At 31.0% G+C, this 72,089-nt stretch overlaps 5 protein-coding genes and 1 long non-coding RNA gene across 10 annotated transcripts; 3 read left to right on the top strand and 3 right to left on the bottom strand.

The window, feature by feature from the left end:
* The first annotated feature begins 18,854 nt into the window (after nt 1-18,854).
* Nucleotides 18,855-22,141, top strand: LOC115718816 (uncharacterized). Of its 3 annotated transcripts, none has more exons than XR_009684386.1 (4): nt 18,855-19,130; nt 20,596-20,698; nt 20,778-20,913; nt 21,535-22,141. It is a non-coding gene; the product is annotated as an uncharacterized LOC115718816 (long non-coding RNA). The 3 variants fall into 3 exon arrangements; XR_009684385.1 differs by having other exon boundaries at nt 18,859-19,130; nt 20,599-20,698; XR_009684387.1 differs by having other exon boundaries at nt 19,119-19,250; nt 20,599-20,698.
* A 4,149-nt stretch (nt 22,142-26,290) lies between these two features.
* Nucleotides 26,291-47,515, top strand: LOC133030849 (bark storage protein A). 3 transcript variants are annotated; one of them, XM_061103777.1, is made up of 6 exons: nt 26,344-26,615; nt 26,707-26,755; nt 45,897-45,912; nt 46,003-46,158; nt 46,347-46,592; nt 47,025-47,515. In XM_061103777.1, the coding sequence occupies exons 1-6, from the start codon at nt 26,387-26,389 to the stop codon at nt 47,394-47,396; spliced, it is 1,068 nt and encodes a 355-aa protein (XP_060959760.1). In that variant the 5' UTR covers nt 26,344-26,386; the 3' UTR covers nt 47,397-47,515. The 3 variants fall into 3 exon arrangements, with proteins under 3 accessions (XP_060959759.1, XP_060959760.1, XP_060959761.1); XM_061103776.1 differs by lacking the exon at nt 26,707-26,755 and having other exon boundaries at nt 26,291-26,615; nt 45,845-45,912; XM_061103778.1 differs by lacking the exons at nt 26,344-26,615; nt 26,707-26,755 and adding an exon at nt 45,393-45,752 and having other exon boundaries at nt 45,845-45,912.
* A 3,730-nt stretch (nt 47,516-51,245) lies between these two features.
* Nucleotides 51,246-54,038, top strand: LOC115722671 (peroxygenase-like). Its single transcript, XM_061103775.1, has 6 exons — nt 51,246-51,404; nt 51,507-51,656; nt 51,739-51,824; nt 52,812-52,906; nt 53,010-53,135; nt 53,677-54,038. The coding sequence occupies exons 1-6, from the start codon at nt 51,293-51,295 to the stop codon at nt 53,828-53,830; spliced, it is 723 nt and encodes a 240-aa protein (XP_060959758.1). The 5' UTR covers nt 51,246-51,292; the 3' UTR covers nt 53,831-54,038.
* LOC115722650 (acid phosphatase 1) lies at nt 53,997-55,747 on the bottom strand. Its single transcript, XM_030651910.2, has 3 exons — nt 54,728-55,747; nt 54,435-54,644; nt 53,997-54,339 (listed from the first exon to the last, which is right to left on the bottom strand). The coding sequence occupies exons 1-3, from the start codon at nt 55,105-55,107 to the stop codon at nt 54,162-54,164; spliced, it is 768 nt and encodes a 255-aa protein (XP_030507770.1). The 5' UTR covers nt 55,108-55,747; the 3' UTR covers nt 53,997-54,161.
* A 234-nt stretch (nt 55,748-55,981) lies between these two features.
* Nucleotides 55,982-58,316, bottom strand: LOC115722651 (large ribosomal subunit protein uL14x/uL14z/uL14y). The gene is made up of 4 exons (XM_030651911.2): nt 58,171-58,316; nt 57,543-57,827; nt 56,387-56,428; nt 55,982-56,251 (listed from the first exon to the last, which is right to left on the bottom strand). The coding sequence occupies exons 1-4, from the start codon at nt 58,181-58,183 to the stop codon at nt 56,169-56,171; spliced, it is 423 nt and encodes a 140-aa protein (XP_030507771.1). The 5' UTR covers nt 58,184-58,316; the 3' UTR covers nt 55,982-56,168.
* A 2,342-nt stretch (nt 58,317-60,658) lies between these two features.
* On the bottom strand, nt 60,659-64,636 carry LOC115722205 (uncharacterized). The gene is made up of 4 exons (XM_061103774.1): nt 64,424-64,636; nt 64,160-64,314; nt 61,581-63,399; nt 60,659-61,149 (listed from the first exon to the last, which is right to left on the bottom strand). Exons 3-4 carry the CDS (start codon nt 63,285-63,287, stop codon nt 60,979-60,981), a joined length of 1,878 nt encoding a protein of 625 aa, XP_060959757.1. The 5' UTR covers nt 63,288-63,399; nt 64,160-64,314; nt 64,424-64,636; the 3' UTR covers nt 60,659-60,978.
* Between the last annotated feature and the right edge of the window lie 7,453 nt (nt 64,637-72,089).

Raw genomic sequence — 72,089 nt, 5'->3', positions numbered from 1 at the left:
TATTTTACTGTTTTTAATTCATAATTGCTTTTGATTTACCGAATAGAATCATAAGTATAATTTAGTGGTACTTAATCCAATTCCCTGCGGGATCGACCTCACCTGTGTGAGATTTACTACTTGATTGCGTATACTTGCGTAGTGTTTAAAATTATAGCAACAAGGATAGAGAGATTGATATGGAGGATAGAGAGATAATATGGCAAGGCCTTTGCAACAAAGTTCCAGCAATGTTTCTTCGGTGGCAGCTAGGAGTTCAGGGCTAGTTAATGCTCCTAATAATCAGGATATTGATATGGAGGATAGAGAGATTTATGGGGATTAATAAAGGAGTGATTGATGGGGAGATTTAGGGGATCATGGGAAGAGATAATGGTGAACTTAAGGCTTCACTGGGTATACAAACAACTGAGGTTGGGGAAGCGGGAAAAGGCAGTCAATTTGAAAATGAGGGGTTCAATTTTATTAACCCTAAAAGAAGACGGGTAGAAGGAAACTCAAATATGGGCCAGGAAAAAAACAAGTTATGGGCCAAGCCCAAATAATTATTAGTGATGAGGTTGTTGGTGAGAGTGGAGGGAAGACGTCTGATGAAGGAAAAGAAATGGGCCTTATTGAAGATGAAGCTGAAGTGAATTTGGGTAATAATAAAAATAATCATGAGGCAATTGTGGAAGATGGCATTTTTCAAAAAAACGAGTTATTGGCGGGTACCAACGTTTGGGCTCACCAAGGATTATGAGTCTCTTAAGTTGGAATTTTCGAGGGCTTGGGAACCCCCGGGTAATTCAATTCCTAAAGGAAATTGTGTTCCAAAAGAAGCCCAATGTCATATTCTTGTGTGAAACTATTTGTAAAAAAAAGTTGAGTTTGTTAAAAGTTGTTTGGGGTACGAAACAAGTTTTGTAGTTGATGCGGTTGGTCACAGTGGCGGATTAGCTACGATTTGGAAAACCCAAGATGAAGGGAAACTTCTTAGTTTTAGCACCAATCACATTGACATGGTGTTCAACCTCGATGGTCATCCGGAATTTTGCATAACTGATTTCTATGGAGAGCCTCAAAGAAGCTTGCGACAGAACACATGGAGGAAAATCCGTCAACTTGCTGGGGAATCTACTTTGCCTTAGTGTATTCTTGTAGATCTTAACAATGTCTTTTCTCAAAGTGATAAGCGTGGGGGGCGCCCCTACCCATCCTGGCTTATTAATGGGTTTCAAGACGTAGTTGATGAGTGTGAGCTTTTGGATATGGAACTAATTGGACATCCATTTACTTGAGAGAAAGGAAAAGGCACGTTAAACTGGATTGAGGTTAGACTTGATCGTGCTCTAATCTCTTATTCTTGGAATTCTATTTTTTCGAATGCAAAGCTGTTTAATATGGAGGTCTCTGCTTCTGACCATTCCCCCATCTTGCTTGATCTTGCTTTTCGAAAAACTGATGTGGTTAGTAAGAGGTTCCGGTTTAAGAATGCATTGACTAGGGAGCCTATGTGCAGACAAATTATTCACGATAACTGGGAGATGTTTACTGATGAACCATTGAACCAGAAAATTAAATGCTGCAGCAACTCCCTTGCTGAGTGGGGAAGAGACATAACAGGAAACTTTAAAGATCGAATTGCTCGATGTAATAAGGTGCTGAAAAAAGTTGAAGGGGTGGAGAGATGATGTTTCGGTTCATAAATACGAGAAAACTCATTCTCAGCTCTTTAAAATCCTTACCCAGAAGGAGGTCTTTTGGAGACAAAGATCAAAACAGCTTTGGTTACAAGCGGGGGACCAAACTAAAAAATACTTTCATGCCTATGCCAATTCGCGCAAGAAGTACAATCAGATTATTTCTCTAAAAGATGACAACGGTGTGTGGGTCGATTTGGATAGTGGTTTGAGTACATTGATGGTTGACTATTATAAAGGTCTATTCTCGGCTTCCAATACAAATTGGGACTGTGTTACTGAGTGTGTCCAAGGGAGTATCACATCTGATATGAACTTAGAGCTTGTGGCTCTGATTGTTAGTGGAGAGGTGAAAAAAGTTTTATTCCAAATGCATCCGGATAAATCTCCGGGTCCTGACGGTTTCAATCCAGGGTTCTATCAAAAGTTTTGGGACATAGTTGGTTAGGATGTAATCAAGCTGGTGCAACAATTCTTTTTGTTTGGTGAGTTTCCTAATAACCTGTATGATACTCATATTGTCCTCACTCCTAAAAAATCTAGGCCTGAAACTATGAGTGATCTTCGCCCTATATCTCTATGTAATGTGATCTATAAGATAGTCTCGAAGGTGTTAGCCAACCGATTGAAAGGTGTTCTTCATCATATCATTTCAAAAACTCAAAGTGCTTTCATTCCTGACAGGCTTATTACTGATAACATTTTAATATCCTTTGAGATTATGCACTATCTAAAGAGGAAAAGCTCGGGCAATGAGGGTGTTATGGCTATTAAGCTTGATATGAGCAAGGCGTATGATAGGGTGGAGTGGGATTTTCTTCAGGCAATGTTAAAAAAGATGGGATTTAGTGATCACTGGATTCAGTTGGTTATGTGTTGTGTTAGGTCGGTGTCCTATCACATTCTTTCGGGTGGAAAGGAATTGAGTCATATTGTGCCAAAGCGTGGGTTACGGCAAAGTGATCCATTATCACCTTATCTATTTCTTCTGCGTGCATAATGGCTATAGCCACTTATTTCAGATTTTAAGAGGCAAGGGAAACTTAGGGGCTGTAAGGTGGCTCGTGGGGCTCCTGTTATCACCCACATGTTTTTTGCTGATGACAGTTACTTGTATTGTCGTGCTATTGAGGAAGAGGCCCATAATGTGATGGAGCTTCTCCAATGTTTTCAACTTGCTTCAGGGCAGCAGGTAAATTTGAATAAGTCATCTGTTTTTTCAGTGCTAATAATGGTGTGGATATTCGTGCAAGAATTTGTTTGATTCTTAAGGTTCACGAGGCAGGGGAGTCAAGTACTTACTTGGGTCTTCCCATTTTGGGAAGAAATCAAAATGTCTTGTTGGGTTTTTTAAAAGAAAAGATGAAGAAAAAAATACAAAGTTGGGAGGGGAAATTCTTATCTAAAGCAGGTGAAGAGTTGTTATTAAAAACTGTTGCTCAATCTTTGCCAAGCTATGCTATGAATGTCTTCTTGTTACCTCTCAAAATCGTTAATGAAATGGAACAATTAATGTGTAAATATTGGTGGAAATCTTCCTCAAAGAATAATAAAGGAATTCATTAGAAAAGTTAGGATAAGTTAACGGTTCATAAATCAAAAGGAGGGATGGGGTTTAGAAATCTTCATGATTTTAATCTCTCTTTATTGAGTAAGCAAGGATGGAGGTTACTTTGTAGGCCTCATACGCTTGTTGGGCGAATGTTTCAAGCAAGATACTATGTGGGGAAGGATTTCTTGAATGCAGAATTGGGAAGTAATCCCAGTTTTGTTTGGCGAAGTATTTATGAAACAAAGGAGCTGGTTCAATGGGGGCATGTCGGCGTGTGGGAGATGGATCTCAAACTAATATTGTTTTGGACCCTTGGTTACCATGTGATGAAAATCCAAGGATCAGTTCGAATCATCCTGCACTTTTGAATCAAAATGTTGCTGCTCTTATGGTCACTGATAGTTTGGTCTGGGATGTTAACTTGGTGCGTGATTTGTTTAACAATAGGGATACTCAACTCATATTAAGTATTCCCTTAAATTCAAGTCGAATTGATGATGTTTGGTACTGGTCTTTTGAGAACTTAGGGAACTTTTCAGTGAAGAGTATGTATAGACATTTGCAATTGAGAAAAGAGGATGATTTGCAGCTGTCGGGGTCTGACTTCTGAAGTAAACTGTGGCGCCTTAAGGTTCCTCCAAAGGTAAAAGATTTACTTTGAAGAGCTGCCTCGAATAGTCTTCTAACAAAGGTTCAGTTGCGCCTTAAACATGTTAATGTTGACTCTAAATGTCCTTTGTGTCCCTTGGATAGTGAAACTATATTGCATCGACTGGTGGAATGCTCTTTTGCTCGGTCTTGCTGGGAAAGAACGGGAATTGGAGTTAATTTGGACTATGCTGGAACTTTTACAGGACGATTGGATGCTAGCTTTAAAAAGTTTGAGGGGGAAAATAGAAAAATCATAGCCATGACTTGTTGGGCTATATGAAAAGTAAAGAATGATTGTGTTTGGAAAGAGAAGAGTGCTAATGTGGCAGTTGTCTTTCTTTTAGCCAAAAGCATGCTGGAAAAATAGACTACACGACACAAGATAAATTTCAACATTCAACTGCTGCATTTTTGACAGCAGATGATGGTGCTGAAGTATAGCAGAAACCAGCCGCAGGGGAGGTAAAAATCAATGTTGATGTAGCTCTTTTCTCAGATCCTAACATGTACAGCTTTGCATGTGTTGCAAGGGATGAAACCTGCCATGTTTTGGAAGCGATTTCTTGTTGTAAACATGTAAGCAGGGCAATGTTGCCCCTGAATTAGCTGAGGCTATGGGGGTGAGAGAGGCTTTAAGCTGGCTAAAGAGGAAGGATTGGAATCAGGTTACAATTGAAACTGGTTGTCTTACCGTGGTTCAAGCGCTTCGCAGCCCACTTTCTATGTTTTCTTATTTTAGAAGTGTAATTTTAGATTGTAAGACTTTGTGGAATGATGTCAATAATGTGTCTATTTTATTTGTTAAACGATCTGCTAACGGTATGCGATTGTTAGAGCTTCATGTTGGGTCGCTGATCGTGTCATTAGGAGTGATGAGTTTACTCCTGCTATTGGTGATGTAATCATGAAAGAGGTTTGTTAATAAAGCTTCCTTTATTTTTCCAAAAAAAAAATAATCCTATTTATTAATTCTATAATTATTTCAATATAAATAAGGAATTGAGCTTTACTGTAGTAATTATAAAATTATATTTATTGAGCTTTACTGTAGTGCCCATTGGTATAATTAATTTTAGTGATTAACCTTCCTTGTGTCAGTTTGTAATTATTTTTGGTAAAATTACCATTTTACCTTGGTAATTATTTCTTTATCCTTTAATGTCGTTAATTCACTAGTGAAAGTATAATATTTTAGATCCAATATCTAAGTTTGTGCACAACTTTGATCAGTTTTAGAATTAACACTTAAAGGAAACTAACATTCGATCAGTTAAGAAAGTTAGGATTCCAAAATTATAGATCATGTTCCCAGCCACCCATATTATTAGATTATTAAAAACCAGAAGTACTAAGATTTATCTTTTCTAAGAAACTTTAACGAGTGAATCAAAAAAACTATTAACATGTTCATGAATACTCAAAATTCAGGTCGATCTACCATTGATTATCATTATGATATAAATCAGGTTTTTATAGTAAACGATATATTTGATAAAGACAACTTAATTACATATCGGTCCATGTAATATATATTCTCTATTATATACAACAGTTTTACTTAGATGTCATGTTACATCAATAATCTGAATCGTGATTACTTTGCACCGAATAAGGGGTATCAGTGAACGACACTAGCGATTGTTGATTAAAGATTCTAAAACTTTAATATATTGCTGACTGTTTTATCCGTGGCTAAGTGATCGTAATATAAGTTACAACCTCATATATTGTAACGTCCCCGCTTCAAGCCTCCATTGGGCCCTTACACCCACGGACTAATGGCTCTTATACACGAGTATGTCACTGTGGCTGCTTCATGGACTGATGACTGACCCTACAGACCAACACGAGTGTTTCCAGCGTGCTTTATCCTCACTCGCACGCTTCCTGGGAAAACTTCCCAGGAGGTCACCCATCCTTAAATTACTCCAGGCTAAGCACGCTTAACTGTGGAGTTCTTTCGAGATGGGCTACCAAAAAACAAGATGCTCCTTGTTAATATAGGTAGTACCAATCAATCCATTTAAGCTCTCTTCAACTGTGTAGTCCCATACCTAAACAGTCTTAGAATCATCCCACTTGACCTTCCCCAAGCGATGTGGGATTGCACAGCTTACCCGGTATTTCTCCTTACGGATCACGGGACTACTGACTGTTACAATCACCCCCCTTACGGGGTCCGACGTCCTCGTCGACCACACTTCCGGCTGGGTCAAGGCTTTGATACCATTTGTAACGTCCCCGCTTCAAGCCTCCATTGGGTCCTTACACCCACGGAATGAATGGCTCTTATACACGAGTACGCCACTCTAGCTGCTTCCTGGATTGATGACTGGCCCTACAGACCAACACGAGTGTTTCCAGCGTGCTTTGTCCTCACTCGCACGCTTCCTGGGAAAACTTCCCAGGAGGTCACCCATCCTTAAATTACTCCAGGCTAAACACGCTTAACTGTGGAGTTCTTTCGAGATGGGCTACCAAAAAACAAGATGCACCTTGTTGACATAGGTAGTACCAATCAATCCATTTAAGCTCTCTTCAACTGTGTAGTCCCATACCTAAACAGTCTTAGAATCATCCCACTTGACCTTCCCCAAGCGATGTGGGATTGCACAGCTTACCCGGTATTTCTCCTTACGGATCACGGACTACTGACTGTCACATATATGAATAAAAAAATTTCTGATATTTTTATATAAATTATATAATATATAATATTAATAATAAAACATTCAAGCATATATAAAAATACTTGTTTATAAATTGAAATGTAGCTTTTCATAACATAAATTCTTTACATTATTATAATAAATATTATAGATAACTAATTTTTCATATAAATATTATCATAACACCAGCGTACATTTGCAGTGGCTAAAATCTAATTTTTACCAGCGGATTTACGCGCTGAGAAAAGTTATTTTCGCCAGCGCTTTTCATTTTATGCTGGCAAAAGTTTTAATACCAATATTAATTTGCCAATCCCCTTTTACCAACACATCACAAGTAAATTCTATTTTACCAGCGCAATACCAACTTTTTTGTGCTGGCAAAAATGACATTTCTTGTAGTGTAAATTGATCTTCTATTAATTAGTTTGATAAATAATTATAATTAATTTATAAGCTAATAAATAATAATAAATCACAGAATTAATTATATCTCTATTAATTAAAATTATATAATATATAATAAAATATAATGTGGTATAAAATGTAATAAAAAGGTATGTATGTATATATTAAATATTTTTAATTAAGTTATAAATTTATAATCTTTAAAGTTGTATGAGAAATGAGATAAATTTTATAAGAGTATTAGAAGACAACGTTCAAACTAGAGTTGTAGACGGGACTGAGATTCGATAAATGTTTATATGTGGTCTTCTCCAATCTGAGACGTATAGTACATGCATGTCTATTTTAATGAACAATCCATTGTGAGACATGTTATTTCATGTCAGATTGTCAGTTGCTTAAAAAAGATTAAAAGCTTAATTATTGGGTTACTAATCTCTCTAAATAAATTTTTTATTTATTCTAATTATTATTATTATAAAATTTTGATCAAATATATTATTAACTCATATTTTTAGTTCAAAAATAACAAAGATGGTCTAACAAGAATAATAGTTGAAGGGTAAAAAAAAAGTTACTTAATTGTCCATTCTTAGTTAAAGTGTTATATGTACGTAAGTAGTAATAGTAATTAAAGCGAGGTTTTGGTGGAGAGTGACTCGAGAATAGTTATTAATGCTCTTAATGGGACAGAGTCTACTTATTGGGCGATTGAGAACTATGTCTCCTTTTGTTCTAAGTCTAATTCTCTCTCTTTTATTTGTTGTAATTTTGTGTATGCTAGTAGAATTTATAATTTTACTGCTTATAATGTGGCTAATTAGACTTTTATTCACAAGTTGTATGGTACTATTCCGGTAGACCTTTTATGTAATGATCGAGAGATCTAGTTTGTTTATTTAATGGCACGAATACCCTTATTTTCAATAATAATAATAATAATAATTAAAGCTGCATGGTGGAGTTTCACGTGAACATTTTTGTTGGACCACATATATATAGGGTAAATCTACCGTGGGTCCTCTTGTTTTGTCCTCATGCTATGAGGAAAGAAAATAGGCCAATTACAAGTTAAATAAATGTGAATGTAGATGTATTTTGTTAGATCATGGTAGCTGATTATTCACATATTATAGCTAGTGGAAAGAGTATGTGCAATTAGCGCTCTACGTAAACTTTTTAATACTGTCGAATATAAATTATCTACCTATAACTAAATCGAGATAATTTGATAAAAAAATACAAACTGAAAAATCCGATGAAAATATGATCCACCTAATTTTTATTTGGGCGGGTTGAAAATAATACCAACCAGCCTAATCAATCTGAACTAACTCTACCTACCCGATTAAAAGGGTTTTTTTTTTTATATATATATATTTATATTTTTATGATATACATTTGTATATCATATAATTTATATGACTACTTAAAAAATATCAAGTTGAAACTAATACGTTTATTTTTATGGTAGTTGATTTGAACTTTAAATTCAATTTATATATATTTATCTCATTATTACAATTAACTAAAATATAACAACTGAATATAAAAATAAAAAAATTAACAAAAAATTTTAGTGGTCAGTTTAGACCGGTTAACCCGACTAAACCGACCAATTTCATTGGGCGGCTTACTATTTTTCTTTCTTAATTGGGCAGGTTGTACTTAGATTTTTGCAACCCGATCTTTACATTGGGTTGAATAAAATATAGCATAAACCGACCAACGTACACCCCTATTTCCAGCCATGCATTTCGTGCAAGCAGAGGAGCTGAGGGCTCGCCACCGTGCCACTCGGGCTGAATTTTGAGATTTTATTTGGGATACAATTGCAAACATACCTATTTTGTTTGGGGCTGAGATGCAATATGGCTCTAAATTTAAAAATTAAGTTAAAAGTTTTAGCAAAATTGCCAAATATAATAAATTAGCTAATAAAAATTATAAAAATACATTTAATACAAATTATTTTTTTAAAAAAAAAGTTATATAATAATTAAATTAAGTTATATAAATTTTTAAGTATTCTATATTAATATATTATAACAAAAACGCATAAATATATTAGATTATTAAATATATACAATAGTATTGATATATTGTATTACTAAAAATTAATATACTGTCGTAATAAAATTATATACCACAAAAAAATTATAGCAATACTAATCCTAATATATTAATACTCAAAAAATATATATCATGCTAACAAAATTATATATACCATTATCAAAATACGCATATATCATACTAAAAAATTTATATTTAATCAATATATAATAAAATAGAAACTAAACATCATCTTAAATAAATGATATACTATACCTAACAAAAAACATATACCATACAACAAAACATATAAACCAACAATAAAAATAAAATAAAATAATGTAATATTATTAAAAAAAAATTATATATACCATATTAACAAAATTAAATACAACCATAAAATAATTATATCATACTTAAAAAATTATATACCACCTTTATATAGAATAAAATAAAAACTAAATATGATTTAAAATAAAATGATATACTACACAATAAAACTTATATACCATATTAAACTTAAGAATACCTACATTATGTTTTATCCACCACTTAGAAGACAGAACAGTAGAAACTGTTCTAACAGTTCATTGAATCTCGTAGCATGAGAACTCAATTATTGTGTAAGGTACGTAACTGCACTACTAATAACCCATTTAATCGCGTAGAACTTGTTATTCTCAATTACTAACAACAATTTGATGAAGAGCCATCGAAGAACAAAGAAGAACTAACAATGAAATAAAACAAAACCATGTCACATAGATAAGATTAACATTCAAAACTATGTCACAAAGAAAAGAGTAAAGCACTCAAAATTATATTACAGAGACAAAACTAATTGCAATAATAAAAATTGAATTGCAGTTGCAAAACACAACCTCGACCAAGACGCACCTAAGCCCAGAGAAGGTCGACATGCTTGACCAAAGAAAAAAAGGCGACCCCAAATAGCTATAGATTTAAGAACGAAAAACCTTAATTTTTTTCCCACTTATTTTGGTCAAAAATTATTTTAATCATACAAAAAGAAAAAGTTTCAAGGACAATACAATCAAACTCCCTTAATGAAATAAATAAATAAACGCTTTCAAAAAAATAATCAAAGACAAATAAATTTTATAAATATATATATAAAAGAAAAAAAAATTAGAAAGTTATCTAGTGCCCTAACATTCATAATACTAATATATATCCTAGCCTATTATGATCGTCAGATGCACAATCAAAGGTTCAAAAACCTTCCTTACCCATAGGGAGATAATGGCATGTTGTAACATAGCCCCACCCCTATATAAATATATATATATATATATATACACATAAATAGACACTATAACTCAAATTAATGGGAAAGTCTTATATGGTCCACCCTCTTTAAATAGGGTGCTTAATTGGTATATATATTTCATATTTTTGATATCTAGATAAATTTAATTAATAATTTCTTTTTTATATGATAGTATTAGATATAATTATTAAATTATTAATTTGTAGTATAAATATAAATTTAATTTTTAATTATAAATAAATACTTAATTTTAATTTTTTACGATAATAGTATTTAAGTTATATTTTTAGAATTTTTGTAAATACTTGACCTAAGTGTCAAATCAATAGTCATGTGGCAATTTATGATTGGTTCAAGTCATTAAATTTTTATTTCTTATTTAAAATTTAATTTAAATATACTAATATTAAAATAACACGTTGATAATGACTTAACCCTTAACAGTCACGTATCTATAGAAATTTAGAAATATAGATATTATTACCGTCAAAAATTAAACTTATAATTTATCTGTAACTGAGAATTAAACTTAAATATTTACACTGCAAATTACACTTTAAGTAAAATATTTTACAATTTTTCAAAACATTAAATATAATTTAATGCGTCAAAGTCAATGCTCAAATAAGATATTACACGTATAATTTATTACAGTTTTTTTTTGCAATTTTATGAATTTCTACATAAAAATTCCTATTGCAACTAACGAAGCAATTTAAATCGCAATCAAAATCTGTATAACAACTCACATAGAAATCACCGGAAAAACCACTTTAGAAACTCAAACCGTAAATAATTTGAAAAAAAAAAAAAAATAGTATATGAGATAATTTCTCTTTTTTTTTGTATTTTTACAGAATTTTACATAAAAATCCCTATAACTACTAGCAGAGCAACCTATCGAAACTAAAAATCCTATAGCAACTCACATAGAAACCACCGGAGAAACAACTTTAGATAGAAACTCAAACCGTAAATTTAAAAAAAAATAATAAATAAATAATATGTAAGATAATTCCCCTAAAATAAATTCTTCCAACTCTTTTTTCTCAATTATAAATTATTTTAAATTTTTCACAAGTACCTCTTGTCCTAAATAAAGTATATCGATCAAGGCACCCTCTTTATTTTAGTAGAATCTCTCGCTTTCTCTCTCTATCAATGTTTTATAAGATGTTTTTATTAATAAATATGTATAAATATTTCTATTAAAAAATACATAAATATACTTTACTTTATCTTTTGCAAAATATATATTTAATTTGCCTTATAAGATTTATATTATCTGGATAGTATAATTAATAAAAAGTTATCATAACATTTTTTATAAAAGTATATATGTATGTAAAATTGTATAATGCATTCCCAGCGACTATTCAAAATAATTTTTTTGTTAAATATATTCGGTACGTTATAGTTATTTAAAATATTTTGTAAAATGTTAAAAAAATTCAAAAAATTTATCATTATGAAAATAGAGTTCAAAGTGTATTACACACATGAGTATTTTATTTTAAACTCGTGAAAATAAACTGTTTGAATACTGCTTTCTATATTATAAATTATTTCGAATTTTTAAAAATTTTATAAAATATCTTACATAAGTATAACGTACACGAATATAAAAAAAAATTAAATTTTAAAAAAATTCTAAATAGCAAAACAAATAAAATATGCATTAGTAGAAATTTTATTAGCCTTGGAGTTACGTGCCAGAGGCACGTAATACCCGCTAAAAGTTGTGGGTTGTAATTATATTTCTTATTTTCATTAATTATGGTACCATTTGGTAACATTTTTGTATTCTAATTTTTTAATAAAAAAATGAAAGTAAAATTTTTGTTTTTAAAAATTTTGTTTTTGAAAAATAAAAATGCAGTTTGTAACCACTTTTATTTTTCAATTTTTTTTTAAAAAAGTGTGTTCTGTAAAATTCATTTTTATTTTTATTTTTTTGATCATTTTATTTAAGTCGGGTCTAGCTTCGAGTTCAGATTCGGATTCGAGTTCGGGTCAGAGGCCGGGTTTAGCGTCAGGGCCGTTGGGGGGGGGGGGGGAGGGGGAGATTTGGGTCTGGATCTGGTCAGAGTCCAAAATATTGATTAAGAAAAAAAAAACTGTTTAGAAAATATTAAAAGTGATTTTTTTATTTTTAAAATTTTGATTCTCAATTAAAAAATTGAAATTGAAAACAATTTTATAGAACATGTTTTTGGAAAATATTTTCACTTTTCCAATATTAAAAATAGAAAACTGATTAAAAAATTATTACCAAATGTCACATATATTTAAACAATTATTAAAGAAAATTGAGTTTGAACATGTTCATAATGTGGTATAGATTCATTTATTGAAGGTAAGATTATTAGTCGTCTTGTTTAAATGTAACATAAACTGATTTTTTATGCTATTATCTACTAATAAGTAAAGTTTAGAAATAAAATAAAATACTAACTAACAAAAATTTACGACAAAAAAAAATTGCAATACAAAATAAATTAATATCATATATATATAAATATGTTTGTATAATCTTTTACACTATTATATATTTATTAATAAATAAATAAGAATTTTTTTTAAAAAAAAGTAGGTAAAATTCATTAAAAAAAAATTAAATATATTCAATTTTGCATCAAGTTATTATAAAAATGTTAAATTTTGTATCAAGTTTTGTAATTATGCATTGGAGCATAATACTAAATAATTGATGCAAATATATAACAATGTCTCTTTTTTTTTGCCAAATATAGTATAATTTTTGCATATTTTATTGGAGATGTTCTTATAAATTTATGTAAAATTAAAAAAAAAAAATTCTAATTTAAGTTAATAAAGATATGTACAAATTAATAATAAAAATGTCAAGGGACACATTAAAATGCCAATCACCACAAAAAGTAGCATACCTTTATTGGTGTATTTCAATATCAGCTGCCATAAATTTTAATTTAATAAATAACTTAAAAAATTGCTAATCAACTATTAGGTACCATATCGATACGGTATTTGAACACCTTAAAGAAAAAATTAAAAATATTAATCGAAGTTAATAAAAAAATGTACATATTAATAACAAAAATGTTAAGGGACACATTAAGATGTCAAACACCGCAAAAAGTAGCATACCATTATTTGTGTATTTTTATATCAACTCCCACAAATTTTAATTTAATAAATAGTTTAGAAAATTGTTAATTAATTATTGGGTACCACATCGATATACTATTGAGCACCTTATAGAAAAAATTTTAAATTCTAATTTAAGTTAATAAAAATATGTCCATATTAATAATGAAAATATTAAAGGTCACATTAAGGTGTCAAACATCATAAAATGTAGCATACCGTTATTAATGGTTTATTTCAATATCAACTCCCATAAATTTAGATTTAATAAATAATTTAGAAATAAATACCACATTAGTATAATATTTAGCATCTTAAATACCACATTACAAGCACCTTAAATACTACATAATAATAATAATATAAGAAAATCATTTATTAAAAAAAATTATATAAAAAATTATTTATGGTGTCAAAGCATCATAAAATGTAGCATACAGTTATTAATGGTTAATTTCAATATCAACTCCTATAAATTACTTTTTTTTTTTTTTGACAAAGTGATTAAAATCACTCATGAATTTACGACGCCCACGTCCGCCACCGGCGCTGGAACCTCCTCGAACCAGGATAGCTCATCGTCTAACCGCAGAGCATGCTTTGCCAAGCCATGGGCCGCTAAATTCTCAGAGCGGGCCACATGGGACAAAACTGCCCCCGGAAATTTAGACAATAAAGCTATAACATCTTCAAACAACGCTCCTAACTTGTTGAAATACACCTCCCCATTGGTGATAGCCGTCACCAAAGCTAACGAATATGAATAAACTGAAAACAAATCAAAAAACCAAAAATTTTTATTAGAAAATAATCAATCCGATCAAAAACTCAAAACTCAAAAATTGAAAAACTAGATCCCCATATAAAATTCTATAACTAGCCAAAGGGAGACCCTTTGGCTAGTAGCAACTTAACTCTTGTATTTTACTTCATCATTATCTTAGGATTACTATCCCTTACTAAGACCCTAAAACCTAAAGATTTTGATATGTAATCTAGTAATAACAAAATCCTGCAATGCTCCCATCCATAGAATATCAAAAATTTACTTTGAAAATTATCGCAATAATAAAGTAAGCAACGAATAATGTACTTCAATAACCTTTATTATCAATGATTAGTGTAATTCAATACAATGAAACAAAATAACCTTAATTATTAAGCATTAATGACCCATTAATTCCATACTCTTCCCCTAAATAAACAAAATCAACCATATTAATTCATTATTAATGTCCCCATTTTTAAAATATTACAAATTCTTTTAGTTTACTTATCCCAAAAAAGTAATTTTTATACATATTTATTTATGGTAAAATTTTATTATAATCAAATCAATCTATATTGAATTGAAATTACTTAAAATAATCCAATTTAATTATTATGACATAATTATTCCTATTTTAATTTCCAATAAAGTTGTAAAACTTCCAAAAATTGTATCCTTTTAAGTTACCATAAAAACATAGATTACAAACCAAATTCCATAAAATTTGACTTCTCAAATATATATGAATACAATAAATTCGCATTTGACAATTAGTATTCCCACCTCCTTTTAATACAATATCTTCGTATTTATTATTCTTTAAATTACTTGATTAATTTTAAATAATAATATTAGAATCTGAAAACTAAATTCCACCATTTTCCCTTTTTGCTAATAATTCCTAAAAATATGAACCAACCATAGCTAAAAGCTATTATCGTTTAAACTTAATCCTCCTTAAACCTTATTTCACTTGGAAATATTTTTAAAATATCATTTTAAAATTTTCTTTACATCATACCTTAACTTAAATAACCCTTATATTCCAACTAGTAAAATTTGTCTAGTGCATAACTTGTTTATTTTGCAATTTTATTGTGTGAACATTTTATTATATTTTCAATACAAGAAGCCGTGAAAATTTTAAACAAACTATCCTAAATAATTAGGGGCCAGCCATATAATAGGCGCTATAGCCTTGTAAGGCGCCAAAGCCATAAAAATGGCGCAAATATAGAATAAGCCAATAACAAAAAGATTACAATATATCCCATTATAACAAATTAACTTTACAGAAATAAGAAATTTTCGGACAACAAATTCTTTGAAAAAACTTCATAGTTTTCTCCGTACTCTTTCCTCTTACAACTATCAAAACAAGATTATACAAGAAAAATAATAAAAATAAAAACAGAATATACAAAATTTAAAATGCAAAAGAAAAAATTGATGGTAGATCTTATAAGAAAACAACACCATATAAAACTTTAAAGATTTTCTTCATATATTTTGACATTGATTAGAACAGAACAAACCTACACGATTTCATTGATGAAAAAAATGACAAAAAGACTAAAGAGAACTTAACTCTAATCTTATTAAAGAGAGAATAAGATAAAAGAATGTCAGAATGAACCTTACCTCCGGTGCTGAGAAGAAGATATCTGTCACCAATTTTTATCTAATGGTAACGTGTAAAAATTCTTCTAGACTGATTAGAAAATGTTTTGATTTCTGATGATTATAGATACTTTTGGATCATGTGATAACGCATATAGAGAGAAGAAGAATTTTGCAGCTTTGGATTTATAAGCTACAACATTTGAAAATCTTACCAGCTTTGCTATTTGACAAAAGATAAAACACTATAATCAAACAGTAACTTATATCGAAAGCAATATATTAAATTATATATTATATAATAATGATAACAAAATAAAGTTTATTGACAATCATATAATTAAACAACTCAAAATTAGGGAAAATCAATCTCAAAATAATCAAAATTAAATACCTGTTTGGACCTTGGAGGATTACCCAAATTGCTGAAACAGAAGCAAATACTAAATCCTTGCTAATGATTTCAAACAATGATTCAAAACTTGGAGGACATTCATGAGAGGGAGGGCGTGGCGATCGTGGTTGAGGGGAGAAACAGAGAAGAGGGAAATGGAGAGAAGAGGTGGTGGAGATCGACGCCGGCGATGAGCGAGAGAGAGTGAATCGTTGATGAGAGCTACGGTGATCTAGTCCTCGCAGTCGCTGCCGAGAAGAAAGAGAGACATCTTCGGTTGCCGAGAAAGAGACGCACCGGAGAGTGTTTCTAATATTTTGTTACAACTCCTATAAATTTTAATTTAATAAATAATTGAAAAATAAATACCACATTAGTATAATATTGAGCACCTTAAATACCACATTAGTATAATATTAAGCATCTTAAATACAATATTTGTATAATATTGAACACCTTAAATACTACATAATAATAATAATAATATAAAATTTATTTATTAAAAAAAATTATTTATTAAAGAAATTACAAATATCATTTTTTAATAAAAAAAATAAATAAATACCACTTTAATATACTATTGAGCACCTTAAATACCACATTAGTATAATTAAGCATCTTAAATACCATATTAGTATAATATTGAACACCTTAAATACCATATAATAATAATATAAAAAATTATTTATTGAAATAAATTATGTAAAAATTATTTATTAAAGAACAAATATTATTTTTTTTTAAAAAAAAAAAAGACAAAAGAAAAACATATTAGTATAATAATGAGCACCTTAACACCACATTAATATATTATTAAGCATCTTAAATACCATATTAGTATAATATTGAACACCTTAAATACTACATAATAATAATAATATAAAAAATTATTTATTAAAAAGAATTATATAAAAAATATTTATTAAAGAAATTACAAATATTTTTTTTAAAAAATAAGACAAAAACAAGTTGTTTTTGTTTTTCTTGTAGTGAGCTTCCATTCTTCTATATTAAATACGCATAATAAAGATATGTGTTTATGCATAACACCAACAAAATATGAATTTAGACATGACACGAAACGATAAATCTATAAAGCTAGATTAGTTTGAAAGCATAATACATTAAAAATCTCAATAATTTTATAATAATAAAAATAATAAATATTTATTTATTAATTAAAATGTAACGCCCCAATATTTTGCCTTATTTTACAAAAATACTATTTTCATGCATAATTTGAAAAGATAAAAAAAATAATTTAAATACAACAGTGGATTTTAAAAAAAATCAAAATGCAACAGAGAAGGATCCTTCATTTGTAAAACAAGATACAGTAAGTAAATAATTTCAAATAATGCATTTCCACTGTGTTAGATTTATCAACTGCTTAAAATAAAACTAAGGCACCACCGGCGTTCTAGATCGTTTGTCCGCCCGTAGCCGCTCACAGTATACGTACCAGAACTGACCATGCTCACTATACATACTTCCCTGTCTAATACCTGTAGGGGGAAAGTAAGGGGGGTGAGCTAAAAGCTCAGTAAGGAAATGCTTATCAAACAATACCATTAATGTATTTATTAAGTTTTAGCAATATCATACATGTTCTTTTATAACTATAACCAAATAACTGTACATATGGAAACCTTTATCATACAAGTCTATATTATTTGTTCACACCGTACACATATACAGAGATCATAACTCCAATATCATACTCATAACATAATCATATCAATACTATAAATAATAATGTCATTATCACAATATTGGCATATCATAGCCATTACTTACATAACCCGGGCCTAGCCTGACCCTATAATATCTTGGGCCTAATCTGCCCACATAATAACATGGGCCTATGCAGCCCTACCATTGTTATAGGATAGGGTATCTCTATATTCAACAGTAACATCACTGTATCATACCCACCATAACAATCTCATACACGACTCAGGAAAATGCAGGGTAGGGTATCTCTACATTCAACGGCCTTATCCCGTATCATACCCCACCATGGTCCCCCACTTTACCTGAGACGTTAGCATACAACATACAACATATAACATGCAACATACAAATACATCATACAATACACAACCTGAAACATACAAATACAACATACAACATATACAAGTCATACAATTATAATCTATGTATCAATTCACAAACTCATATTGTGTCCATACCACACATTCTCAGTACCATATACATATTCATAAAAACAAATCATAAGTCATATTTCAATACATAAAGAATTTAAATTTATGCAGATAAACACATACAAAACTATCTAATTTCCTTACCTCAAATCTCGTTGCTTAAGAGTTGTTATCTCATCACTACTACCTATAATAAGACATGGGTCAAGGCCCTAATATTACACTACTACAAATTACACTATTTACGTCGGTCAACGCTACTGTTCATAGCGTTGACCGACGTGAATAGTACTGAAATATTTGGAGCGTCTCTTTAAAAATGACACTAATAATATGTTATTTACGTCGTTTAGATATATGACGCTAAAAACTAAACCGACGCAAATAAACAGAAAATTTAAAAATTTACGTTTCATTTTGCGTCGTTTATTAATAGTCGATTATTATATTACCGAGCTTTTAAAATGATAGTGAGAATTAGTAACAGCAACAAAAAGTGAAATCCCTTAAACTAAACCTAAACAAAATATTGTTCATCATTTCACGACCTAAGCGAAAGACTCCACAGTCGACCTAACGCGAAAGACTCCACAGTCGACCTAAACGCACTGCCGCCTTCAGTCTCTAGTCGCACTGCCGCCTTCAGTCTCTAGTCGCACTGCCGCCTTCAGCCCCTCTCAGTCGACCTAAACACAGCTCCTCTCAGTCGACCTAAACGCAGCCCCTCTCAGTGCACCTAAACGGGAAGGTTTGTTCAGTTTCCTTTAATATTCATTTTATCTTTCAAAGTTTTTTTGCCCTGATCTCATCTTCTTTCATTCTCTATTCTATCTCACCTGCCATTGCCGACACACACTTCACTTTCTTGGTATGATTCTTTATTCTTTTCTTCTACTAATTTTTACTATTTTGGGGTTTTAGTTTTCTGGGTTTTCTTTCAATCTTCGATTCTTTTGTTGGATCTGGTTCATTTTTGCAATCTGGGTTTTGTTGTGTTGTATGAAATTCATGGGTCTTCGTTAGTATATGAGCTGAATCTTGGTTGATTTGTTTCTTTTTCTAGTGGGGAGAATTAAAATTTGTTTGGATCTCTGTGTTTTCATTTTGCAACCTGAATCACCAAAAAATTGAATGTTGCAGGGGCATTTGTCAAATCTTTGTGTTTTCATTTAGTTCATTGATTGAGTCGGTTTACATTGTTTCAATTCAATTAGAGTTGATTACAGCTGAATCTTGTTCCATTACCATTATCCATGTGTGTGTGGGGAATTAGTTTCATATTGTGGGCAAATTGATTTTTTCAGTATTATCATTAGTGTGATATTGTGGGCTTTTGCAACACTATTTGAGTGGTTGGGTACCAAATTCGATTAGATTGTTTAATAATTCATGACCTTCATCATCAAAATATAAGCATTAATCCAACATGTGCTTTCTCATTGTAAGTAAAGTGATGATGAAAGAATACTAATTTGGCCATATATAGACATCATCACTAAAACTCATCTTCAACATGGAAACACTTATCTAATAAAATATTTCTTTTCTATCACAAGCATATGAGTTTTCTTTTTTATTATTATTATTATAGTTAAAGTACAAAAAAAATTATATTCTAACTCAAAACTTATTAATAAAAGCTAGTATTGTTTTTTGTAGGGTAGTGTTAATTTTCTTTTTGTTTTCCACTTATGTTACTACTGCAAGTAAAGAATTTTGTTGTTGTTTTTGCTTTTTTATCTTTTTGTATTCTCTGTTTTGCGATAGAGTAAGGGTACAATTTCATGTTAGAAAAAACAGTAAATTATTGCAGAAGTTTTTTTTTCTCTTTAATTTTGTATATGTTTCTTTTTGTCTTTTAAAGTATAGGCTAGACATATATAAATGGTAGACTACTGTGTTAATTTTCTATATGTTTTTTGCCATTATTTGCTCTCTGGCCATCTGGGTATTGGGCTTGCTATGAACTAATATCATTATAAAAGGCTACAATTATATTTATTTATAGTTAATCGTATGAAGCATAGGGGTCCAATGGAAAACAAGTGGTTGAATAGTGTCCAATTAATTAGTTCTCTTTTTTTTTTTTGATTGACTAATTAATTAGTTCTGTCAAGAGACTATTTTTGTATTTTATTTTATTAATCGAATGTGCCTTAATCCTTATTATATGAGTAAAGATATTTTACACATTGCACTTTTTTAATTTAAAGCAGTGGTAGATTCAAACCCATGAAGAGATCCTTCCAAGCCTGTATATGTATTAACCTAGAGAGAAAACCAATTGTGTACTATGAAAACAAGAAGAAATCGCAGGTTTGATATGTTATTATATCTGGAGTCCTACTCACAAGTATTAGTCCTTGCCTTTCTTAGAGATTTTGTCTTTTGACAGTGAAGTTGAGAAGGAACTCGGGATGTTGTTTTCAAAAGGAGGAAAACTGAGATCGAGAATTGGAAATCAGACTAAAAAATCAAGAAGCGGATCAAAGTTTCAAATGCTTGTAGAGGATGTTCGGGAAGAAGTGCTTGTAAGTGTTTTCATGTATTAGTTAAAGACTTGGTCATTGTAGATTTTGTTTTAGTTGGAGATGCATTAAATAAATTGGCTTTCTGTTGCCGAAAGTGGTTCATCAATTTTGCATTTTTTCAGTGTGTTGCATGTTGATTAACTTATGTTTAGAAATTAAATTTTGACTGGAAGTTAAAGGGGTTAAATTTTGATATGATTATGTGTGCTCCGCTCAGGCATTCTAATTTAATGTATTATTGCAGTTCAATGTAGTTAGCTTTCTTCTCCCCTTTTTTCTTAATACTAGCTACTTCTTTTTTGTAAAGTAGATTGTGGAAAACTTAATTGATTTATCTTTTGTATATATGTATGCAGTGACAGCAGCATATATGTATATGTTATTTGTTGAGTACTTTTCTAAAAAAACAAGGACATATCAACTGATTTTGATGTTGGCGTTCATAGAAATTTGTTTCTGAATTTTTTTTGGGACATATCCCTTTCTATGAATGATCTCGTCTTGTTGTGGCTTTCTGTGTGGAAGTGGCTTTTTGCTGTGGCTTTAGTGTCCTGTGTGTTTGTGTTGGTACTGCATTTGTAATGCTTTTCTGATAGATTACTATTGTTGCATTCATTTCAGCTCTTGCAATAAGAGGGTCTGGGGAATGTGGAATTCTATATTTGGCAGCCTCTGAATGCCTGCTCACCATTGAGTAATAAAGTTCAATTCATTAATATTAGCTCTCCATTTGTCCTAATCGTGAGAGGAGGTTGCAGTTTTGAGGATAAAGTTCGAACAGCTTAAAAAGCGGGATTCAAAGCTGCAATCGTCTATGACAATGAAGATGGCGGCATCTTAGTTGCAAGTAATGACTTTTTTTTTACAACTTGGATAGGCTTGTTGTGCTAGCTACTTCTATGAAATTGCTTAGTCTTATAACTAATAGTGAATGAGTGTGAGCCTGCATTTTCTCATGAGTAAATGTTGATTAACCTTTTACTACTGGTTTATTAAATGTACTGAGTTATCAATAGAGTTCCCGATGGGATTAGACACTAACTCTGTTATCTGCACATCTAAAACATGTATAATAGTAACCAGGTAGTATAGAATGGGATGTGTGTCAATTTGCTTTGTTCTTTATGCTCAGTAATTTTCTTAGGCAAACTATTTTTAATTTTTTTGGACTCAGATGGAAGCTTCTTATGTTATAATATATGAGTAATAAATTTTATGATTATTGTTATCTTTTGTATATGTAATTAGTTTATATTTAATTTACGATATACATGGAATTTAAGTTTTAGGATCGATTCTATTAACAATTTTGGTATTATGTGATTAGTTAATAGAATCGAGTACATATTTTATATAAGTTTTAAAAATGTTATTTTAACTTTTTTTTGTATTATGTATTTACTATTATATAGAATTATTTTAAAATTTGATAATGCAGGTGGGAAAAATTGCATGAAAATTTACAATTTTCTCTTATATTTGTGCTTCATTTTATAAGTGACGCAATAGGTAAAAAAAAATATTTTTGTAATAGATACGACAATTTTGAACCGACTTAATAAGTTTACTGTGACAATTTTAAAATGCCATAAGCAATTTAGCGTCATTTCTAAACCGACGCAAAAGATTAAAGAGAAAAATAAATATTTTGCGTCGGTTTATAAATGTAGATAATTGTTTTTTGCGTCGTTTCAAAAATGACGCTAATAAAAAACTATTTGCGACTACGGTATATACGTCGGTTTAAAAAACCGACGTAAATTCTTTAAATGACACTTAAAAACCGACGAGAATTACACTTTTTGTAGTAGTGTTAAAATTCGTACTCTTACAGTACAGCAGAAAGATTACTATTTTTGACTAACAACGACACTAATTCAGTAAAAGTTGTCTTCATAAAAATTATAGGAAATTCAATTATCTTTCCAACGCTACTGGAATCACCTCAATCGGAGTTATAAAACTCCATATATGGTCATTTTAGTAAAACAGTTTCTAAACCTGCGAATTTTTTTAAACTTACGATTTTTCTAACATTAATCAAATAATAATATTATTTAATACCACTTATATATACAATTAATTAAATATAATAAATATATTATAAAAACGTAATGGACTTTCATATCGGGCTTTAATTACACATTACTTACTTATAAAAATATCATAATATTTTACTTTCGTAGTTAATACAACTTTAACTTTCTTTAGAAAATTGGTACAACTACTCTAAGCAATAATATCAACTCACTAACAACACAAATAAATGAGATAATTATCCTCGCACAATTAATATCCAAACAAAAAAATTAAATACTATTTTAAATTGGATATTACATAAAATGATAGTAATATTCAAATTATAATAATTATAATTATTTTTTATATAATTTTATATAATTATTATTAAAAAAAGATATAAAAGTAACTAAAATTATAAAATATACACATATTTTAATATTTAACTCAATAATTGTAATAAAAATATAAAAATATAAAACATAAATTTAAGTCCGTAAAAAATAATAAGTTGGTCTATTTAAAAAAAATAGGCTGACTCGACTAAAGCATGGTACAAATCTAAACAAGAAACAAAATTATTGGACTTGTAGATCGTATCTGACACAATTTATATTTTTTTACGACTCAATTTATATTTTAAAAAATTCAACAAATATAGAGGGGACTAAAATCAAGTTAGTTACAGCTATGGATGACTGAGTGTGACCACCATATTTGTAGTTTTGTGTATTTATGGAATGAGGTCCACACTCCACACACACCTTAATGTGGTGTTTGGCTTATTATAAAATGACAAACAGATTTTATTGCTTATTAAGTTCTTTTCTTTTATTTCTCAAAGAATAATTAACAATTTTATTATATTGATTTTGATTCTTAAAATATACATATTAAAAATTTAATTTTTAAAAATATATTAAAAACTAATTAAATTTTACTGAAACAAACTTGAATATATTTTATTTTTATCAAAAAATATAAATTTGTTTAAGTAAACATAACATTTTTTAGTTAAATTAATAATTTTTTTAAAATAATTTTATTTTTTATTGAATTTTTAATTAGCTTTCTTTATTTGTTAATGTATGAGTTTATAAATATAAATTATAAGTTTAATTTTTTTTAAAAAAAATTCTTAGTTCATTTAAATTATTTATTAGATTCTCAATAATTTTGGTTTGATTTTTTAAAATACGTGTTGATAAATAAAATAAAGTTTAAAAATATTTTTTTAAGTAAAATTAATATTTTTTTAATTAATTTAATATTTTTATCCAATTTTTTAATAATTTTTATTATTTTTTTTCGAATTAATATAATATTATAATTGCTTTAAGAAATGGATAAAATATTATAATTTTTAAAATTAATTTTTATTAATAAAAGGGGGCAAAATTTTGTATTGGTCAAAAGTTTAGGGGTAAAAATACTAATTTTTAACGGTAAAAAAAAAATAGAACCTAGCAGAAGGGGCATAATTATGTAACTATTATATTTTAGGGAGAATTTTTAACAAGTCATATATTTTAAGGGGTAAAATCAGATAGTGCCAAATATTGGCTAAAAATTACTAATTATTCTTTCTCAAAGTTACCTATTTGGTTGCTGTCATTATTATTGTAAAATTATTTTTTTTATAAAAAAAAAAGATAGAAATGAATATCTCAAAAAAGATAAAAGTATAAGTTTATTAATATTTTAGTTGTAAATATGATTTGTATTTTTTAACCGAAAGATATGGGTTTAAGTATAACAGAACGGGATAAATATAAAAATACAACACATAAACACAAAAAGATAAGCTTAAAAGACACGACACTCAATATTATAGAAAGTATGACACGACATAAAAATAATAACAATAATAATGTATTTATCACTTATAAATAGATAAAAATTATAATAAAACTAAAAATTATAGTTCTATAAATAAAATTATTAAAAAAATGTAAAACTAAAATTATATATTAATTTTTTTTGTTGAGTGTGATTTAAAAATTTGAATATTTATATGGAAATATTTAAATTTTTAATATATAATTATCTATAAAATATTGTTAAAAAATATATAAATATAATTAAAGTTATCAAAATACATATAATTTAGTAATGATCTCATAAATTAATAAAATAATTGTAGAAAAGTAAAATATGAATACGAGCTTAAATATAAAAAAGGATGTCATGTTTAAGAAAAATAGGTCAACACGAGTAAAGTATGATACGAATCTGAGCATGAAAAAATTAAGTCATGTCATCCTTCCTTTTAAAAATGTTAGCACAACAAAATATGATCCGTATTTTTTAATAGCACGACACGACTTATATTTTGAAATGCATGAAAAAATATATATGAAGCATGACACACACAAACTTATAACACTAATCAATATTATGGATTTAATGTTATAATTTTATAATTAAAATTACTAAAAAATATAAATTTAAAATTAACAAATTATATATTAATTTATTTGTAAGGTGTGATTAAAAATTTGAATATTTAAATTCTAGGAAATTTTAACAATTTTTCTGATATGATTGTTTATAAAATTTTGTAAGTACATATATTAATGCAAGGACATAAAGTAGTTGAGATGGGATAAATATTAAATAGTGTATCTTTGATCACATCTTGATCCCAAATGCCCCATCAACATCGAGATATATCACTCTTGAACATCTCAGATTTCTTAATTAATGTTCTCTTTTAATTTGCTTTATCCTGTTGAAATTGTTGTATACAAGTTATATATGACATTAAGATTAAGGTTTAATTACAACTTAAATAACATTAATTAAGATTAGTATATAACAATTTCACCCAATCTTATTATCATGTATGTAATTAAGGATAAAGATTATTATATAACAACTCAAAAAAAAAGTCATTATGTAATTTAAAAACCTTAAAATGAAGAACAAATTATAAAAATTATTCTACCATAATTATATTTATTCTTAATTATGCAAAAAAAAAAAAAAAATTACAATTAAACTCTCAATGCATGGTAAGATATAATAATAATGCATGCATATGGACCTAAATATTAACTATTTATTGACATTCACAAATCTTCAAAAACAAAAATATTTCATCCTCTACTACCCTATTTCTTTTCATTTTTAAATATTCTAATCATTTACTACCCTTTAATATTAGAGCACAATATCGTCATTTATAAAAAAACGAGTTACTACACTCGTTACCAATTAATTTTTGAGATGGAACTCATAATTTTTCTCACTTGAAAACAAAATAGTGAAATAAAAGAAAAATTGTGAACCATTATTGATAATATATTTTAAAGTTAGTGGTGAAGAAAAACTCACGTGCTCAATATGCTGAGCTAACTACACCTAACTATTCCCATTATAAAATGAGGCCAAGTTCTCAGCAATTAGGGCACAATTTGGTTACTTAACAAACTCAAAATTAAGACTTATTATCATGGCATCTTTCTCTTACATTGGTTTGTTGGGTCTTATTTTTATGATATTTGGGTTAATAATGGAAGGCACCAATGGTGCAATTATGTCCAAAAAGACCCAAAATCTTATCAACAAAATCAACAATAAAGGCCCTTATTTGGGTGTAGTCATACCAAATCTGTTTGAGCAAAACCCTCTTCTTAATTCTCCTGACTACACTGCTATTGACGTTGTTATTGATATTTCTGGTACATATATTCTTAATATATGTGTGTCTACGTACATTTTACTATAATTAAATATTTATGTATGCATGGTTTTATTTTTTAATTTAATTAGGGAGGAGATTTCGTTTTGGAAGAATTGGTGACCAAAAAGTGGTTTCAGTCATGACAGGATAGGGCATGGTACACATATATATAACATATATATATATAAATTTTGTTTTAATTATTTAAGAGATTATTAATAAATTAAATTGTTTTTGATGATGAATATTAATTAGATGCCAAAAAAAAAACAATCAAAGAGTACATTACAGCACTGTTTTTGATTACGTGTTCATAAATTAGAAGCACAATTAAATATATTAGCGAAATAGTGACTAACATCCAAATTTCAGAGTTGACGAAAAATCTGCAACTGAATGATGTAAAGACTAGTACAATATTTACTTTATAAAACTTTTGTTTCAATATCTTACTATTATTAACACCATTTGATTTGGATGTAGAAAAAATATTTTTGAATTGAGGCGGCAATAAAAATAACTGATAATGTCCAGAGTTTTTATTACATGTCATGTAACGCATGTCATAAAAAAAATAAATTTATACAATCGCAATGAAAAAATTATATGTGACAAGCCAACATTCAGCCAGGAATAATTTCCTACACCACGGTATATTACAAAAAACATATGATGTTATTGAAATTAAGTTAAAATAATAATAATAAAAAAAAAGATACTAACAATCTTATTATGCATTTTACAGTGCTATAGCATATGTTGAACTTGATGACAATACAAAGAGCCTATCTGCTGTTGTAACGCCCCAATGTTTTGCCTTATTTTACAAAATACTATTTTTGATGCATTAATTAAAAAGATTCAAAGATGTTTGGAAATACACAGTGAGTTTTACAATAAATATGCAAAAAGGTGAATGATCATTCATATTAAAAACAAAATAAGTAGTTGAGTACAAAAAAAAAAAAACTTGTAACATCCCACTGAGCTCAGATTACTTTACTATATAAAAAACAAAACCAAGGCTCCACCGGCGTTCTAGACCGTTTGCTCGTCCATAGCCCCTCGCAGTATACATACCAGAACTGACCCAGCTCATCAAACTTACATTCAATGTTTCCTGTCTATTGCCTGTAGGGGGAAAGTAAGGGGGTGAGCTAAAAGTCCAGTAAGGAAATGCTTAACATACAATAGCATTCAATACACTAAACATATCTTAAAATTCACAATAATACGATTCTTTATAACATTAACGTATCCAGTCTTTACAAAATTATATGCCTTAGCTCATAATTGTAATGTAAATAATTCCATATATGGAAAGCTATATCATATACCATATATTTGTACTAAACGAAACCATTACATATATGTAGGGATCACAACCCTGACATCATACTCATAGCACAATCATAGCAATAACATATAAAAATTATTTCAATCATATCATGTCTTTACCATAACATTGGCATATCATAGCCATTACTTACATAACCTGGGCCTAGCCTGGCCCTACAATATCTTGGGCCATAATAACTTGGGCCTATATAGCCCTACCATTGTTATAGGATAGGGTATCTCTATATTCAACAGTAACATCACTGTATCATACCCTACCATAACAATGTCATACACGAATCAGACAAATGTAGGGTAGGGTATCTCTACATTCAACGGTCTTACCCCGTATCATACCCCACCATGGCCCCTCATTTGTACCTGAGACGTTAGCATACAACATACAACATACAACATACAACACACCACATACATTATACAACATACAACATACAAATCGTACCAACCATAATATATTTCGATTCACAAACCCATATTGTGTCCATACCACACATTCTCAGTACTATATACACATTCATAATAATACATCACAAATAATATTTCAATAGATAAATAATTTAAATTATGCAGTTCAACACATAAAAACTACTTAATTTCCTTACCTCAAATCCCGCTGCTTAAGACTTGTTATCTCGTCACTACTACCTATAATAAGACATGGGTCAAGACCCTAATATTAAAATTCGTACTCTTACAGTACAGCAGAAAGATCACTATTTTTGACCAACAACTACACTAATTCAGTAAACGTTGTCTTCATAAAAATTATAGAAAATTCCATTATCTTTCCAATAATATAAAGATCATTAAAAATTGATTAAAACTGAGGGAGTTATGATTGTTTTACTGAAACTATTTCTGAGAAGGAATATAGAGTAACGAATTATACGACTTAGCAAAAATACAAACTTTTTGTATTGAAAGTTTCAGAATTAGAAGATAACATCCTCATGAAAGTTTTAGAAAATTAAATTCCCTTTCCAATGATACCAAAATCTTCGAAATTGGAATTATATTGAAAGAGATATTGCAATTTTACCAAAACAGTTTTGGAAGAACAAGATTCAAGAAACAAAGCAAATAATACAGAAGGAAAATAACTTTTCGACATAGTATAACTCCGAATTAACAAAATGTTCCTTCATAAAACTTATGGAAAATCGAATAAGCTTTGAAACCATATATAGATCATTAAAAATGGATGAGAATTGAGAGAGTTATGGTATTTTAAGTGAAAGTACTTTTTCTGGGAATATGAAAAAAACGATTTACAACAATATCAGAAAGATGATAATTTTCGACATAGAATATCACCGAAATGGTGAATAGTTTCTTCATAAAAATTTTAGATCATCGAATAAGCTTTCTAACGATACAAAAATCGCTGGAAACGGATCAATATTGAGAGAGATATGACTATTTTACTAAGACAATAATTTTCAGAAAAAAAATAAAAAACGAGATTTCATAGTTTAACCTAAAAGTTCACAACAATAAGTGGAAGAACTCTCTTACCTCTTGATGACTCTTTTTAATCAGTGCTAGATCTTGAAATCTCAAATTATTAGAATGGTGATGATGATCTCAATCTTATGTTGATGAAAATCATGAGTGTTGTTTGGCGAAGAGAACGAAACAAGAAGGAAAATTATAAATCTTTGATAGATAGCGAGATGAATAACTTGTAGGGTATAGGATTTTATGAGTGTCTTCTCTAAGAATTGTGTTCAGGCTAGAATTGTGTTCAGGCTGAAAGAAAGAGATTGAGATTGAGTTTTATTTTTCTTAGGGTTAGAGGCTCTGCATATTACGTATCAAGAATGTGATATATTTAAGTTTTATAATCTAATTAAACCTATAAAAGAAAATAATAAAATAACCCCTATAATCTGATGCTAATTTAACTCTAAATAGAATAATTAAATAAAAATCTTATTTGTTAGATATAAGTTTTAAATTTGAATTTTAAAACTTAGGGTTACTATACTAAACTTAATAGGTCGTCACTTTGTAGCTTAATTTTGACCCCAATAAAGTTAAAATTACGATAAATCTATTTCTACATAATTAATAGATCTTTGAATTATCTTTCCAACGCCACTGAAATCACCTCAATCCGAGCTCTAGAACAGTTTTAGTAAAACAGTTTTTAATCCTGCGAATTTATCCAAACCTACGAATTTTTAACATTAATTCTATAATAATGTTGTTTGATATCACTTATACCATTAATTAAAATCCACTAAATAATTTATAAAACCCTAATAAACTTTCATAGTGGGCTTTAATTAAATGATTACCTACCTTGTAAAAATACCATAATATTTTACTTTCGTAGTTAATATAACTTTAACTCTCTCTAGAAAATTGGTACAATAATCTAAGCAATAATCTCAACTCACTAACAACACAAATATATAAGATAATTATCCTCACACAATTAATATCCCAAGGAGAGAAAAAAAAAATTAAATACTATTTTAATCTGGATATTACAGCTGTCATGTTCGCAGATATTGTGGAAAAAATATTTTCGTGTACTGCTGCCCAAAATATACTGCAAATGTGTAATTTTTTAAAAAATAAAATAGTTTTACATGCCTTTTATAAGTTGATTTTTTTTAATTAAATAAGCTATGCACACCATGTCTAATCATTTTAAATGAAAATACATCACGGTTTGCAGACCGCCGCTTTGTCGACACTACCATATTCAATTTATCAACGAAAAAATAGACAATCCAGATATATGCGGACCCGGCTAGAATGAAAAGTGCAAAATACAAAAATTACACTATTGTCTCTATCGAAGCAAATGAAGATTGAAATCCACCAATGACTATCATTAGTTTTCTTATCTACAATTTTTAGACAAATGCTATCTTCAATTATCAATAATTTAAAGATTGATTTTTAATTTTCTTTTTTATCTTACACCTATTTAAGTAATGTTTCTTTAAGTATTGGAACAATAATTTTTAATTTATTTTTAGGTTAACTTAAGAACATATTTAAATCATCAAGCTTTCTTTAACATTAATATATTGTATTCGGTATTCACTTTTAATTGACAACATTATAAATTATAATATTTAGATACATAATAATAATCTCACCTTATAACTAATAATATTTTTTCGTTAATTTTTAATTAAATCACTTTTAACTAACATAGAAAAAACTAGCATAAAATTTAGTATACATGCCTTACACATAGCTTTTTGCTAATATATATATAGGTCATAATGTGGTCACTGCATCGTTGTCCTATATGTATAAATGTTATAAGTCATGTGTCTTTATTTTATTTTATCTCTATAGAAAGAGATATATTATGTCTCTATGGTCAAATCACTAGCACAAAAACAAAAAACTTCACAAGGACGTGTTAACACAATTATTATTATTCTTTTTGGAGAAATATTTAAGTGTATAACACTCGATTCTAAATAAATATCTAAATTTAATTCTAAGCAGTAATAATATTTAAATTATATTTTTAGAATTTCTGTAGTATATATGAACATTAAATGTCAAGTCATTATCTGTTATATTTTATTAGTATATTTAAAATATTTTTTTTTAAAAAATAAAACTTTAATGACTTGGACCAATCAATGATTGCCACATAGTAATTTACATAAACACTTAACAATGAGACATCCACAAAAGTTTCAGAATTATAACTTAGATATTATTACTGTAAAAAATTAAATTTAAATATTTATTTACAACTAAAATTTAAATTGAAATATTTATGCCGCAAATCGAGAATTTTTATTTATTTTTTAAAATCAGCTCTAATTATATTAATATAAAGCTATTTTTTTTACAACTCAACTCCAAAAATTTATTATCTCAAAATAAAAAAATCCTAAAACTTAAAAAGTAATTACAACTTGTATATAACAATCTCATATCTTTATCCTGTTGAAATTGTTGTATACAAAGTTATATATGACATTAAGATTAAGGTTTAATTACAACTTAAATAACATTAATTAAGATTAGTATATAACAATTTCACCCAATCTTATTATCATGTATGTAATTAAGGATAAAGATTATTATATAACAACTCAAAAAAAAAAAAAAGTCACTATGTAATTTAAAAACCTTAAAATGAAGAACAAATTATAAAAATTATTCTACCAAAATTATATTTATTCTTAATTATGCAAAAAAAAAAAAAAAATTACAATTAAACTCTCAATGCATGGTAAGATATAATAATAATGCATGCATATGGACCTAAATATTAACTATTTATTGACATTCACACTTTTTTTTATACAATAAATCACACAAAAAACACAATATTTACTTATTTATCAAAACTTGGTTTAATAAAACTCTAGCAACTCACTCTTATATTAGTTCTTATAATTAATTCTATACCACAAATCTTCAAAAACAAAAATATTTCATCTCTACTACCTTATTTCTTTTCATTTTTTAAATATTCTAATCCTTCACTACCCTTTAATATTAGAGTACAATATCGTCATTTATAAGAATACGACTTACTATACACTCGTTACCAATTAGTTTTTGAGATAGAACCCATCATATTTCTCACTTGAAAACAAAATAGTAAAATAAAAGAAAAATTGTGAACCATTATTGATAATATTTTTTAAAGTTAGTGGTGAAGAAAAACTCACGTGCTCAATGTGCTGAGCTAACTACACCTAACTATTCCCATTATAAAATGACGCCAACTTCTCAGCAATTAGGGCACAATTTGGTTACTTAGCCAACTCAAAATTAAGACTTATTATTATGGCATCTTTCTCTTACATTGGTTTCTTGGGTCTTATTTTTATGATATTTGGGTTAATAATGGAAGGCACCAATGGTGCAATTATGTCCAAAAAGACCCAAAATCTTATCAACAAAATCAACAATAAAGGCCCTTATTTGGGTGTAGTCATACCAAATCTCTTTGAGCAAAACCCTCTTCTTAATTCTCCTGACTACACTCCTATTGACGTTGTTATTGATATTTCTTGTACATATACTTAATATATGTGTGTCTACGTACATTTTACTATAATTAAATATTTATGTATGCATGGTTTTATTTTTTAATTTAATTAGGGAGATTTCGTTTTGGAAGAATTGGTGACCAAAAACTGGTTTCAGTCATGACAGGATTGGGCATGGTACACATATATATAACATATATATATATATATACATATAAATTTTGTTTTAATTATTTAAGAGATTATTAATTAATTAAATTGTTTTTGATGATGAATATTAATTAGATGAAAAAAAAAAAATCAAAGAGTACATTACAGCACTGTTTTTGATCACGTGTTCATAAATTAGAAGCAAAATTAAATATATTAGCGAAATAGTGACTAACATCCAAATTTTAGAGTTGACGAAAAATCTGCAACTGAATGATGTAAAGGCTAGTACAATATTTACTTTATAAAACTTTTGTTTCAATATCTTACTATTATTAACACCATTTGATTTGGATGTAGAAAAAATATTTTTGGATTGAGGCGGCAATAAAAATAACTGATAATGTCCAGAGTTTTTATTACATGTCATGTAACGCATGTCATAAAAAAATAAATTTATACAATCACAATGAAAAAATTATATGTGACAAGCCAACATTCGGCCAGGAATGATTTCCTACACCACGGTATATTACAAAAAATATATGATGTTATTGAAATTAAGTTAAAATAATAATAAAAAAAAGATACTAACAATCTTATTATGCATTTTACAGTGCTATAGCATATGTTGAACTTGATGGCAATACAAAGAGCCTATCTGCTGTCATGTTCGCAGATATTGTGGAAAAGATATTTTCGTGTACTGCTGCCCAACTAATGAAATATACTGCAAATGTGTAATTTTAAAAAAATAAAATAGTTTTACATGCCTTTTATAAGTTAATTTTTTTTTAATTAAATAAGCTATGCACACCATGTCTAATCATTTTAAATGAAAATACATCACGGTTTGCAGACCGCTGTTTTGTCGACACTACCATATTCAATTTATCAACAAAAAAATGGACAATCCAGATATATGCGGACCCGGCTAGAATGAAAAGTGCAAAATACAAAAATTACACTATTGTCTCTATCGAAGCAAATGAAGATTGAAATCCACCAATGACTATCATTAGTTTTCTTATCTATAATTTTTAGACAAATGTTATCTTCAATTATCAATAATTTATAAGAGATTGATTTTTAATTTTCTTTTTATCTTACACCCATTTAAGTAATGTTTCTTTAAGTATTGGAACATTAATTTTTAATTTATTTTTAGATTAACTTAAGAACATATTTAAATCATCAAGCTTTCTTAAACATTAATATATTGTATTCGGTATTCACTTTTAATTGACAACATTAAAAACTATAATATTTAGATACATAATAATAATCTCACCTTATAACTAATAATATTTTTTCGTGAATTTTTAATTAAATCACTTTCAACTAACATAGAAAAAATTAGCATAAAATTTAGTATACATATGTAACACCCTAACTAACTCAGGCGTATTACGTGATTTTTAAACGTACTGTGCAGCTCGTTGCTAATCAACGAGGTTTATATATGGAAAAACGTGATTAATTAAAATTTTGCTTTTTAATTAAACTTATAAACCATATTACAAAAGACTCGGGATCCCGATTATAAAAATATTTACAAAAAGTTTAACTGTTTAACTGTTACATCAAAATAAAAGCCGTCTAACGACCAGTTACAAAAACTCAGCCTTGCTGTCCCGAGGATCGTACGCTCCAGGCCTAACCGCCCCGACATGTACAATCTCATAAGCTCGCTCACGGTCCATCAGCTATAGCCTTGCCTTTACCTACACATGAACATAAACTGTGAGTCGACAGACTCAGTAAGAAAAGCATAATAATATCATACATAATTCTAACTGCCGTGTCCAACACGATACTGAGTCCCGCTACTGCCATGTCCAACATGGTACTGAGCCACTACTGCCATGTCCAACATGGTACTGAGTTTTGAACGTTCATAGGGACGGTACTATTGACAAATATCCTCCTGATCGGTCGAACCGGTCATACTCCGCCGCCGGTCATACTCCAGCCTGTACCGACGGGATAGGTCAATAGCACTGAACCACCAACCAAATGTCAGCCTGATCGGTCGAACCGGTCATACTCCGGCTGCTGGTCATACTCCAGCCTGTACCGACGTGACAGGGTTGGATGGTTCAAAGCCTATATACATAACTAATGTAATCTAGCAGGCTTCCTACATGCACGCTAAACATGTATTCTACATATTCATACTGTTATACTAATCTTACCTGGATTCCGAATTCAGGTGTGCCGGTCAACCTGACTGGAACTGAAGCTGAGCGGCGGATTACTGGCTCCTAAACCATAAAAATCACAACGCTATAAGTGACACGCCAAATCACTTCCCGGGGACTAAAACTAGGAACTAAAAGTTTCCCTATCGATAAAAAGCATGGCAATACCCCCTAAAACATAAAAACGAGGAAAACTAGTGGTCCACGAATTTTCCCCAACCGGTAGACCGGTTGCCCAACCGGAATTCCGGTTCTGGAAAATTCAGAACCCTCATCCGGAATTCCGGATGCACAACCGGAATTCCGGTTCCTCGCAGGCAGCCAACCAAAAATGCCATAACTCAACCAATTCAACCCCAATTGGTTCCAAACTTCCCAGACCTGCTCTAAACACCCCAAAGAACAAATCTAAGGCCTCAAAACCACCCAGAAAACACATAAGCAAAAATCACCATTGGAGCTCAAGCTTTGAGTTCCAAACTCAAGCTTGAGCAAATCCACCTAAACATGCATTCCACTAGCTTAATTCTACTCAATCTAGCATAATATCACCTCTGAAAACTATTAAAAACAACAGCAACATCACAGAACAGATTCACAATAATTCATGTTGAAAAATCAAACTTTTGCATAATAAACCTGTAGCATGCTCAACCTAGGAATCATACTTCACAAGAGCTTAAATACCAACTAAAAATCATGCTTTAAACCACAGAAAACATCAACAAAATACAGCAGCAACAACCTCAATTAATCATGCATGAATCATCATTTTCATCATTTTTTTCCAACAAATTAAAGAGAAAAAGTTAGAGATTACATACCACAAACAAGAATTCACAAATATAGGTTGAATCAAGCTTGAAAAACCCAGCCTTTGAATCCCAAAACCCAGCCGAAAATGAGAAGGAAAAAGAGAGGTTTTGAAGGCTTTTCTTTGAAATTTTTCTTTCTTTTCTTTACTTAATGATTTTTTGATAAAAAGAGAAAATAACATATAACACATACACTATTAATTTCAGCCAAATAAACACTTAAATAATTATTTATTTTCCATTTCATAAAATCACAAAAGACAAAATACTAATGGGGCAAAAAGACCATTTTGCCCCTCCACCTTAAAACCACATAAATCATACTAAAGGGGTATTTTTGGGAAATTCTAGATTCCCGGCCATTCCCGACATTCCCAATGTCTAAAACCCGTCCCCAAACTACTAACATACTAAGTTGTGATTTCTACTGAGCCAAACGCCGAGTTCCAAAATACCGGGCACCGGAAATGCAAAATATGAAAACTACTGACTAATCATAACCATGCATTTCTGAATTCCATAAATAACAGTAATAAATTATTTAAATAGCTATAAATAATTTCATAATTAACATAAACAACTGCTAATTTCCAAATTAACTAAGCGGGCTTTACAACTATTCCCCCCTTAAAAGGATTTCGTCCCCGAAATCTAACCTGAATAACTCTGGATATTGAGCTCTCATATCTGACTCTAGCTCCCAGGTGGCTTCTTCCACCTTACTGTTTCTCCAGAGAACCTTGACCAATGCTATGGTCTTATTCCGAAGGACTTTATCCTTTCTATCCAGGATCTGCACTGGCTGGTCCTCATAAGTCATATCTGGCTGAAGCTGAAGACTCTCATAACTGAGTATATGAGAGGGGTCTGAAACGTATTTTCTCAACATTGAGACATGGAATACATTGTGAACTGCTGATAAGGCTGGAGGCAATGCTAACCGATATGCCACTTGACCTATCTTCTCGAGAATCTCGAAAGGTCCTGTAAATCTAGGGCATAACTTGCCTCTTTTCCCGAAACGTTTAATCCCCTTCATCGGAGATACCCGTAAAAATACATGTTCCCCTACTCGGAACTCAACATCTCTACGTTTCGGATCTGCGTAACTCTTCTGTCTGCTCTGTGAGGCAAGCATTCTAGCTTTTTTCTTCTCTATCGCCTCATTGGTCCGCTGTACTGACTCAGGACCTAAGTATTTCCTCTCCCCTGTCTCATCCCAGTGGATAGGGGATCTGCATTTCCTACCGTACAACAGTTCATAGGGAGCCATCCCTATCGTACTCTGATAGCTGTTGTTGTACGAAAATTCTATCAACGGTAGATATTTACTCCATGAACCCTCAAAGTCCATAACACAGGCTCTCAACATATCCTCCAATATCTGAATTGTCCTTTCGGACTGACCATCTGTCTGAGGATGGAATGCTGTACTGAATTTTAGCTTTGTACCCATTGCCCGTTGCAAACTTTGCCAAAATTTGGAGGTAAACTTCGGATCCCTGTCCGAAACTATAGACTTCGGTACCCCGTGAAGTCTCACTATCTCCCTGACATATAACTCTGCCAACTGATCCACTGTAAATGTTGTTCTAACCGGCAGAAAATGAGCAGATTTCGTAAATCGATCCACCACTACCCAGATGGAATCAAATAAACCCGTGGTCCTAGGTAACCCGACCACAAAATCCATTGTAATATCCTCCCATTTCCATTCTGGTAGGGTTAGAGGCTGCAACAACCCTGCTGGTCTCTGATGTTCAGCCTTAATCTGCTGACAAGTGAGGCATCTCGACACGAATTCTACCAAATTCTTCTTCATACCGCTCCACCAGAAGTACGGTTTCAAATCTTGGTACATCTAAGTGGTGCCGGGATGTAGAGAATATGGGGTAGAATGAGCCTCCTCAAAGATCTCATTTCTCAGTTCCACACTGTTCGGAACACAAACCCTGGCTTTATACAAAAGCATCCCACTATCCGACACTGAAAAGTCCTTGGCTTGACCAGCCAACACCTCATCTCGGATTTTCACTAACTCCGGATCTGTCATTTGAGCGACTTTTATTCTTTCTAATAGATCAGATTGCAGCGTCAAGTTGTGAAGCTGACCTACCACAAACTCAATGCTGGATCTAACCATATCCTCAGCTAGCTGGGGTGAGATCTGAACCATACTAGCTACTTGCCCGGGACCCTTTCTGCTCAGGGCATCGGCCACTACATTGGCTTTTCCGGGATGATAGAGGATCTCACAATCGTAATCCTTCACTAGTTCCAACCAACGCCTTTGTCTCATGTTCAAATCTTTCTGAGTAAAGAAATACTTGAGACTTTTATGGTCGGTGTAGATCTCACACTTCTCCCCGTAAAGGTAATGCCGCCAAATCTTCAGTGCAAAAACCACTGCGGCCAATTCTAAATCATGAGTCGGGTATCGCTGTTCATAATCCTTTAACTGACGGGAGGCATAAGCGATAACCCGATCGGCTTGCATCAATACACACCCCAAACCCTGTTTGGATGCGTCACAGTAGACTACGAACTTCTCCTTGTCCGAAGGCAAAGCTAGTACCGGAGCAGTAATCAACCTCTGTTTTAGCTCCTGAAAGCTAGCTTCACATTTATCTGACCAGATAAATCGCTGATTCTTCTTTGTAAGCTCGGTTAGGGGCATTGAAATTTTGGAGAACCCCTCCATGAACCTACGGTAGTACCCAGCTAATCCCAAGAAGCTTCTGATCTCTGTCACTGTCTTCGGTCTCGGCCAATCCCTGACGGATTCAATCTTCCCGGGATCCACCTTGATCCCATCTTTACTCACGATGTGCCCTAGGAAGGACACCTGAGACAACCAGAACTCACATTTCTTGAACTTGGCGTAAAGCTTATGTTCTCGAAGTCGTTGCAGTACCATCTGAAGATGTAACTCATGCTCCTCTTCTGATTGAGAGTACACGAGGATGTCGTCGATAAACACAATCACACAGATATCGAGGAAATCCTTGAATACTCTATTCATCAGGTCCATGAATGCAGCAGGAGCATTGGTTAGTCCGAATGACATAACCAGAAACTCGTAATGTCCATACCTAGTGCGGAAAGCCGTCTTTGGAATGTCCTCCTCTCGGATTCTCAACTGATGATAACCCGAACGGAGATCAATCTTAGAAAAGACCGTCTTCCCCTGAAGCTGATCGAACAAGTCATCGATCCTAGGTAATGGATATTTATTCTTCACCGTCAGCTTGTTCAACTCTCTGTAGTCGATGCACATCCTCATAGATCCATCCTTCTTCTTGACGAACAAAACCGGGGCTCCCCAGGGTGACACACTGGGCCGAATGAACCCTATGTCAAGCAAACCTTGGAGCTGAATCTTTAATTCCTTAAGTTCAGCTGGAGCCATTCTATACGGGGCTTTGGAAACCGGTTCCACCCCTGGTGCCAAGTCAATCACGAAATCAATCTCCCGCTGAGGTGGTAACCCTGGAAGTTCTTCGGGAAAACGTCCAAAAATTCCCGAACCACTCTGATTTCCTCTGGCCGAATGGTGTCTGGCCGAGTGGTGTCCACCACCACGGCCAGAAACCCTAAGCACCCGCCATGCAACAATTCTCTCGCTGACATAGCCGAGATCACCGGGATCCGAGATCCCTGAACTGAACCCACAAATACAAACGGTTCTTCACTTTCCGGTTGGAAGACCACCATCTTCCTTTTACAGTCAATGCTCGCCGAATATTTAGATAGGAAATCCATTCCTAAAATAATATCAAATTCGACTAAGCTCATCTCTATCAGATCAGCGCTTAACTCTCTACCATCTATCCTGATCGGCATAGACCTAATCCACCTATTGGAGATAACCAATTCTCCGCCAGGTAACAGGGTTCCAAACCCTAATTCATATCTATCATAGGGTCTACCCAATTTACTAAAGACTCTGGCCGCCACATAAGAATGTGTAGCCCCAGAATCAAACAGCACTGAATAAAGCGAGTTGTTAATAAAAAGCTGACCTGTGACAACTGATGGACTGGCATCTGCATCAGCCTGCGTGATAGCGAACACCCTGGCTGGAGTGGGTATCGCTGGAGCTCTCGGTGCCTCTGGCCGGAGCTGGGGACATTCCCTCTTGAAGTGTCCGGGCATGCCACAATGAAAGCATCCCTGACCTTTGCACTCACCCCGATGGTGCCTCTTGCAGATAGGGCACTCGGGATAGGAGAATCGGGTCTCAGTACCACCAGGACGACTCCCTCTGTTCTGGTTCCCCCGGAACCTCTTGTTCTGACTCGAGCCGCCGGAAGCAGTGGGTGCTCTCTTCCTCTGATCAATGGCCGAACCACTACTCCCCTTGCTAAAGCCTGATGCAGGAGGGGTAGGAGCTCCGCCACTAACCGGAGTACTAGCTGATTCTGACATACACCCCACTACGCCCTCAGCTCGCAGTGCCTTCTCCACCATCTGAGCATAGGTGGTGCTGTCGTCTGTGGTGATCATCAGGTCATGCCTGATCTTGGCGTTCAACCCGTCCAGATACTTCTCCTTCTTGCTGAAGTCGGTCGGCACAATTCCCGAGGCTAACCTCGCCAACCGATCAAACTGAGTAGTATACTCAGTGACGCTCATGTTCTCCCGCTGGGTCAGGTGAACGAACTCTTTCCTCTTGGCGCTTCTGACCGCCTCATTGTAATACTTTGCGTTGAAGAGTTCCTGAAACCTTTCCCAGGTCATGGTGGTGACGTCATGGATCTGAGACACCATGTCCCACCAGACCAACGCGTCCTCCTGGAACTGAAACGTGGCGCACACCACTCTGTCGTTACCGGTGACACCCATGAAATTCAGTATCCTAGTGATCACCGTCAGCCATTGCTCGGCTTTCATTACATCCGGACCTCCCAGGAATACCGGAGGTGCTTGCTTCCGGAACCGCTCATATAAAGGTTCCAATCTATGGGCCGCCACCACTATCTCGGCCTGGGCAGCAGGGGCAGGTGCCACTGGAACTATAGGCACTGGAACTGCAGGAGCACCCTGCTGTCTCAACCTCTGAATCTCGAGGTCTTGTTCTTCGATCCGGGCTTGCATCTCCGCAAACCGTAACTCCCAGTTCGGGGCTCCCTGATCGGCTGGGGGAGCCTGGGCGGCCTGTGGCGGGTTCTCATCACCCCGGCCACGAGCCCTGCCTCGGGGACCTCTGCCTCGGCCCCTAGCAGGTGGGGGAAACTGAGCTCCCTGTCCTTGATTCGACCCCACGGAGTTGCCCTGACTCCTGGTAGTCCGCCTGGCGTCCATCTAGTTAGAACCGCCTGCGAAACCAAGAGTTGGCATATCAGGTCGTATTCAAGGAGAGCTTACTAATGCCGCTTAATTTGGAAATTCAAAACGAAACATGCGCCTATTCTACTATCAGGCTACTAACATGCTTCCTAACAGGCTTTTCTTTTTCATAACTGAATAAAATAAACTACTAAAGCAATAAAGGCTTACTGAACCGTGAACCGAGCTAACTGCTGATGATGATTGTACATGTCGTGACGATCTTCGGAAGACAACACAGCGGCTACGATACCAAATTGTAACACCCTAACTAACTCAGGCGTATTACGTGATTTTTAAACGTACTGTGCAGCTCGTTGCTAATCAACGAGGTTTATGGAAAAACGTGATTAATTAAAATTTTGCTTTTTAATTAAACTTATAAACCATATTACAAAAGACTCGGGATCCCGATTATAAAAATATTTACAAAAAGTTTAACTGTTTAACTGTTACATCAAAATAAAAGCCGTCTAACGACCAGTTACAAAAACTCAGCCTTGCTGTCCCGAGGATCGTACGCTCCAGGCCTAACCGCCCCGACATGTACAATCTCATAAGCTCGCTCACGGTCCATCAGTTATAGCCTTGCCTTTACCTACACATGAACATAAACTGTGAGTCGACAGACTCAGTAAGAAAAGCATAATAATATCATACATAATTCTAACTGTCGTGTCCAACACGATACTGAGTCCCGCTACTGCCATGTCCAACATGGTACTGAGCCACTACTGCCATGTCCAACATGGTACTGAGTTTTGAACGTTCATAGGGACGGTACTATTGACAAATATCCTCCTGATCGGTCGAACCGGTCATACTCCGGCTTCTTGGTCATACTCCACTCGTACCGACGGGATAGGTCAATAGCACTGAACCACCAACCAAATGTCAGCCTGATCGGTCGAACCGGTCATACTCCGGCTGCTGGTCATACTCCAGCCTGTACCGACGTGACAGGGTTGGATGGTTCAAAGCCTATATACATAACTAATGTAATCTAGCAGGCTTCCTACATGCACGTTAAACATGTATTCTACATATGCATACTGTTATACTAATCTTACCTGGATTCCGAATTCAGGTGTGCCGGTCAACCTGACTGGAACTGAAGCTGAGCGGCGGATTACTGGCTCCTAAACCATAAAAATCACAACGCTATAAGTGACACGCTAAATCACTTCCCGGGGACTAAAACTAGGAACTAAAAGTTTCCCTATCGATAAAAAGCATGGCAATACCCCCTAAAACATAAAAACGAGGAAAACTAGGGTCCCTGAATTTTCCCCAACCGGTAGACCGGTTGCCCAACCGGAATTCCGGTTCTGGAAAATTCAGAACCCTCATCCGGAATTCCGGATGCACAACCGGAATTCCGGTTCCTCGCAGGCAGCCAACCAAAAATTCCATAACTCAACCAATTCAACCCCAATTGGTTCCAAACTTCCCAGACCTGCTCTAAACACCCCAAAGAACAAATCTAAGGCCTCAAAACCACCCAGAAAACACATAAGCAAAAATCACCATTGGAGCTCAAGCTTTGAGTTCCAAACTCAAGCTTGAGCAAATCCACCTAAACATGCATTCCACTAGCTTAATTCTACTCAATCTAGCATAATATCACCTCTGAAAACTATTAAAAACAACAGCAACATCACAGAACAGATTCACAATAATTCATGTTGAAAAATCAAACTTTTGCATAATAAACCTCTAGCATGCTCAACCTAGGAATCATACTTCACAAGAGCTTAAATACCAACTAAAAATCATGCTTTAAACCACAGAAAACATCAACAAAATACAGCAGCAACAACCTCAATTAATCATGCATGCATCATCATTTTCATCATTTTTTTCCAACAAATTAAAGAGAAAAAGTTAGAGACTACATACCACAAACAAGAATTCACAAATATAGGTTGAATCAAGCTTGAAAAACCCAGCATTTGAATCCCAAAACCCAGCCGAAAATGAGAAGGAAAAAGAGAGGTTTTGAAGGCTTTTCTTTGAAATTTTTCTTTCTTTTCTTTACTTAATGATTTTTTGATAAAAAGAGAAAATAACATATAACACATACACTATTCATTTCAGCCAAATAAACACTTAAATAATTATTTATTTTCCATTTCATAAAATCACAAAAGACAAAATACTAATGGGGCAAAAAGACCATTTTGCCCCTCCACCTTAAAACCACATAAATCATACTAAAGGGGTATTTTTGGGAAATTCTAGATTCCCGGCCATTCCCGACATTCCCAATGTCTAAAACCCGTCCCCAAACTACTAACATACTAAGTTGTGATTTCTACTGAGCCAAACGCCGAGTTCCAAAATACCGGGCACTGGAAATGCAAAATATGAAAACTACTGACTAATCATAACCATGCATTTCTGAATTCCATAAATAACAGTAATAAATTATTTAAATAGCTATAAATAATTTCATAATTAACATAAACAACTGCTAATTTCCAAATTAACTAAGCGGGCTTTACAACATACCTTGCACGTAGTTTTTTGCTAGTATATATATATAGGTCATAATGTGGTCACTACATCGTTGTCCTATGTGTATAAATGTTATAAGTCATGTGTCTTTATTTTATTTTATCTATATAGAAAGAGATATATTATGTCTCTATGGTCAAATCACCGGCACAAAAACAAAAAACTTCAAAGGGACGTGTTAACACAATTATTATTATTCTTTTTGGAGAAATATTTAAGTGTATCAATTCTAAATAAATATCTAAATTTAATTCTAAGTAGTAATAATATTTAAATTATTTTTTTTAGGACTTCTGTAGTATATGAGCATTAAATGTCAAGTCATTATCTGTTATATTTTATTGGTATATTTAAAATATTTTTTTTAAAAAAAATAAAATTTTAATGACTTGGACCAATCAATGATTGCCACATAGTAATTTACATAAACACTTAACAATCAGATATCCACAAAAATTTTCGAATTATAACTTAGATATTATTACTGTAAAAAATTAAACTTAAATATTTATTTACAACTAAAATTTAAATTGAAATATTTATGCTGCAAATCAAAAATTTTTATTTATTTTTTGAAATCAGCTCCAATTATATTAATATAAAGCTATTTTTTTTACAACTCAACTCCAAAAATTTATTATCTAAAAAAAAAAAAAATAGAATCCTAAAAAATTAATTACAACTTGTATATAACAATCTCATATCTTTATCCTGTTGAAATTGTTGTATACAAAGTTATATATGACATTAAGATTAAGGTTTAATTACAACTTAAATAACATTAAGATTGGTATATAACAATTTCACCCAATCTTATTATCATGTAATTAAGGATAAAGATTATTATATAACAACTCAAAAAAAAAAAAAAAGACATTATGTAATTTAAAAACCTTAAAATGAAGAACAAATTATAAAAATTATTCTACAAATTAATTACATTTATTCTTAATTATGCACAAAAAAAAATTACAATTAAACTCTCAATGCATGGTAAGATATAATAATAGTGCATGGACCTAAATATTAACTATTTATTAACATTCACACTTTCTTTTATACATTAAATCACACCAAACACAATATTTACTTATTTATCAAAACTCGGGTTAATAAAACTCTAGCAACTCACTCTTAAATTAGGTCTTATAATTAATTCTCTACCACAAATCTTCAAATAATAAATCAAAAGTATTTCATCCTCTACTACCCTATTTCTTTTCATTTTTTAAATATTCTAATCCTTTACTACCCTTTAATATTAGAGTACAATATCGTCACGTGAGTTACTACACTCGTTACCAATTAGTTTTTGAGATAGATTAGAACCCATAATTTTTCTCACTTGAAAACAAAATAGTAAAATAAAAGAAAAATTGTGAACCATTATTGATAATATTTTTTAAAGTTAGTGGTGAAGAAAAACTCACGTGCTCAATGTGCTGATCTAACTACACCTAACTATTCCCATTATAAAATGAGGCTAAGTTCTCAGCAATTAGGGCACAATTTGGTTACTTAGCCAACTCAAAATTAAGACTTATTATTATGGCATCTTTCTCTTACATTGGTTTCTTGGGTCTTATTTTTATGATATTTGGGTTAATAATGGAAGGCACCAATGGTGCAATTATGTCCAAAAAGACCCAAAATCTTATCAACAAAATCAACAATAAAGGCCCTTATTTGGGTGTAGTCATACCAAATCTCTTTGAGCAAAACCCTCTTCTTAATTCTCCTGACTACACTCCTATTGACGTTGTTATTGATATTTCTGGTACATATATACTTAATATATGTGTGTCTACGTACATTTTTTACTATAATTAAATATTTATGTATGGTTTTATTATTGTTTAATTTAATTAGGGAGGAGATTTCGTTTTGGAAAAATTGGTGACCAAAAAGTGGTTTCAGTCATGACAGGATTGGGCATGGTACACACATATATATAATATAAAATTTGTTTTAATTATTATTGAGATTATTAAATAATTAAATTGTTTTTAATGATGAATATTAATTAGATTAATGCTGGAATAACAACTCAACTTTTGTTGAGCTTTTTCAACGTGGAAGGAGTTGTGCACTATGGTATAGCTGGAAATGCAAACCCTTCTCTCAATATTGGAGATGTTGCTATTCCCCAGTACTGGGCTCACACTGCTCTTTGGAATTGGCAGGTCCATAAAAATAATATATAATTATACGATTTTTTATTGCAATTTAAGTTGCAGCACTAGTTGCAATAGGAGTTTATATGTAGAATTTTGTAAAAATGCAAAAAAAAATTATTTTAAAGTGTAAAAATGAAAAAACCGGCCTATTTATTATTTATTGGTTGTTGATTTGGTTACGTGGGATGATGTAGAGGTACGGACAAGGGGCTGAGAATGAGCTAGCATTGGAAGCAAATGGAGACTACACAAGAGAAGTTGGGTACTTGAAATTTGCAGATTATGCAGTGAATGTAAGTAAAGGTGGAGATAATGTGTTGAACAATATATGGTACCAACCAGAGGAAGTATTTCCTATTGATGGTACTCCTGAGCAAAGGGAACATGCCTTTTGGATCCCTGTTGATCCTTATTACTATTATGTCGCCAAATCTCTTCAGGTACATATATCTATATATATACATATATATTGGTCAAGAAATAAAGTAGACTTTTTGTTAATTAATAATAATGTCATCGTGATTTTGTAAAATATTGTAAGTAAAGTACCACCAAAAAGGTAATATTGGATGAGCTTGTTATATATCTGCAATTAATATATAATATATAGACAATATAAAAAAAAATTATGGATAATTTTTTATTTTCTTCGAAAAAATAATTTGGAGCACTATTTGTACTTTGCTATCCCAACAGACACAGATCTTCTGCATGGGTTTTTCTTTAATTATTTTTTTATAGTAAAAAAATCAATTTTATATATATATATGCAGCTAGGGTTTACAATATTATCTAGCAATTATATAATCATTAATTTATATAACACAAAATGAAATGAACATTATTAATTTAATTTATACATGTGTGTGTAGAATCTAGAACTAGAGAAGTGTATAAACTCAACGACATGTTTATCAACAACACCTAAAGTTTACACAGTTGAAAGGGGAACAAGTGCAAGCATCTACCTAGACAACGCAGCGTACCGCAGCTTCATTTACGACAAGTTCAAAGTTAGCCCTGTCGACATGGAGAGCGCTGCGGTCGCTCTCATCAGTCTCCAACAGAGAGTGCCCTACATTGCTATTAGGGCACTCTCTGATTTAGCCGGTGGTGGCTCTGCTGATTCTAATGAAGCTGATATCTTTATCAATCTCGCCGCTGATAACTCTATTATCGCCGTTTTGGCTTTTATTAAGCAACTTTCGGCTTTTAAAAATGGTGGTGGTGTTAATTCTATGTAGTAAACTATTAAGAATGTAGTAATAAACTTTATTAGGCACCACACATCAAGTTTTGTTATGTGTGGTGTTTGTTTCTCATGCTTATTATCCTTCAATAAATTGATGTCTTTTGTTACTCATGGTAAGCTATCATGTGCCTTTTATCGGTTTATTCCTTTAGTATAAACATATAACTAAGGGAGGACCACATACTATATATTTATATCTATAAAGATAAAATATATTAAGAATTATTATAAAATATATAGCTTTCAATGCAATACAACCACTTTGTCTTTTCAATATGATGGTATATAATTATTTTAATTTTATTATATAATATTATATATTATAATTATTTAAGACAGGTAATAAAATTTTTAATAATTTAGAATATAGAAAGTAGAATTTGTACAGTCTATTTCACATACATATAAAATAAAAAAAAAATAAAAATACACGTACAATAAATTGTTTGAATTTTATTTTATTTGGCGTAATAAATTATTTTAAATTTTTTAAAAATTTTACAAAATATCTTGAGTAACTACGACATAATAAATTATCATATAAAAAAATTAAAATTAAAGTTATGTAAATGTCTAAAGTATAAAAGATTGACACAGCACCATAAAATTTTGTTATAAAATATAAGAAACTTAAAATAAATATATAACAAGCTCATTAGTTTCTTTATTCTAATTTTTAATATATTTTATTAAAACTTATTTTTTTTTATTTTAACTCACACATATACATTACACTTCTTTATTTTTTTCTTTTTCCACATTAAATATTATATAAATAAATATATATTTATATTTGTGATGTGAAATATAGAGAGAGAAATGAATAAAAATCTATTAAAAAATGTTTCACTCACATCAATACCTTAGCTACATAGCAAGGATTTTGCTTTACAATAGTGCATATGTATTTTAGCTTATTTGATAATGAACCAATTTATATTACATGTTTTAGGTATATATTTAGCTAAAGAAGTATTTTACCTAATCTTTTGAGACTGCTCTAAAAAAACTTGAATGTTGTATTCAACAAGAAAACAACATAAAAGTAACATCAAAATAACAACAAAAAAACAACAAAAAATAACATACATATAACAAAAAATTAACAACAAATGAACAAAATTTCAACATAAAAAGACCTTTATGTAAATAAAATCAAAAAAATCGTAAAAATGTTCAAAATTCCGTAAAACCGTATTTTTGTTGTTTTTTTGTTGTTTTTGTGCATTTGTGAAATTAACCCTAAAAAATTATGAGTAGTAATATAGCTATTTTAAATTTATTTATTAAATTAAAATACATAAACCTCATATTAATTAAGTTTGTAAAATTTAACAATATATGTGTTAGAATCTGCAGCTTCTAATTCTAAGATTACATAATTAATACAAAAACAAAATTATAGTATTTTTGCAATTCAAGTTATGCGACCACAACAAAAAATTGGCAAAAATAAAAACATAGAGTCCAAACTGAACTCAGTCCAGTCTAGATTCGGGTCCAGGTCTAGGGTTCGAGTCCAGGGTTCGGGTCTGGAGTTCGGGGTCTGGGTCTAGGTCTAGGGTCCAGGTCCAGGGTTTGGGTATGGGTTCGAGTCTGGGTTTAGGGTCTGAGTCTTGGTCTTGGTTCAAGGTTCGGGTCTGAGTCTTCGTCTTGGTTCAAGGTTCGGGTTCTGGTCTGGGATCTGCGTTTGGGTCTAGGTTTGGGACCAGGTTTGGGGTTCGAGGCCCGGGTCTGGGTACGGGGCCCGATCCGAGTCTAGGTCCGAGTTCGGGTCTAAGGTCCGAGTGTGGGTTCGAGTCTGGGGTCCTGGTCCTTGGTCTTGGTTCGGGTCCAGGGTCCGGATTCTAGGGTTGGGTCCGAGTCAAGGGTTCGAGTTTGGGGTTCAGATTCGGGGTCTGGGGTCCGAGTCTGGGTTTAGATTTGGGGTCTTGGTCCGGGTTTAGGGTTTGGGTCTGAGGTCCGGGTCTGGGGTCGAGGATCCAGGTCTGGGTCCCGGTCCAGGTACGGGGTCTAGGGTTTGAGTCTTGGTCTTTGTTTGGGTTCGGATCTGGGTTCGGGGTCTAGGTATGGGTCTGGGTTCGAAGTCCGAGTCCGGGTCTGAGGTCTGTGTCCTGGTTTAGGTCCTGGTCTGGAGTCTAGGTATGTGAGCAAAAATATAAAATATATATCTTAGACAAAAAAGAAAATTATTTTTAAAAATAGAAAACAACATTTTAAATTTTTTTGTTTTCTAGTTTTAAAAACTCAGTTTTTAAAAAATTTGACCAAACGACCCCTATTAATTTTTAAAAATTGTTTTTTGTTTTTAAAAACTAAAAATAGTTTTTCAATTTTAATGAAAAATAATTGAAAATAATTAAAAACGTAGAAGCCTTTCAATTTTCATTAGAGAAAGAAAAAAACACGAACATTGATGTTTGCTTGAAATTTTGGATTAGAGGAGAATGACTGCCACTTTTTCAATGGGAAAGGAAATAGGGTTTTTTTTGGAAGATTTAATGAAGAAGAAGAAAAGAGAGGTTAAAAGGCATTTGGGCGGGCTGGGCTTTTTTTTTGACCAATCTCAACGGGCCAATATAGGCCCGCCGTTATTGGTAACCACGGCTGGACCAATAACGAAGGGCCTATATTGGCCCGTCAAGATTGGCCAAAAAAATACTATTTTTGGCCAAAAAAAAATACCATTTTCAGCCAAAAAAAAATAAAGAAACAAAATATCAAAACTCACCAAGATGAAGCTTCAATCAATTCTCAAGCTTCCTTTATGTTGTATGAAGCTTACCCAAACATATTTCAATCTAAAACATTCAAATGCAAGCTAACATTTCAATATTTTACTAATTTTTTAGACTAAAATAAATTAACAACTATTAGGATAAAAATATCAAAAAAATAAAATAAATCAATAGTATATATTTAAGCTCACCTTTTTTTTGAAATGGTTGTGATGAAATAGAAGAAGAGAACATTGATGTTCGCTTGAAATTTTGGATTAGAGGAGAATGGCTGCCATTTTCTCAATGGGAAAGGAAATAGGGTTTTTTTTGGAAGATGTAATGAAGAAGAAGAAAAGAGAGGTTAAAAGGCGTTTAGGCGTGCTGGGCTTTTTTTTTTTTACCAATCTCGACGGGCCAATATAGGCCCACCGTTATTGGTAACCACGGCTGGACCAATAATGGGGGGCCTATATTGGCCCGTCGAGATTGGTCAAATTTTAAGTTTTACGATTTTTTTTTAAAAAATTACGCCTATCTCGACACGCACACGCGAACCCGCCGAGATTGCTCAAATTTGAAGTTTTAAAAATAGCAATAACGGCGGGCCTATATAAACCCGCCGTTATTGCTATGCTCAGAATTTTTTTTAAAAAAAAAAAAAATCAAGCCTATCTCGACACGCACACGCGAGCCCGCCGAGATAAGGGTGCCAGATAAGCCTTTTTTGTTGTAGTGCAAACAACCTCTAAGTCTTTTATCTTTCTCTCTAGAGTTACCATTGCTAATATTAAACGTAGTACCAATATGGGGACACACGTATTAGTTCTAGTGTTGGATAAAGATTATTCTTGGTTGGGGACTATAACCTCCTCTATTTACTGTAAATGATTTACAGTTTTAATTTATAATAACAAAGTATATCAAAAAAAAAAAAACCTTGTAGTAGAAGAAACGAAAGAGTTTCACACCAAAGACACATTTACTTCTCAATGCCAAATGTAACATATATCTTAACTTTTAACACATAATAACAAAATGCTAGGCATGCATTCCTTGCTATTGCCACGACTACTCTTTCCCATTGCCACGCATTAACTCATTACTCATTTCTTCTCCTTTATAATCCAAACTCTAAAACCACAAATGTTTTCAAATTGGACAAAAAACCATGGCTACTTTCTTCATGGAAAATGATGCTTTAGCCACAGAAGCTCGTTATGCCCCTGTAACTTATGAAAGAAAGGTTAGAAGTGACCTTGAAACCACTCTTCCAAAGCCATGTAAGTTCAATTCTCAACTCGGATTGTTATTTGTTATGTAGTTTATGGTAAAGGGTCATAGAAATATATGACATTTTTGTTATATATAAATATATATAACAGATTTGGCAAGAGCATTGGTAGCACCTGACACAAGTCACCCAACTGGAACACCAGAACATAAACATTACAACCTGAGTGTTCTTCAGCAACATGTTGCTTTTTTTGACCAAGATGATAATGGAATCATTTACCCTTGGGAGACTTACTCTGGTAAAAAAAAATAATACTTTATTATATTAAAAATTCATTACTCAATTCCTTAATTTTACTCTTTTATTTTTCTTTGATTAAGGTCTGCGTGCTATTGGTTTCAATGCCTTTGCTTCTCTTATCATAGCCATTATTATCAATGCTGCTCTTAGTTATCCAACTCTGCCTGTAAGTTTATTATTATTATTATTATTAAGCTAATTAGGATTTTTTTTTTTCAAAATTGGTTGGATTTTGTTTGGCTTAGCTTTCATAAGTTTTTTTTTTTAGCTTTTATAATTAAAAAAGTCATTTAATTAGGAGTGTTTGGATAAAAAATTAAAAAGTTATTTTTAATGGAATAATTACATAAGGTACCATTTTTTTAAAAAAAATATTTACACTTTTACGTTTAAAGAATGTTTTTTTACATTTTACGGTTTTCTAAAAAAATAACACAAATACAACATAAAATCAATAAAATCAATAAGAAAACTATATAAAAGCAACATCAAAATAACACCAAAAAATAATATACATATAACAAAAAATCAACAATAAATTAATAAAATTACAACACAAAAAGACCGTTTATTCTTTAAATAAAATCAAAAAAAATCGTAAAAATGTTTAAAAAATCGTAAAATTGTATTTTTATAATTTTTTTTTGTTGTTGTTTTTATGTTTTTGTAAAATAATTCATTTTTTCATATAAGTGTTTTTTTGGAAGAAGTTAGAATTTTTAGGTTCTCTTAAAAAAGATTTTTTGAGAAATTATTTTTAAAATTAAAATAATTTAAATATATAATTTCTAATTTACATGATTTTTCTATTCATTAAATTTTAAAAATAAATTAAAGATTATGTTTATTTTATACTTCTACTTATAAGTAAAATTAAAAGTTTAACAAAACAAGAATTTATATACTAAATGCTACTTCCAAACTCAAAAAAAATTTTATTTTTCATTTCTTTTTAATTTTATCAAAACCAAAATATGGGGCACAATTCGGTACATTAAATAGTTGTGACCTTTCAGTAAAATTGTGAACGAAATTGGACGATTTGGTAAATTTTAAAATAAAAATCCTATTGAAAAATTTGTGTGTTTTTTTATTATTATGTTGAATGTTAGAGCTAATTATGGTCTAAATTATTATTTTTGTTGATTTGAAGGGATGGTTCCCATCTCCTTTCCTTCCAATATATATTCACAACATTCACAAAGCCAAGCATGGTAGTGATTCTGGAACATATGACACAGAAGGAAGGTGCATAATTAATTCAACTCTACAAAATTAATGCATGAATATTGACCAATCTAATGAGAAATTATTTACTTACCATTTTTCTTTTAATGGGTTTTTTTTTCAGGTACATGCCAATTAATCTAGAAAATGCATTTAGCAAATATGCACTTACAGTCCCTGACAAATTGAGCTTTGGTGAGCTTTGGAACATGACAGAGGCAAACAGACTTGCATTTGACCCATTTGGCTGGTATCATCTCAAATCTGATACCCTTTAAAGAAGGGATTTTTACACCATTTTTAACTTTTATACTGTTCAATTTTTCACTTTTATGGTTTTTTTTATTCTTTTTAATTATAATTTTACGGTGTCCTTAGACAAATACTTTGAAGATAACAAGTGGTCAACTATTCAATCAAATGATATTGAGCATGTTTTCCATCTTTTCTCGATTTTCTCGAGAAACAAGTGGCTTAAATTTTTTTGCAAAATTGTGCTTAATTTTACATGTAGCAATTCCGCCAAAATTTCTTCTTTAGTTGGGGGAAGAACCTGTACGAATCAAATTTTTTGAGGAACATATCGAGATAGAAATGGACTTTGATTAGACAACTTGGAAAACAAGTGTTAGAATTTAGAAGTAGCTCATATTCATCTTATATATGGTATTTCTAATAACAAGGATAAACACAATAATGTGAAACCATACTTTTTAGGTTAAATATGAGATAATCCCTACTTTCACTAATGGTTTTAGATTATGAATTATATGATGTGGTTTAAATTGCAGGGCTGCAAGTAAGTTGGAATGGGGATTGTTGTATGTTCTAGCCAGAGATGAAGAGGGTTTTCTCTCTAAAGAAGCAGTGAGGAGAATGTATGATGGAAGTTTGTTTGAGTATTGTGCTAAGCTCAATCTGGGTGATGAAGATAAAATGTACTAATGCTTCTAAAATTATGTATAATATATTTAGAGAAGTGTGTAGTTGCAAGTGGAATAATTTTGAGAGGAAAGTTAAGAAGTCAAAACCATTTTTAAGTTTAGTTCATGTTTAAAGTGTGCTTGTTATGTAACTATGTTTATATCATCTTCCATTGTATTGTTTTAGATTTTAATGTAAAAGCTTTGCCAAATATTTATTAAGAGAGAAATGTTGAATGGTACAAATATCTTATGTAGAACTAGAAGTAGCAAAACATAAGCCTTATTAGGCAATCAATTTTTGGTTGAATCAATCTTCAAACACCCAAAAAATAAATAAGGTTTCTTTTGTTTTAACAAACATGGTACATTGGGTTGGGAAGTTTAAATGTTCTCTTTGCATTTGGAATTCCCTCAATGCTGCTGTATTGGTCACCAACAATACCCCAAATTCTGTACCCTTTGTTGATCAATTCTTTTCTAGCTTTAGTTTTGTAATCTTGGACAGAGGAAAGTTCATCTTCATGTGACCTATATATACAAAATTATAAAGACAATTAATTTCTAATCAAAACCATGTAAAGAGTTATTAAAGGCATTTCTTTTTTGGGAGGGACTAAACTGACCTTAGGATCAAATTGGTCCATCCATGAATATCAACACTCAAAAGATTCTTAGTTGTTTCTGATCTGAGATGTTCTCTTCTTGAAGAAATCAAAAAGATCTGCAAACCTCTTGATTTTAACTCATTGAAGAGTCTTAGGGAGTGATCCAAAACAGGTGCTTTACTTTCACTTTGCCATTCCTCAAAAGAGGTCATATTCAGTTTGTCTCCCCTGTAAATATATACATAATTTATACATAAATAATGATAAAAATTAATGAAAACCAAGATAGAAAAACTGCATGAACTTATTACCCATAATGGTGTTTTTTGTAGAAAGGGACAGTGGACAAAAGGGTATCATCAATATCGAAAATCCAAGCATCTTTGCCATCTTTCTTCAAATTGCAACTTGTGCTGAGAAAGACTATGCATTCCTCTATGGCTCTTTCTGAGTCAACTTTGTACTGAGTTGAAGTCACATACTTTCCAATGTAACTAGCACATTCTTCGGGGACAACTTCGAAGCCTCGAATGTTGTGAAGCTCGACGTTCATTCTCCAGCTCTCGCAGTAGTTTCTCAGTGAGATTTGGAGACCATTTTTGGTTCTCTGATTCAAAATGTTCCAATCTGCAACTGCTATGCTAAGGCAAAGGCTCAAAGAGCATAACAAGAGGATTTGGCTTCTTCCCATTCTGGTTTTTTAATTTGGTTTATTGTAGGAAGATAGATTTATGGAGAAGTATATTTATAGAGGGTTTGTTTGTCTCTCTCCAACAGTGGATTTGGATTAAGGGGATTAAACCGGGTCACATGGGATTTGGTATTCTGTAATGAGGTATCACAGGCTGTTTAAGAGTAAGCAAAGTAGTGGAGAAGAGGTGATCTTGGATTGTATTGTAAAATGACATTTTAAGTACTGAAAAAGATAATACTAAATTGGATTAGAACATGTGTTATGTTAATTAATAGGTTTACAATAATATGCAATTATGCAGTTGGCCTTGTGAGATTGTCCCTTTTTGGAAGTATATGGGAACATGGGATGAGTGAGTTTATGCAACTCTTTAGATAGTCAAATGATGAGGAAGCAACTAAAGCTTAATAATAATATAAATGAATTTTTTCAGCAAAAAAAATATACATAATGTATATATAATTGAATTTGAGCTATACAATTTAGGCATGTCATGTGTGGTAGGTATGTTTGACTAAATATTGCCAACTCCCCTTCCCACTTATATCATGTTTCCACGTTTTGTTTTGTTATTTAATTTTGAAACCCTTGTTTCCACATCATTTGACAACTAAGAACTGAGAAGCTAAGATCTCCATTAAATTGAATGAAGTTTCTTATAAAGTTGATCAAAGTACAAAAGAGTTGAATTACATTGAAATTATTGGGGGGTTTTATGACATAACATTATGATTACCTAAATAAATTTAGTTGTCTATAATTTGCTTTTTCATGTTAATAGTTTAACATAACACTACAACACTAAGGATTTTGTACCAACTATTAATGATTAGGCTTAGTTTGTTATATAAATGAAATAACAGTCACAAAATAATAAGGTAAATTTCAACTTCATAAGAGAGTGCATATAAAATGCAGGACAAAAACAAGTAGGATAACTCTTGATCAACAAAACTTCTTTAAATGTATACCAAACCTTGCTAAAAAAAAGCAAAACGAGTTTGAATTTCACAAATGTCTGCAACTATCCTAAAGAAAAAAGGCTAGAGTCAAGACACTTAAACAATAGCATTGGCTGCGCTCGCGATTCTTGGCCATAGATCAGCACACTCCTTTCCGATAGGACCGGTAATGGCAGACCCTAAAAAAATCAACAAAAGAAACAATAAGTAAAGCTAGAATATTATCAAGGAAACCATGTACGAAAACCTCATGCCAATGTGAGAAAATTGGCATTTCAGAGAAGATAACTGAGTTTTAGTTCATATAACTATACCTTTCATTTCTCCCTTGGGGTTGACAATAACACCAGCATTATCTGCAAATGAAATTATAGCAAACAAATAGTTAGAATATTGACAATGAATCACAAATTTTTTTAAAAGCATCAAGGAATTGACTTGCAAAAGAATGAGTCTTCAAAAACTAAGCAGAAGCAACTTATAAAACTAACATTAAAGAAAACAAATGTAGAATCCTAATGGAGCAGATGTGAGCATTAAAAAGCCAAGGCACACCTGTAACGATGGACACAGTTGATTTTCCAGAAATGTAACCGTATCAACCGTAAATGTAAAGGATGATACATGACTTATGTCTGGTTGTATATACACTAACTAGTACTCCAATATTTGTAAATAAAAAGACAAGATAAAAGCTTCATTTTAAAAAAAGAAACATAAGAAAAAATTTGTTAAAACACAATGAAAGTAGTATGAAGCTAAAATATCCCAACCTTGACAGGGATAGTAAACATAATTACCATCCGGGTATTGGGGTGAGGTTGGTATTTACAATATTGCTGGGTATGGGAAGTGTGAAGGAACAGTTATATACAATTCTCCACACCACATCACCAGCAATACAACTATCTTAAGTTTACAATAGACCCAAAAACAATTACTCACACATAATAAATTACTTCAAAAATGAGAATACATATAAAAAAATTATCAAACTGCAAAAAGCAAGATACTACAAGGGGTGCATTCAATGAAATATTCTGCAAATAGATTTAGCTGGTTCAGAAAGTATCAACATCATAGTACACATAGCACACTGAATAGTAAGACATGGATGTACACATGCATCAGGATAGCACATAAACAACAATCTTTTCTTCGAACAATACCCAAAATAAGCCTTTAGATTCATCCTCACATTTAGATGAGTAAATAGAAAACAAAATATCATTATCTTACTTGGCATCAACTAATCAAACTTTACTTGGAATACAATAACAAGAGACATTCCTTAATGATCATAAATTCAAACGGACCAATCAATTTCAATCGGAAACTGCACAGCACCAACATTCCCTACAAGCTATTTCAACTAGACTATTTGAACAAAAGCAAAACTATAAATGAAATTAGAAAATTGTAAGCAAATAACTTACTAAACAGCTAAAATACAAAATTTAAAACGTTTACCTTCAAAGTACATAAAGACACCATCCTTTCGGCGCCATGGCTTGCGCTGCCTAACTATGACAGCAGGCAAAACCTTCTTCCTCAGATCAGGCTTTCCTTTCTTAACAGTGGCCATAACCATGTCACCAACACAAGCAGATGGCAACCTGTTCAAACGACCCTTGATTCCCTTTACGGAAATGATGTAAAGGTTCTTAGCTCCAGTGTTATCAGCACAATTCACAGTGGCTGCCACTGGCAAACCCAGTGACATCCTGAACTTGTTCCCTGCGGAACCTCCACGCCCTATACCAAAAAAACTAACAGGTTATAATGTATTACTTCAAAATGAAAACCAAATACCCCTTAGAAAAATCTACAGTGTAACAAATTCCTCTGCAATAAAAGCTTTTAAATTTTCCATTTTAACTTCGATAATTGTAAATAATCAACAAAACCCACCTATAAAACGTATTCAAAGCTCACATTGCTAATGATCTAACACCTATGCATGTAGATCTCATACTAAACAGGTAAAGAAACAAATCAAAAACTCAAGCTATGTTCGCAATCAATGGAATGACAATAAAATTGCTAAGTTATACGCTAACTTCAAATGAAAACAAAACGAATTGGAAAATGAACTGACCTCGCTTCGACATTGTGGGTTGCTGCTGGAGACGACTGAAAGTGATGCTAGGGTTTTTGAGGGTATTTATAAAGAGAGAGAGGTATTAGGGTTCAGCTAGATCACACTTTCTCATATTCCCAATTAGCCCTTGGTCTTTTAGTCGAATACCATTTTTTTACTGGGCCTTATAATAGATGGGCCTAGATGGACCATTGGTTGTCTTTGGGCTTTCTTTCCTTTGGAATTTATTAAGAAATTATTTCACAAATACACAAAAACAACAAAAAAAAAATTACAAAAATACGGTTTCACGGAATTTTAGATAATTTTACGATTTTTTTTATTTTATTTACAGAAAATGTGGTCTTGCTATGTTGTACTCTTGCTAATTTTTTGTTATTATTTTGATGTTATTTAGATGTTATTTTTAAGTTATTTTTATGTAATTTTCTTGTTATTTTTTCGTGTTGTTTTTATGAAAAATCGTAGAAATGCAAAAAATATATATATATATTCTTTAAACGTAAAATGTAATTTTTTTACAAAATGGTGTCTTATGTAATTATTTCATTTATTAAATTATTTTTTTAAGCTCTTTTGTTAAAAAAAAGAAATTATGGTATTTTAACTTAGGATACTTCTACAATGTTAGGGGGTTCGTTGATGCACCCTTATTTGTTTCAACATCTGAGAAAAAAATTTAGTCCAATTCTTTTCATGGTCATTTACGTTGTATTTATTTAAAACATCTTGCAAAATTTTGAGAAGTTCAGAAAATATAAAACAGTCGAAAACATGGCTTAAACAGTCTATTGCACGCGAGATTTTTTATTTTATACAAGTATAAAATAGACTTCTTAAACTCTATTTTCGGCATATTAAATTTTTTAAATTCTTTTAAAATTATACAATATGTCTTAAATAACTATAATGTAAACGACCATAAAAAAAAATTAGTCAAAAAAATTCTCCCAAATATTAAAAAGATAAGAGTGGGTGCATCGGTGAACCTTAAGCAGATACATGTAGAATTTTTCTTTAACTTGTATTATTGCTAAAATATAGATAATCTTGTAAAAAGCTTGCTCTATGGTGTACCAAAAATTTATCAAAATTTATCACATTGTAAAAGTTGATACAATACATACAATCATACAATGCTTTATATTTACCTTCATACCAATTTTAATATTAGATGTTTATATAATACACTCCACTAAAACAGATTATTATCGCCAAAAATTAAACTTAAATATTTACAACTATAAGTTAAACTTAAGTATTTATGGCACGTATTACTCTTTTTAAATTTGTTGTCATGATCAAAGAATTATTTACCTAAACACATTACAATAAGCAAATTTAGATGGTATACTAACTTTTGCCATTTTTTTACAAAAATACTGTCAGGCGATATTTTTTACTTTTTTACTGTATTTTTTTATAAGTTCATATTGCAGTATACTGTGTTAAGTTTTCACTGTTGTTCTACCGGTGTTTTTTAGTTGTTTTACTTTTTGTTTTGGGTTGTTCTGTTTTGTGTTCTACTGGTATTTTATAAAAACACAATATTTTTTAAAAGATTTCCGTGTGATAGTATTTTTGTAAAAGTTAACCCAAATTCCAGTATTTTTGTAAGTTTCCTTACAATATGGTCTTTCCAAACCAAACTCAATCAACACCACATCCCACAACATGAAAAAGAGCCTTTTGCAAAGAGTTTCCAAGAGAATCAAATCACTAAAAATTACTCTGAAAACTGAAAAAAGTCAGTAATATCTGCCATGACAAAATTATACAAATTGCCATTATATGATACAGAATCTAGCATTTCTGTGACAAAAATAGAATCAGTCCCAACACTGAAATCCAATCAAGCATTTCTATGACAAAAAAATAGAATCAATACCCCTCAATTTCAAAAATCTCTGATCATGTTCCCACAAATTTCTTTGTGATCCGCTCCCAATTCACCTTGATTTTCTGTCGGGGTCGAAGGTTCACATCTGCTCGAGGAATGACTTTTGACATGAAGTTTTAAGTTTTTTAAAGAAAAACACAAATGTCAATAGAAGCAAACCATCCCCCGAAACATTACGGGCATAGACAAATACAAGAGAAAGGAAAGCATACTATTCTTCAATCACGCTAGAAGCGATTAGTCACTTCGAACTGCCAGCTTTATTGTATGAATCAGTACATCCTGTAGGGAAAATCTGTGTTAGAACTTTGAAGTAAGAATTTTTGCAATAATGGCAAGAATCGAACAAAGTAGTTTAGGCACGGTATGAGCAATACCCTTTATCTCGCTCCACACGCAGATTCGAGTCAAGACTTGGGGAGCCATCACAGAACAAAAAGCCCTGATGATCTTGATACAAGAAGATGCTACTCAGAGAGCAGTGAGCACCACAATCAAATTTCTAAACTAAGCAAAAGTTACTCAAAAGCTCCATGGCTCATCTAATCCTTCAAGGTAAGAATTACTCACAGAGAAACTTGCACATTTTATGGTAAGAAAGTTCAATAATATTGCTTCAGACGAGTGAAAATCGTCGAGAAGTAGATTTCATACAAAGGCAACACTATCAAAAGATTGTACATTCAACTACATGTAACTTTTGGGGGCAAGAATCAAGACACAAAACCCAATCAGACCAACTAAAATTAAGAAAAAATAATAATACTTAATATTGATTTCTAGAAAACAAGGTAAAAATAATCTCAATCTTAGTATAAATAGCTATATCATAATTGGTAACTTACTCACAGGTGTAATACAGTAAGAGAAATACAATAACTACACTAACTTCAACCTTGTTCTTGCTACTTCAATTCATGTACATCTTTTGGCCGGAGAGTATGACTCCGTGAATGGATTATTGCTACTGCAATCGAGAAAGACTGTAGTACGGACAGAGTCCGTTGAAACTGAATAAAATGCAAATCATCCTGGACATTCACAATTCTCAACGTCGGTGTGCTAGGTTCCGAACCCTGAAAGATTAGACAAAAGAATCAACACAACAAAATTCAGATAAAGAAAGTACTCTATAGGGATAAATCATCCAAAATATATGGAATCTCAATCGAAATGAACCCTATAGGGATTAGTACAGATTGATATAGTTTGACAGAAAATAAAGGATCAACTAGTTATGGGAAATTTGCCAAACTAACAACTTGAAATTGTACAGTAACCACATTGAATTTACACTGTGCCACCATAACGGTCATACAATGTAAATTTATGGTCGCAAAACAACTGTTATGATTGTTTTATGGTCGTAGAGTGTTGCTTATACTATTAACAAATTTCATAATACACTTAAAATTTATGTTAACATTGTATGCATATAATCATCATTCTTGAAAATGGTAAAGAAATGAAGATAAAATTGCACCATAAAAAGATAAAGCTGACTGACCTGTATAGTAAAATCAAATGATTTGCATTCCCCTTGGGTGTTAGGCAAAACATCATTGTTGCTTGATATGGGTTTAAGTATCTTGAGAGGACAACCTATGTCCCAACCACCACAGTCACAAACCCCACCAGATTTCCATCTTTCGGTGAGACTGGAAGGACCTGCATTTCTTGTTCTTGGTCCACCATGAACACCAGCTGGGATCAAAATGTCCATACTTGTGGAGCAATCACCACTATTTCGAAAACCTTCAGAGGCTTCCAATGACTTAGTGGTTTGTTTGATCCCAACTTTCTTGAGAAATCCCAAGCCCCAACCTCCAGGCTCCTCCTTCTGACTGTTGACAATGTGGTCTTTTACAACCACTGCAGCCAATTCAAAATTTGTAGGAGGAAGATCTTCTAACCTACCAGACCCTACTGCTGATTCGTGATTGTCACTTGTATCGAGGGATGATTCCAAGGAGCAGTCTTCCAGTATTGCAGACGATCCACTATACTTAGGCACGGTTTTATGTTTAGATGAGATACTATTCTTAAATACTTCTGACATTTTCTTTGTAAAGGCTTTACTCTTCCTGAGATTATGGCTACAAGTTTGCAATTCTGTCATATAATGTTCATTTCCACCGTACAATACAAACTCGGTCTCCATGATTTTTGAATTGCTCGGGGCGAGGGTGAAAGAGCTTGAAACTTTCATCTTTGCAACAAGGTGAGAATGACTATCACTAATCTCATGATCCTTTTGCCCACCACCCTTTCCTGAATGGAACAAGTATATATAGTCAACACCCTTGTCACCACCCTTTGACTCAACTTTCCACAAGTTGGCTACATAGACATCTTTATGATCATCCATGGACAAAACAAAATGAGGATTTCCACCCTTCCAAGTACATTGGAGCATCCCCTGATTGATAGTGGCAGTAGCAGACGATGAAGTTTGATCCGAACAAGCAGAATTCGTGCTCGATGAATAAACAAGCCTTTTTTGTGTGATATCAGATCCATATTTGTTTCTTTCCCTGGTTGGAGTACCCTTGTTCACATTCAATGGCGACGACATACTTAACACGCTAGGAGATTCCATATAATCATAGCATATTGAATCATTGACATCATTGGAATTTACATTTTTCGAGTTTGCATTGCTATCTAATGCTCCATATTGCTGTAGCAAAGGGCTCTTCAAGATGTTTAACATACTCTTGCTTCCCATGATTGTACCCAAAACCAATTGTCCTGTCGGGCTTATAACCAAATTTTCAGTCCCGGCTATCATTGGACACGCGAATACTAATCCAGCTGAATCAAATGCATTCCCACTTCTTGTCTCTGGACTCAAGTTTTCAACCGAGCTCATATTGACCGAAGCATTCCATCGAGCTGCTCTTGAAGCTCTAAAATGAATCAATTCCAAGCAACGACGAAGATACTTTTCATCCAAACTAATCATAGGCTTCGGAATCATATAGTCTAAACCATGAGTACTTTTAAAGAAAGGATGTTTCCCACCACTTTTACCAATTTTCGAATGCTTAACACTTAAGATCAAGGCTTGCTCAGGATTTACCCATCTAATTATTCTTTCTGATTTCGACCTATACTTAACCTCACCACACAACTCCTTCTCCTCACTCAAACTATCTAATGAATCCTCATTTCCAAAGCCAGTTTTCTTACTCTTTACAAATTTATTAGCCATCTTTGTTTTCGCCCGAATAACTAACTTAAACCCAAGCAAACAACCTCTCCACCATCTTCAGTATTCACCAAAAAACCACTCCAAACTCAGTCCAAGCAAACAATATTAAAACCTGAAAACAAAACATCAATAAGAAGAGTTTTATAAGTGCCAAAAGAATCTAAATGGAACCTTTCATAAACAAAATCTATAAGAAAATAATTGAAAGCAATGGAGGTAGGTAATCATGTGTAAAGATAAGGACTTGTTATTCAAAATCTAAACAGTAACACATGATTAATCTATTTAGACTTAAAGAAGAAAATCTAAAGGTTCTACTCATTTCAAATACACCTTTGTATCAAATGCAATAGTGGGTTGTTCTTGTTCTCAACAACTCATAATTATTAAATGATTTACACCTAATCCAAATCAAGAATAATGATTGAGAACATGATTGGTTAGCCAATTAAACAGTACAATAGCAATTAGAAGATACTAACAGATATTAATCAAAATCCAAAATATAATTCTATAAACTAATGGGAATCAAAACTAAGAGATTTTGCCATTCTAATCTGAACCCAACTGAGATAAAAGTCTAATAGGTGAAAATACAAGTCAAGTTCACCTTCTTCCAAAGGCTATTATTGAAAAAGGTAAAGTCTTTCCAATAAATGAGAAAGAAGAACAGCATACCAAAAAAGATCAAATCTTTTCCACAAATTATCTCTCAATTAAAATAATGAAACCCCAGAAACAAAAACCCAACTACTTATTAGAAAAGAGTGGTCACTTAAAGCATAAAGTACTCATAAAAAATTACAATAAACAAAACACTTAAAAAAATAATTAAAAAAAAATTGTTTAACCCTTTTACAGTTTCTCCTTACCTTGAAGAATGGATCCAGCAAAAACCAAGTGAAGTATCCAGAATCTGATGAAGAGAAGAACCAGCTGGTACCCAATAAACCCAACAACACTATCACTTTTTTCTGTTTTTCTTTTTATTATAATTATCAAAATTTGAGCTTGTATTTCCAAAACACTGAAAAGTAAACAATTAAGAAAAAGTTTGAAAGGTCAAAGAGTGGGGTGAGGTGAGAAAATAAAGACCAAAAATAGGCTTAGCACATGGAAGAAGAAAGAGAAGCCACCATGACTAATGATGCCATTATACTAAGTTCCAAAGACCCCTCTCACTCTCTCCTTTCTTCTCTGTTGTGTTCTACTTTTTTCTTCTCTCCTCCTTTTAAGAAAAGAAAAGGGTATAACTGTTTTTAGACATTATTATTATATATACTCAAAACCAAAACCAAAACAAAACACAAGTTAAGTACTTAAGTACTCTCATAAACCATGAGAAACATCATTATAGGCCAAAAAAAAAACAACAAATGAAATGAAAAGAACAGTGGTGGGGTTATGGAGAGAGAGAGAAACAATAGATTCGTAAGCCACGTTGTTTGGGTTGAAATATTTGGTCTCTAACATTGGTAGAGATACTTAAAACCGAGTAATGTTTAGGACCCACTTCTCTCATGTTGTTATTTTTATTTATTTATTTATTTATGAGCCAAAGATATAGTTTTTTTTTAATGAATAGAATTTGCTTTTTTTTTATTTTTATGGAAAAAAAAATCAGTAAATTGTAAAAAAAATTGGGAATATTTTTTTTTTTACATATTTATAATTTTGTCTAAAATAATTTGATGATATAATATAAATAGAGTATTGTTATTGGGCACTAGTATTATTATTGAGTACGTATTTAGTATTTAGAATTTTTAAGATGTATTACCTTATAATTGGTTAGCGATACTCTTTAAAAATTATTGCATTAAATTATATGTGACTCGTATTTAATTTGACCAATATTAATATTAACACTTAACTATAATCTTATAGCATAAGATGCTAAATTATTGTTGTTTGAGAATTTAAAAAAATATATGTATATAAATACATATGCAAATTTATATAATTAGTATGAAAAAAAATGAAATTTCAGTTATTTTAAGTAGTTAAATAAACTTTCATAATTACAATTTTACTAGTGACTTATGGCCACGTAAGTATTATTTAAAAAATAGCAAAAGATAATTGAATTAATGAGATATATATCTCTACAATATATAATCATGATTCAAAATAGAATAATGTTATTTATTATTGTTATTATTATTAAGATAAAGATTGATTGGGTTGCCTAAATAAAATAAAGAGTTAGAAAGAGCAGAAATACAATATTGGAGAGATGATGAGTATGAAAAAGAAAGGAAGAAAATGAAAATTAATGAGCTGGTACGCATTACAGCAACCGGACTCCACTAACTCCAAATCAACACATTAATCCTTATTTTAAAAATTAATATATTGTAATAAATATATATATATATGCATCTATTAATTTATATTTTTTCTATATATATAAAATGAAACAAAATCAACATGTTAAATGTAGTATTAATTATATGGTAAGTCTGTTACACGTATCTAGATTTACATTTATTTACCATGAAAATTGATAGATTTATTACTCTAAAGAAGTAAGAACTTAAATCGTTGTTGTGATTGTAGACTTATCTTATCGACAAGATTAATATAAAGATTTACTAGATTTTATTATGAGAATCTTATTGACTTTTTGGGTAATTATATTTATTTTTATCGTTTTTCCGTTTGATTTTTTTGATTAATTATCCTCATTACTTTACTATTAAGGACTTTTTAGCTAGACATGTGAGAACATAGAGAAGATTTTTATTACTCCTAAGCATTAATTCGTTTATTTGTGATTTATAAAGTTAATATTTTGTTGAATTCATCGTATTAATTGTAAAATATTGTAAGCTGGATTTTGAGAAGATTAATAGCTTTATGGAGTTAGATTCGTCTTTAGTTATTAGTCATTATTATATTAATTTTTTTTGTAATCTTTTTATATTGTGCATTTTAATTATTATTGTTTGTAAATGTTGTTGTTAAAATTTTGGCTAAATTTACTCTCTCTAACAACATTGATATTAATATAGTTTGTATATTTTTCTTGTATCAAAAATATTATTATAGTTACAGTCAATATCTTTTAGCTCTCATTTCTGTAGAGTTTTACGCATCTTGATAGTATTTTTAAAGTATTTTTTTTAAAAAAAAAAGTAAAATATTGAAATTGAAAGTCATTTTATTAAACGAAAATTTATGTTACCAAATTAGGCAACAATTTAATTGGAATAGTGTCCAAGTTGAACAGGCAATAGGGTGAAATATAGAGGTCCTCGCAAATGAATAAGCCGCTATATTTACTGATCGTTGTACAAAATTAAAAAAAAAAAGTAAAATGTTATAAATATTGTGGAAAATTAAACTTTTTATGACTAGCATTACAAAATAATTTGATGTTTTTTTTATAAGTTATTATCTTATATTAGAATTCCAAAAGTACGGATAGAATCGAACATTGTTTTAAAAAAAATATATATCAAAATAAAATTATAAATTTATAAATAATTATAAAAATATATTTTGCAAAATAATCCAATTTTTTCATTTACAACCAAATTATTAGTAATTGGTTAGAGCTACATAGTATTTAGAACCAAATATTTTTTTTTCAAACATTTTAGTTTTAATTTTGTAATTTTTATTTTATTTTTCATTAAAAATTTATTCAATGACCTCTTGAAATAATTTTTTTTGCACTTTGGCCCTCCATACAAGTATTTTTACCCCCGTCCCCCTTTGTCACTTATTTGCAATGTCTCTTCTCTTGTCTGCATTTGTATAAACTAATTAACCACATAATTATTATATTTATGCATATATAATATATAACTAATTATTAGTGATGAGAAATAATTTAATGAGATAAGTTTGAAAATGCATGGTGGAGTGTAAATTAAGTATATTTATATATAATATATGTATGTATAATATTAGAAAAAACATAGATACCCTGTACCTACTTGCCAATATAATTTATTTATACAACATTCTTTTTGTTTTTAGTATAAATTAATTTATTGTTATTTTTCTCAATCATATATATCCATATGCATATGCATATTCTCATATAAATCCAAAATATTTATTATGTATATATATAAAATAAACCCACCGGCGATTTATTAAATAAACTCGCTTCTGATCAATGCAATCACCTCCACTACATTCATTTTCATTTAATATTTATATATTATAAAATTATATATACATCTACTAATATATTTCTTTTGTATACATGTCTTTTGTTCAATTTAAGTATGTATTCCATTTCATTTTTATAAATTATTGGATGATTGAAATCTACGGGGTGTTTATATAATCTGTAATTTATAATTTTAAATTTTAAGATTAAAAAAAATCAGACTAAATGAATTTAATGTGAATAATTTGATTCTAGACCGTTTTAAATTTTCTGGTCACAATTTTAAAAATTTCGGTAACAGTTTAAACCAAACCAATTCATATAATTATTATATATACTTTTTTTTGGAAAAAATTTTAATATATAAGAGCAACTTTAGATAGAATATTAATATTGAGTTTATATTGTTATAATAATAATAATTTTTTATTATTATTTATGTATTATAAACTTATTAAAAGTGAAAAAAAAAATACCGAAAAAATAAATAATTATTGTAAAAAAAATTAGTACAATTATGAAATATAGTTTGGTTTTAAATTTTTAAAAAACTATAATATTAGTTTAGTTTAAAAAAATTAAAAATTCCAACCAAACCAATTGGTAAACACCCTATTCCAAGTTCCAAGCCTCTCATCATGTGCAAGGCTTGAATAATAACGTTATTTTATCTGAAAAATAGTGTGTATGTGTACATTATTGTTATTAAATAAATAATAATATAAGAAACAATGGGAAAGAGACTCGTGTTTTGTGGTATATATAATATAGTTTAAGTGCATATAAAAAAAAATTCTCAAAAAAAAAAGTGCATATAAAGTTTTAATTGTGAGACTTTACTTGTCAAATATTACATTAAAAAAATCATGAAAAGAAGAATTGCATTGTAAACCAAGTATATGTTTAATTAAGCTACGTAAATGATTATATAACAATAATTTCGACATGATATAGATTATTGTATTTTTTATTTAAAATTGCTATTGAGCCGAAATAGTTGGGGATAAAATGCACTTAATTCTTTTTTATTTTTTTTTTAAAAAAAAAAGTTATCAAATCCCTTTTAAAGAAAAATTTATTAAAAAACATTGAATTAATTTTATTTTTTATTGTTATGACTTATGAAGTGTTTTTCATTTCGGCCAAACAATTCTGTTTTTCACTACAAAATTCCTCCATATTTATATTTTTATAAATATTTGGTAGCAAAGCAACCAGAATTCATTAATAAAAGTAAATGTATTAAGAGTTGTTTTTTTTAAGAGTATTAAGAATTATTTTGAATATAAATATTTTACTTATTTTATTAATATGAAATATTTCGTAAGATCACTTGAAAATAAGATTATAAGGCTCGAGATTAGACGAAAGTAGATAATATCATACTAATTTCAATGTTAAAGTAAAAGTAGCGGTGTAACAAAGTAAAAAAACAGAGTGCCTAACAAATATATACTTTAAATTGTACTAATTGATGTAATTTTTCTTTTAGAGAATAAATCAAAACTACCTAGTTATACTACTATCACCTAACTTTTATATACATATATGATTTAAAAATATACCCACCTTCTCAAATTATAATTTGAAAAAAAAAATGGGTGTCTCTATCCTTAATTAATGATAAGAAAACATATCACGAATATAAAAAATTCAATGAAATATATAATGACAATTCGTGACATATATATATATAGCTAGCCCAAAAAGAATAATTTCTCTTAATAATCATAACTAAGTTAATGATATAAAAGAATAAAAATGATGATATATATATGATATGACATATGTTATAATAAAGAATTAATTGGAAAAATTAATAATAATTTAATGGGGAAAAATATAGTTGGTGGTGGTCACTAGTTACTAGGGTTAAATTTGATATGAAATAGTGGAATTATGACATATGAAATAGAAATAATAATGGGCACCTCTTCCACTATTAATTTGAATTTATAGATGCCGTGACCAATTGTAATCACGTGAACTATAATATTTTTCAAACACTATAAATATTTAATTGACCAATTTAGACTTTGGCATCATTGAATTTGAAACATTAGCTAATATTTTATTATTAATATGAGATATCCATGTCATTTGATGTTAACAATTATTCATATAAAATCTATTGTGAATATTGGGTTTGGTTTAATTATAATTACTATCTTTTCTTTCCATAATGATCTAGTAATTTGAGTGGAGTGATTATTATTTTATTGGGTTTGGCCTCAAAGTTTAGTTATGAATTATTAGGTTTTTTTTTGTTACTTAATAATAATCCTACTAGTCTATTTGGTAGAAGGGAAAAATTGGTAGCTAATAGCTAATTATATATAGCTATGGCTAAGAATAATGAATGTGGTAATTTTAATGAGCAAACCATAATGAATAATCCACCTTCAATTGTTTGGTTTAGTGAGATAAGATAGGTAAAAAGTGAGATAGAGAAAATATTTATTTTTATTTACCTATGAAATTAGTGTATAATTATTTAAATATTATTAATTGTTTGATGTAAAAGAGGAACGAAGCTGCAAACCCTATATTTAGATAATAGGTCCAACTTTTATAATACCTTGTTTGGGTTTCTAATCAAAAATTGAGGCAAGAGATTGAATATAATTATATTAGCTCCATAAATTGGAGATCCTATTAATATCCTTAGCTATTTGAGAATTTAAATTTTTAATTATTATTTTAATCAAACTTTTAACATTTAGCTACCTTATCTTGAACTTGAGGAGAGCAATGTTGGTGGGCATCAGTGGTGTCCAACAACTTTAATAGATGGTGTCCCACGATTAGTTAGTGATATTTTTAAAAATTATTTTTTAAAATTATATAGTTTCTAATACTTAATTACACAAATAGTGATATGATATCAAAGAAAATATTAAGCACCAACAATATTTTTTTTAGCAATTCTCACTCAAGCAACGATCTTGATTAAGAGCACATTTTACTCTTGAACACATATTCTTTTCATGTAGACTCACAACCTCAAAATAAATAAAATTAAATACTACAATTGAATCTATATAATAAAAAAATGCAATTCATCCTAATTCAATTGAGCCTCTCGAGTAATGTGTAACTGTAATGTGACGTCTTCAGCTAATTGGGAGGACTACAAAAGTTATTGCTCGACAACTTTGCAAATCTCTCTAACTAGTTCGTATATGTCATGTTGCTCGAGATGAATAGTAACACTTTCTAAATAAAAAGGTTTCAATATTATTTTTGAAAAGTTGTTCATAAAAAATTAAGTGTCTCCCGGATGTTATATTTCTGGACAACTAACTTGTCCATCTCGAAAAGAGTCTTGTGGAATGATATAGTTAAGTCCAAAAAGGAGTTTTCGGATGACTATCATGTCCATTTCAGATCCAGTCTTTAGGAAAGCTAGCCTCACTTCGAGATGGAGTTTTAGTTAGCTAGTTGTCCCTCCTGGAATGGTAGTTACGGATAGTCGACTCCAACATGCTCTATCCTATCTAGAAGCAACATCAACGAGTGTCCTTAATCCCTGAGTCTGGAAGCTCGTATATGTTCTCGATGGCTCTAATACTTAAGTTGATGTGGAGACTTCGCTCAAAGAGGAGTTGGTTAAGGTAGTTATTTCTAACTAATTTAACAGCCTCGTTTCTTGCAGCCACCGACTTTAGGATCTTGATCCTAAGCCTATAAATACCACATTGGCTTGTTATTTTGAGATATGAGATTGAGAGGTGCGAAGAAAATAGAGAGATTGAGTTTGGGTTTGGGTTTTGTAAGAAGAATCTTCTGTAATGAATAAGATTCTTGGGTGTAAGTGTGAGAGTTGAAATACTTAGTGAGAACTCATCAGAGACTCTCGTCCCGATACTGTAGTGTACCTATTCTTGCTCAATAAATAAAAAAGGATTTCAATGGTGTTCTAGGAGTAGAGCCATAGATTACATCGATCTATCAGACTTGAACCAATATATATCTTGGTGTTGATTACTTTATTTTCTACATTTATTATTTCTGGCTTTATATACTCTGTTTGCCCACGTTTTACATTCAATTGTTGTTCTTGATTTGATAATTGTTTGATCGTTTAATATTTTGTTGATTTGATTTCGTACATTTAGTCGTAATTTTCTCACAAATTAGAGCTTGGTAATCGATCAAGAACGCGAAATCATGATTCATTACGCTGCAATTCTTAAAGAAACTTTGAATATCATCAATGGTGAGATTCGAATTGGAAAAGTTCGACGAAATTGTGGATTTTGAACTATGGATAGAAAGTATAAAAAGAATCTTAGTGCTCTAAAAAGTCTCCAAGGTGCTTGGAGATGAGAAGTTATTGGCAGAAAATAAAATAGAGGAAAAAATAGAAAGGGAGGAGATAGCGTACTACATGATCATCATGTATCTATCGAACAGTGTTCGAAGGAAACTCATCGCAGAGAAGACGACTAAAGGAGTTTGGAATAAATTAGAAGAATTATACTTAAAGGTATCAATTGCTAGCAAGATTAATTTGCTAAAAAGATTATACGATTTTAGAATGATTTCTTCTCTTTTTTGCTAATTAGTAATTTTTTCCCCTGAACTTTGATATGTACCAAATCGTGCCCCCTGAACTTTTTTGGCCGTTAAAAATTTCCCCCGAACTATTGAGATTGTTAAATTTAAAGACTTTT

This window comes from Cannabis sativa, chromosome 9 (genome assembly GCF_029168945.1).
Source record: "Cannabis sativa cultivar Pink pepper isolate KNU-18-1 chromosome 9, ASM2916894v1, whole genome shotgun sequence".
NCBI lineage: Eukaryota > Viridiplantae > Streptophyta > Magnoliopsida > Rosales > Cannabaceae > Cannabis > Cannabis sativa.
The sequence above is the reverse complement of the archived record's forward strand: the minus strand, read 5'-3'. Positions and strand labels throughout refer to the sequence as shown.

Excerpts from the sequence above, each read along its gene's own strand:
- LOC133030849 (XM_061103776.1), top strand. The coding sequence starts at position 26,387 with ATGGCATCTTTCTCTTACATTGGTTTGTTGGGTCTTATTTTTATGATA. Across the intron at positions 45,913-46,002 it reads TCATGACAGGATTGGGCATG|ATTAATGCTGGAATAACAAC; the intron begins GTACACACATAT and ends AATATTAATTAG. Across the intron at positions 46,593-47,024 it reads ATGTCGCCAAATCTCTTCAG|AATCTAGAACTAGAGAAGTG; the intron begins GTACATATATCT and ends ATGTGTGTGTAG.
- LOC115722671 (XM_061103775.1), top strand. The coding sequence starts at position 51,293 with ATGGCTACTTTCTTCATGGAAAATGATGCTTTAGCCACAGAAGCTCGT. Across the intron at positions 51,405-51,506 it reads AACCACTCTTCCAAAGCCAT|ATTTGGCAAGAGCATTGGTA; the intron begins GTAAGTTCAATT and ends TATATATAACAG. Across the intron at positions 52,907-53,009 it reads ACATATGACACAGAAGGAAG|GTACATGCCAATTAATCTAG; the intron begins GTGCATAATTAA and ends TTTTTTTTTCAG.
- LOC115722650 (XM_030651910.2), bottom strand. The coding sequence starts at position 55,107 with ATGGGAAGAAGCCAAATCCTCTTGTTATGCTCTTTGAGCCTTTGCCTT. Across the intron at positions 54,645-54,727 it reads TACAAAAAACACCATTATGG|GGGAGACAAACTGAATATGA; the intron begins GTAATAAGTTCA and ends ATATATTTACAG. Across the intron at positions 54,340-54,434 it reads TGGACCAATTTGATCCTAAG|GTCACATGAAGATGAACTTT; the intron begins GTCAGTTTAGTC and ends TTGTATATATAG.
- LOC115722651 (XM_030651911.2), bottom strand. Across the intron at positions 56,429-57,542 it reads TGTCTTTATGTACTTTGAAG|ATAATGCTGGTGTTATTGTC; the intron begins GTAAACGTTTTA and ends TTTCATTTGCAG. Across the intron at positions 56,252-56,386 it reads CCCCAAGGGAGAAATGAAAG|GGTCTGCCATTACCGGTCCT; the intron begins GTATAGTTATAT and ends TGATTTTTTTAG.
- LOC115722205 (XM_061103774.1), bottom strand. The coding sequence starts at position 63,287 with ATGGCTAATAAATTTGTAAAGAGTAAGAAAACTGGCTTTGGAAATGAG. Across the intron at positions 61,150-61,580 it reads CATTTGATTTTACTATACAG|GGTTCGGAACCTAGCACACC; the intron begins GTCAGTCAGCTT and ends CTAATCTTTCAG.